Raw genomic sequence first — 72089 nt, forward strand, 5'->3', positions numbered from 1 at the left:
TCACACAGCACAATGCCACAGATGTCGCAAGTTTTGATGGAACGTGCAATTAGCATGCTGCAGGAATGTTTACCAGAGCTGTTGCCCGTGAATTGAATGTTCATTTCTCTAACGTAATCCGTCTCCAAAGGAATTTCATAGAATTTGGCAGTGCATCCAACCGGCCTCACGACCGCAGACCACGAGTAACCACACCAGCCCCGGACCTCCACATACAGCATCTTCACCTCCAAGATTGTCTGAGACCAGCCACCCAGACAGCTGCTGCATCAATCGGTTTCCATAACCAAAGAATTTCTGCTCAAACTGTCAAAAAGCATCTCAGGGAAGCTCATCTGCATGCTCGCCCCCCCAGCCCCCTAAATGTTGATACTGACCCCCTGGACCCCCAATACAGTAAAACTGCACATTTTAGAGTGGCCTTTTATTTTGGCCAGCCTGAGACACACCTGTGCAATAATCACGATGTCTAATCAGCATCTTGATCTGAAACACCTGTGAGGTGGATGATTCTCTCAGCAAAGAAGAAGTGCTTACTAACACAGATTTACAGATTTGTGAACAATATTTAAGAGAAATAGGCCTTTTGTGTACATAGAAAAAGTCTTAGATCTCTGAGTTCAGCTCATGAGAAAATGGGGGCAAAAACAAAAGTGTTGCATTTATAATTTTGTTCAGTATAGTTGACACCTCCTGAGTGATTGCCTATTTTCAAGATGTGCAACTTGCTGCTGTTCGAGCTCGGCTGCGTTTGCCCACTACCTTCCTGCCCAGGTGCTGTCAAACGGGCTGTTCTGGAGCAAAACTGTGGTAGCTCAGTGGAGGCTGTGTGCAATGCAAGAGATATGCTCGAACGGGAGCTGCGTGGCCCTTGCAATCATGTTATGCATTATCAGTGGTCAGTGTGATCATTTTATTTTTAATGTTCCACTGTCTGGCAACTTGCAGAAAGTGCTCAGTGCAAACATCAGCATAGTGCCTCTCGTCTGTCTTCATAACGTTCAAATCATGCAACTGAAGTTTCCAGTGTGCCAAGTTTAAAGTGCTGTGACCCCCAGGTACCTATGGTTATTGAGGGAAGTCCATTAGTCTCCGGTAAGCACAACTGTGTTTGTCTGTCTCAATGTCTCCTCAACTTTAGCTTTCTCCTCTTCATACAAGTTGTAAATCTTGCCTGTAACGGTAGCTTTCAAAGGTAGTTCATAATTGAAACTGGAGTTTGCCAAAAGGCACCCGAAGGACTCTGACCATGAGAAACAACGATTAAACTTTGGATAAAATTTTTGGCCTGAATGCCATCACCTGGCCAATACCATCCCTACAGTGAAGCATGGTGGTGGCAGCATCATGCTGTAGGGATGTTTTTTAGCAGCAGGGACTGGGAGACGAGTTAGGATTGAGGGAAAGAGGAATGCAGCAATATAGAGACATCCTTGATAAAAACCTGCTCCAGAGCACTCTGGACCTCAGACTGGGTCCAAAGTTCATCAACAGGACAACAACCCTCAGCACACAGCCAAGATAACAAAGGAGTGGCTACAGGACTCTATGAATGTCCTTGAGAGGCCCAGCCAGAGCCCAGACTTGAACCCGATTGAACGTCTCTGGAGACATCTGAAAATGGCTGTGCAACGACGCTCCCCATTCAACCTGATGGAGCTTTAAAGGTTCTGCAAAGAAGAATAGGAGAAATAGGTGATGACATGTTTGTAGCATCCTATTTAAAAAGACTAAACACCTAATTAAAACAGACCAAGGCAGGTAAAACACTTGCATAATTTAGGCTATAAATATATTGCAGTAATGTTCTAGGCATAATTGCATTAATAGAAAGCCGTATGTAGCATTGTACCTGATCTCACTCGACTGGTCTTATCACCATTAATTAGAGTCATAATTCGCTGTTGGTAAATTACCTCTCCAACAGAAAGCAATCCATTCATTAGATCATTTCGTGCCACAATTCACAAGGAATAAGTGCAGCAATGTGCCACAGCAGGTTCCTGCCAAGAAATGGGTTTTTGGCATTAAAGGTCTAAGAAGAAATGCTTTTTAAATACATAAATAACTAGTAATAATCAAAATATAGAGACCACAAACAGTAATTCTTCAGTCACAGCACCAAGCCACCAAGTCACTATCTAACTATGTGGATTAGAGGTCACTAAAACTATTGCATCTGGTTTCACCAATCTATAATATTGATTTCTGACCATTTTTAAGTGCGTTGCTCTACTGGAGGAACTAACGTGAATGCAACCTAAAGGTGTTTCAAATTATGATGAAGGTCATTAAAAAGTCATGGAGGTGCTTTCCCAATGATTTTTACATACACACCCATGTAATGACCTGCACATAGTTATAATAGTTTATAAACATCCTACTTTTTCCAGTAATAGCACAAAGGTTAACAGATTCAGAGTGATTCTGCCATCTAGACTGGTAGAAAATGCTGCCCAGTTATCAGGTCACGGGTACCAGAACAATATGTAGACAAAGAGTCATAGACAAAGAGTCTACTCATCGATTATAAGAGGATGGAGAAGAAAAGGAAGGGCTAATGATCCAAAGTACACCACATTAATCTGGATTATTCTGGACAATCTGGACCAATCTGAAACATGGAAGGTATGCAGAGTGAATTATTTAAAAATTGTGTAACTGTGTAAAAGCTAATGGACCTGATTATAAATATATTTCATGTGTTTCTGAGTAGATTTTGTTTCCTGCAAGAGCTTCGAACTATGGTCTAGTAGAGTAAACTGTAATGAGTCAGTACACATCAACAATAATGGAACTGTAATGAATGGACATTCGGTTACACCCAATGAGGATGGGTTCCCTTTTGAGTCTGGTTCCTCTCCAGGTTTCTTCCTCATTCCATCTCAGGGACGTTTACAATTTTTATTTTTACCACAATTGCCATTGGCTTGCTCATGAGGGATAAACTTATAAGGAACAAAATTACAACAGGCCAGCATCAGCTTCAGTGTCAGCTTAAATAAGTTTAACTCGACCGAATTTGCATCTTGCCCACACAATCAAAGTTTGATTTTAGTATTTTAGACAAAGAGAAAAATGACATAGAAAAACCCAGCATGATTTCTAAGGGTGGCAGCCTACAGCCAATGAACAACGATCAGACTGCAGCACTCCTACCAAAGCCCCGCCCCTAACCAAATCCCCACCCCTAACCAAAGCCCCACCCCAGCGGCACAGAATAGTTTTTCACCTCTAACACACATTACATTCCGTTTGACACGCTTACAAACATTAGCTCCATACTGGCTTATTTTTTTAGTTCCACTTTTCTCTCTTTGTGATTGTTGTGCAGCAGCTAACAAATGCCGACAATACATTTTATCACACTTTATTCAACTGCCGTTGCAACTTTACATGTGTAATATGTTTTTTTAAACCTTTAAACAAGCATAGTGCTGCATGTGTCTATAGAGATGCTGCTGATAGCAAATTGGAGGCTATGGCTAATTTCAGTTTACCCTCCACAACCCTCCTCCTCAGTCTCCAAAAAGTGACCCAAAGCAGACTCATCTCCTGGCTGTTTCAGCCCCAGTTCGGAGTGAATGAATTAGATTTTTCCGTTCATTTTACAGTACAGACCAAAAGTTTGGACACAAAATGTCATATTGTAGGTTCTTCAAAGTAGCCACCTTTTGCTTTGATTACTGCTTTGCACACTCTTGGCATTCTCTTGATGAGCTTCAAGAGGTAGTCACCTGAAATGGTCTTCCAACAGTCTTGAAGGAGTTCCCCCCGAGAGATGCTTGGCACTTGTTGGCCCTTTTGCCTTCACTCTGCGGTCCAGCTCACCCCTAAACCATCTCGATTGGGTTCAGGTCCGGTGACTGTGGAGGCCAGGTCATCTGGCGCAGCACCCCATCACTCTCCTTCTTGGTCAAATAGCCCTTGAAGCCTTCAGTGTGACTCTACAATTTACATAGTCATGAAAATAAAGAAAACTCTTTGAATGAGAAGGTGTGTCCAAACATTCGGTCTGTACTGTATGTAATCAGTTGAATTTGTGCCAATTTAATCAATTACTCAATTTAATCAATGCAATATGTTTTACATTCATTTGTGTACTTTTTCCTTTTTGTTTTTACCCTAAACTCTTAGAACCCGCCTGTCGCACATTCTGCACACGTTCCTTGTGATTTGCCGCATTATGGCAGCAAATGAACGGAATGCTTTTAGTCAAGATAGAATTTACAGTGTGTTGTGATTATAGGTTATAATAAATCAAATAATTATTATTATGTAACAAATCAAATAATAAGTTTGAACCAGTAGACGAGAATGTAGATGTTGCACAGCGTTACTACGTTACGCTTTCTATTAATGCAACAATGCCTAGAAAACTACTGCACCCAAACCATACTTTTCTAGTTTACCCATCTGGTATTTTGCGTTGTATTTGTTTTTTTTGCCCTAAACTTACATGAACCCATTGATCAATCCAACACCTGTGTAAGAAAAAATGATGAGGACAAAACGATGATCGTAATGAAGAAGTTTATAACAGCGTAGCAGTGACAAAAAAAAAGCACTTTGGGTTCATCGGAGTCAGAAAGAACCCAGAACAAACTCTGCCCAGATATTTTATATTGTTCTTCCCTTTGAAGTATAGACTGGAGTTATCCTTTAAATGTAAATTAGATGTAGGATATGCATGAAGTAACAACTGGATGGGTAAAGGAACAACTGGCCAGGAGAGGGTATTGTTTAAATGATAATCATGGTCTCAGACACCTTTTGGTTAGAGATGGTCCTTGATGGCTTGCTGTCTCTCCCAGACTGATTCAATTAAGACTATGATTAGGATTGATACAACTGAAATTCTATGTCAGACTACGGTAATTTCCGGACTATAAAGCGCACCCAAATATAAGCCGCACCCACTGAATTTTACAAAGATTTTTATTTTGAACATAAATAAGCCACACCAGTCAATAAGCCTACATTGAAACTAATGAACTTTACACAGGCTTTAATAAAAGACAGTGTCTGTTACACGGCTTGTATCTAAACAGTAGCCTACCAAGAAAGTCATTGTTCACTGTCTTCCTCCTTCCTTTCACAACTATTTCTCTCGGGAGTTTATCTTTTGGCATCGTCGTGCGTTTAAAAATCACCACCGGTGAAGCTTTTCTCCCGATGCCGTGCTGCTCAGAACACAGGTGAAGTGTGTTTTCATCCCCGGTTGTTTTCAGCGTGACGAATGATTCACATTTCCTGTAGACAGTCCGAGCGAGCGGCAGGTCAAACGTCAGAGGAACCCCATCCATATTTATGATGTGGTGCGGCCCGATTCAGTGGGAGCGCATCTGATTTAATATAAAGAGTTTCATTGGTTCACCAGAACCCGTTCAGCAAATTCATTAGTCTAATGATATGGGGCTCAGTTTTTTGGCGGCATGAAGCTTGTGAAACCGGGAAAAACCCAGGAAAAATCTATTAATTAGCCACTTTATTGTTTAAACCGCAGCTTTCAAAGCGTGGAAAAAAGCCTGGAAAATACGGTACATAATTACTTTTGTGGAATTTAAGCCGTTTTGCGGATGAGTATAATTTGCTATAGCGTGGGGTGGAATCTGGACTGAGGCAGTCTGTAATTCTTCTAACACCTTTTTATGGAATGTTGCTGCGCCCATTCCTCGTGCTTTGAAGCAGTTTGGCAGCAAATTACTGGGGTGTTTTCTATTAGCGATAAAATTTTACAATAACAATGAAGCATGACTATAATTCTTGACTGTAACTAAAACAAATGATATGTTCAAACCAGAAGAGTGAGTAAATAAATCATGCACAATGCTAGTTATTTACACAAAACAAACCCTGGGGTTTATTTACACTGTATGAACCAAGGCTTTTGTGACCACATTAGATTCACATGTGCTTTCTAGGACCATTACGCAAGTCCTCGTTTGCTGTTATAATAAACTCCACTCTTCTGAGAAGATGTTCCACTAGATTTTGTGGAGATTTGTGAAAGATTCTTTTGGCTATAAGGGTGATAGTGAAGTCATGTAGGTGAGGCCTGGAGTGCAGTCAGCAGTTCAAATTATTCTAAAGGTGTTCAATAGGGTTGAGGTCAGAGCTCTATAGAAGGAGATCTTCCTCATCTTCCAACCCAATATAAAGCATATCTTCATAGAACTGGCTTTTTGGAACAGGTCTGGCTCTTCTAAAAATTTACACCTGGTACAATTGTGTGCCTCTACCTTTGTGGTAAAAGTTTGTGGAAGAACCATTGCCTACACACAAACATTGATATTTAGTTGTACCTCTATGGCTTTAATTTTGGAATGCATTTGTTATTTTGATACTCTTATACAATGTCACAATTTATTTGTGTCCAGAATTGCATTAAGTTCTTGCCAAAAGCTTGTATTGATGACTTAAGAGTCTAACCACTCCATAAAGTCTTCCTCAGGACATCCCAAAGATTCTCAAAAGGGTTAAGGTCTGGACTTTGTGGTGGCCGGTCCATGTTTGATGTCCCATGCTCCCAGATCCACTCATTCACAATTTAAGGCCAAACCTGGCATTGTGATCTTGGAATATGCCCATGACACCAGGGAAGAAAAACATTAATTGATGGAAAAATCTGGCCATTCAGTAATTTAATATACACATAACATTGCTGAATCTGGACCTGACCAACTGAAGCAACCTCAAATCATAACACTGCCCCCACAAAATTCCATGTTAGGCACTACACATGACTGATGCATCACTTCATCTACCTCTGTTCTTACCATGATCCACCCATCACTCATTCAGCCACAAGGGTGTTAGTACAGTCAGGTATTTATGCAGGTGAGGTGAAAGGGCCTGGTTCCCATTTTCAAGATCTTCCACATACTTCCAACCCATGTAAATCATGAAAGATTTTCATGGAGCTGTCTTTTTGTACAGGGGCATTGTCATGCTGAAATAGGTTTGGCTCTCCAAGTTCATGTGAAGGAAATATTTAATGCTAAATTATGCTTAAAACATCCTATACAATTGTGTGCCACCAACTTTTGACTAATACATTGGGGTAGAACCACAAATGGCTGGAAAAGTCAGGCATCCCGATTCTTTTGTCCATATAGTGTGTATACTAATGTATACACGGTTTCTACATTTTATGAATGCATTATTACATTTAAGATCCTGCCTTGTTATATTTGTGTTAAATTTGTTGTATAGAATGAGTCATTTTAATATGCCAAATTAAAAAAAATTTAATCTCAGGGTATTTCATATGGACCTCAACGATCAATGTTGCACAATTTGTTTTCTTTTTTATCACGACTTATTTGCTGTTTACATGCATGTAATATCAGTCATGAACAGAAAAATAATATATCCCTGTGTCTACCAAGCAAAACAATAAGAAACATTTCATATTGTAAATTTCATTTACAGAAAATCCGCAAAGAGTTTTTCCTCCAGTTTAGTCAGCAAGGCATCTCATGGTTGACTTCCTTTACTAAGAGAATAAAGACGAAGGCATGTGAAATATAATAATAAAAAAAAGGTCAAGATACATTAGTCTGAAAAACATTTACATAACATAAAATTACATAAGGAAGGTGAGAGGCATTTCTTTTAAACTTCTAACTACTTCCTCTAAACCCTCCATCAGAAAAGATAAAGGAATGAGATATTGCTCATCATTATATAACTCAATAGATTTACTTTCTGTTTCTCAGTTAAACAATCTAAGTTTTTAAACTCTTCTTTGATTTATATTTTTCTCTCAATTCGTTTTACTGACTTACAGTCCTGACTTATACTGGACAATGGATTTAATTGCTCAGAGACATGAAGAAATACATAAATACTGAGCTGTCCTCATTTGTATATAGATTTTTTTCATTGTATAGTTTGAAGCACACTACATTTTTACAGGTTTGTGACTTTTTCTATGTCATGTGCATTAAAAAACTCCTAAATAATTTCTAAGCCAACTACCACAAACAACACATTCAATTCATTTCAATTCAATTCAATTCAATTCAATTCAATTCAATTCAATTCAATTCAATTCAGTTCAATTTAGCTTTATTTGTACAACACACTTAACAACTGACATTGTGCCAAAGCAGCTTTACAGAGATAAATAGGTTATAAAGTAGAGTAAAGTTCAGTACCTATAAGTTTGTTTATTATAAGTTTACCCTTAATGGTCAAACCAGTGGTGACTGTGGCAGTAAAAACTCCCTTGAATGGTGTGATTAAGAAACCTTGAAAGGAACCATCAGTGGTGGGCAAAGTACACAAACCATGTCGTTAAGTTAAAGTAGATCCACTCGGTAAAATATGGCTCTAGTAAAAGTAAGTGTCCCTTTTAACTTTCACTTGAGAAAAGGTACAAAAGTAAAGTATTTGCCTTCAAATGTACTTAAGTATCCAAAGTACTGTGATTTATTATCAAGTCAAGTCAAGTCAAGTTTATTTCTATTGCGCTTTTTACAACAGATGTTTCTCAAAGCAGCTTTACAGAAATCAACAGTGAAGGTGAATGGTGTGCATTTATCCCTGATGAGCAGCCGTAGCGACTATTATGGCTGTAATGTCCTATTTGTCACAAGACTCTTGTTAAATAGACTCGGTTGATTGGTGGATTGCTGCGTGTTTGATCAGTTAAGTTTTTATCCTCATAAAAAAAAAAAAAAAAAAAAAAGGAACGACTGATTCGCAAAATGTAGTTGAGTAAAAAGTAAAATATTTCACTTCAAAATGTAGTGAAGTTACAGTGAAAGTCTCAGCTAAAGGAAATACTTCAGTAAAGATACATGAAAAAACTACTTAAGTACAGTTTTACTTCCTAACTATCCACCACTAGTCTGTAAACCAGACTCAAATAGGAACCAATCCTTATCTGGGTGGAACCGAATGTCAATTATTTTACAGTTCCATCATTGTTGAGGTGATGAGGTGTACTGCCTAATCACAGTTTCTCTAATAGACCATAGTTTGAAGCTTTTGCAGGAAAAAAATCTACTCCGAAACACATAAAATATATTTATAATCAGGTCCATTAGCTTTTACACAGTTACACAATTATAATATCATTCACTCTGTATCTCCTCCATGTTGGACAGAATAATATGGTGTGCTTAGGATCATTAGCTCTTCCTTTCCTTTCCTTTTCTTTCCTATTCTCTTTTACTTGTATGGTTCTGGTACCAGTGAATCTTGTTTTCAGATCTGGGCAGTTTTTCGACCAGTCTAGACGGCCAAATCGACCTGAATCTGTTCACCTTTGTGCAATTACTAGGCAATAAATCAGTACTCATACAGTAGGATTTTTATAAACTATTATAACTATGTGCAGGGCATTACATGGGTGTGTATGTAAAATCATTGCAAAAGCACCTCCATGACCTTTCATTACCTTTGTCATAATTTGTAAAATTTTTGTGCCACCACCTACATTAGTTCCACTTAGTACAGCAACGCACTTTAAAACACAATGGTTTAGTGACCTCTAATCCACATAGCTAGATGAACTGCTTGGTGCTGTGAATGAAGAATTTGTTTGTGGTATGTAAAAATGTCATAATTTTATGTTAATATCCACCATTATCATTATCAAAATAATAGAGTTGCACTTTGAAGACTCACACAATGTTTCACTGACCTTAGATCCACATAGGAGGTGGTGCCAAAAAGTTACAAAATTAGCTCTGTTGAAAAAAAAAAAACAACTTTATTTGTTTATGTTTTTACACTATTACCTTCAAAATAGTCCCCATGCTCCCACTTATATGTGTCCTGGAAGTCATTTTCGAAGTGTCTCAAGCACCTTCTGCAATTTGGTGTCAAAATGGCGACCTGCTTGCGAAGTCCGCAGGTATCAGAAGGTCTTCCTGATATCTCGTCGTCTTCCAGCGATGTTTTTCCGCTCTTAAAGCGAGCACCACTCAAAATATCTCAAACGACTCGTCGCAGCATCGACTTAAATTTTTTAAAAGTCTCTGTGGGAGATTTGCCCAGTTTCACGCAGAATTTCCCGTTTGCTCATTGTTCTAGCTTGATCAAATCACACACATGGTAACGCACGTGGTCAGAATAGCACCAGTTAGAACCATTAGTCTCAAACCTTTTTGATACCACCTCGTATCCAGAGGAACTGTTTTGTGTAGATACCCAAATGAAACTCTGGAAATAATTTTTGAAGACTCATGAATTGAGATCTTACCTTAGCAACATTATGCTTTCTCTTAATGCATTTATGCCTAGAAAATGATTGTGCTTTATTTATAGTCTAAATTATACACCTGTTTTACCTGCTTTGGTTTGGTTTTCTATTAGATGTTTATGGTGGAAGTTCGATATCAACTCGAACAACTCCATATCTTCTCTTTTGGACTGCAGATCATGTTCCAACACAATAAAACAGTGCATTCGGCAGTTCTTTTGAGCTAAATGTGGGGAAGTGGTGGCTCCAGTGGTTAAGGTGCTGGATTACTGATCGGAAGGTCGGGGGTTCAAGCCCCGGTATTGCCAAGCTGCCACTCTTGGGCCCTTGAGCAAGGCCCTTAACCCTCTGTGTGCTCCAGGGGCGCCGTATCATGGCCGACCCTGCGCTCTGACCCCAGCTTCCAAGCAAGCTGGGATATACGAAGAACAACATTTCACTGTGCTGTAATGTATATGTGACAAATAAAGGCTATTCTATTCTGGCTATTCCATTATTAAATTGTCATGACATCATGACCAGTAGAAATAAAGTCATTAAATGCAGACAGGCTGTAAAGTTCCTCATATTTTTGAAAAATCAAACTTAATATTTATTTTAATGTAGAGTGTATGTACATTTACTAGACACACATGGCTTTTGATTTTTTATTTCATTTGCATACATAATAGTAATAGTTTCCTAGAATATTCTAAGTCAAATTAAGCAAATGCCAGTTTCCAGAGGTTTCGGAGAAAAACAGTAAGAAGATTAATAGGAAAAGACGGCAAGACTAACCAAAGGTTTGGGAAGTGGGAATTCCTTTAGCTGCAACTGCTATGCAACTAGTACTAGTATTACTACTACTACTACTACTACTACTACTACTACTACTACTACTAATAATAATAATAATAATAATTATAATAATTCATAAACAAGTACAGACAAAAATCTATTTTACTGTGTGTATGTGTGAGAAGATTTTTAAAAACCAGCATCATGTGATTTCCACCTTTGGAGAGATGTCACTATACTAGGGCTAAACTAAGGTTTGTTTGTTTGTTTGTTTGCTGCTGCTGCTGTTGTGCAGTGTTCTCTGTTTATATCCTCTAGGCTACATCTTTTCTCACATTGCATGTATTTGATTATTGGTCAAAAGTTGGAAGACTTTTTGTCAGAAGGTTGTTGAAACCCCTTCACAGCCAAGCTGCCTGTACTGGGCCCCTTGAGCAAGGCCCCTAACTTGCTCATTTGTATAAATAATTGCAAGCCACTCTGGATAAACATTTCTGTGAAATGCCATAAATTTCAGTCAAGTTACTAGTGGGGTTTGAGTTTTGATTGCAAACAAAACAAACGGTTTGGTACTGTAAATCCCAGTACCTTCTGGTGTAAAATGCCGTCCCACATTGCTGTCATAATATAATAAATGTATTTAACTGGATCCAAAAGCAAAGCAATCATAGTAATGTTCTGAGTTCTTAACATAAAAACAATTTACATTTAATGTATTTTTGACTGATGCCCCTACAATGATCTAATTTATACAGCTGAGGAGTTACAGGTTAAGGATTTAGCTCAAAAGCCCCAAATTGACAGCTTGGTGGTGCTGGGATTCAAACTCATGACCTTCTGATTAGACACTCATAGACTGAGCTACCGCTACCATTTTAGCTAATCGAGAGAATCAGCACTTGGTCCAGTGAAGAGAAATGACAAGACTAAATATATATTAAACATCATTAAGTCGTTTTTTTACCCCAACCGCTCTAAAGACAAGTTTGGAAATACAGGTATGTTAATATTGCAGTATTTTGTTAAATATTCCGTAGCTCCTGTTCTTCAGAGGGCGAGGTTCAGAATGCTGACGTTGAAGCCTTGTTAGTCTCCGAATATTTCCTCATGGTACCTGTTCTCAACCTCAAAACAGAACACATGTTACTTAGCATTTTATACAGGAGGATTAGAACAATATAAGAAAAAGGCAACAAAAGACGCTGTTATATTTAATAAATATCATTGTAATAAGAACGAACATCCATTCGTATTCTGTAGGAGACAATGAATAGCATCAAGGCCAAGAGTTAGAAGGAGACAGGACAGTTTAAATATTAGCAGGACACCATATGGACAGAAGTTTGTGTACATCGGACCACAAGATTAGTTTGTGCTTTTTAAACATCCCATTCAACATTTAGTTGCTTTTATGATCTCAACTCTTCTGTGAAGATGTTTCACTAGAATTTGAAGTGTACTTATGGAGATGTGTGTGAGATTTATTCAGCCACAAGGGTATTTAGTAAAGTACTGTATGTAGGTGAGATGAGGAAGCCTGGAGTGCTGTCAGTGCTCTAGTTTATCCCAAAGGTGTACAATGAGGTGGAAGTGAGCACTCTATAGCAGGCCAGCAAGATCTTGGGGTGACTGTAGCAAGGAAAAACTCCCTTAGATGGTTTAAGGAAGAAACCTTAAGAAGAACCAGACTCAAAATGGAACCCATCCTCATTAGGGTGACATCATGATTGTGATTATAAATCATTAAAACATCAATAAATCGTCCACCCCAACCCATGTAAAGCATATCTTCCTGGAGCTGCCTTTGTTTAAAGAACCATGGTCATGCTGGAAAAGGTTTGGTTCTTCAGGTGGACCAAATGTGGAATTTGGATGTTCAAAAATCATATACATATAATATGGTCAGATGTCCAAAAACCTTTGACAATACAGTGTAGCTGATGTGACCAAATCTGAATCGAATCTAAAAATCAAGAAATGGAACACATTTAAAAAGGCTGGTGGATAACCAAGAGAAGATGTGTCCTGCTGCACCTTTAACTGATCCAGATATTCCCCAGCTTGGACAAGGGTTATGCCCAAACGATTACCCAGGATCTCTTGTATAGTGTGTGCAACATCTCGAGCCATGCTCATGCCACCACATACATAAAGATGTCCAGTGCTCTGGTACAAGACCTGCCAAACCTCTTCACTAAGCTGCTTCTTCAAGACATCTTGAACATACACCTGGGGCCCAAGAAATGTATAATTAATTATAATGCTCAATAAAGGAACATGTTTAAAACAGGTGCAGGTGAATAGTTAGATTGAAAGTGTTATTAGTAAAATTGGGTTTAGTTTTTGGTGGTAAGAAGTGAGATATACCTTGGGGAGCCCAGCCTGGCAAGAGTACGCTGGAATAATGCTCTCCAGCGTGCCATTTACTCTCATGTCCAAAGCCTCGTCTTTATAAAGATGATCCATGTCGACTGCATGACATCCAAACACCAGCGTCATTGGAATGCCCTTCAGGCCTTTCAGACAAAATGTACACACCCTATTACACATCTGATACAATGGTTAACTAATAAACTTGAATTCTCTTTCAGCCAATTGCCTTCTCTAAATGTGGATCGCGCAGTACCGGTTGTTTTCATGTCATGGAAGCGCTGTTGCCAGAAACTCCTGAAAGGTGCAATACCACTGCCTGCTCCAATCAGCATAGTAGGAGAACTTGGATCTGATGGAAGGTGGAACCTGCTGGATCTATAGAAGAACAATAAAGAAACACTAGAAAACACATCATAACTGTTTACACAATGAAGGCGTGGAAAATGCCTGAGCACCTGTGAATAAAGCAGGGAACAAGTTGGCCCTCTTTGAGAGCGTTGAGCCATGTGCTGCAGACACCATAATGCAGAGGACCTTTTCCATCTGGAATAAAAAAAAAAAGCTTCACAAGTTCAGAGTTTTATGCTTTTCATGCCACAGAATTATGTAAGAATGCACTACTGATGCCATGAAAGGGGTTTCTTTATTGTGGCATTGTTCTTCCTTTACCCTGTGTACGGTAATTGACCACTGACACGGTGAGGTGCAGCTCGTGAGGGTGGAGGTCTGGGGAGGAGCTGACAGAGTAGAGGCGGGGCTTTAGGAGAGGTAGCTGGCTGAGGAGGAAGGCTGCAGAAAGCTCCAGGGAAGGAAACTCTTCGAGAACCTCCAGGAAATTGGGCGTACTAAATGCTTTCCATTCTGAGTAGCACTTGAAGTCCTGCAGAAAGGTGCAAGTAAAAATAATGCAAAAAAAAGTTACTTTTCTTCAAGGACTCTCATTTGTCTTTAAAAAAAAAAAAAAGTGATATCAAGTTGAGAAAATTAATTGTCAAACCCTGCAATTAATGCATACTTTGACAGGTCAACTGTTTTCCAAATTGTTAGCTTTATCAGTTTCAGAATCTCCACTAGACTTTGTAGTGTGCTTGTGGAGATGTGTGTGAAGACCACTCTAGATCTTCTACTCCAACCGTTTTAAAACATGGGGCATTGTCATGCTGAATCAGGTTTTGCTCTCCAAGTTCCAATGAAGGGAAAATTTCATGCTACCACATCCAAAAACATTCAATATCACTGTGTGCCTCCAACTTTGTAACATTTTGAGGAAAAACTTAGTTTCCTCTGAACAACTTAAACTGCTGTAGATTTAGTTTTAAAGATTATTTCATTGGGAGCGTTTCAGGGTTTAAGTTACCCTTGCAAGAGTCATCAGGCGTTGCCGGTCCTCCTCCTGTTTAGCCATTAGTGAGAGCTTGTGCAAAAAGCTTTGAGAAGGTGGGGTGGTAATGTCCAAGAGGTATGTAAAAGCCTTGGCGAAAGGGCATGCTGGGATTCGTGAATCTGTTTGCCATTTTGCGCTTGCTGCCGAACAAGAAAGGAGAAATCATACAGGAGAATTTCGTAATCAATAATAAGTTGGTAATGTAATTTAGATTAATAGTGACCATTACCAGAGCAGGTCTCAGGTAGGTATTCAAGTTGGATGCTCTGATTGGTGGGAGGGGCATTAGGGAGACGCTTCAGAATCCCCCTCACCAGTTCAGGGGAATTCCCAGGAAAAACACCTACATGGTCACCTGGAGCATAGTTCAAAGCCTCTTTTTTGTTATCTCCAACTTCCAGTTCAACCAGTAAAGTACAGCAGCTGAAAACAATGGCACATTGACAACGCATAAGAAAAAATACGTTCAAATTGATGCACCATTTTGTGGAGTCCTAAGAGGCCATGCATTATAATATTTTTTTCTTTCTTGTTTTTTTGTGATCACAACTGAATTTTCAGTAATTTGACAAGTCGTTATCTCGTGATCATGACTCAGGGTCGCTGTGTATTGTCTTCGATGATAAAGTTGCAGACATGACTGCCTTCTTCTCAAGTTTTGCAATCACGAGAAAACAATGCTTGTTAAGCCAAGAGCACGAAAATATTAATTTGTGATCTCAAGAAAACAACTTTTATGTCGATATCACAAGAACATAAAGCTGCCTATTGAAAAAAACTACTCCTTTTATATCTGGATCACGAACAAAGCAACTTTTGTTATGTCGAGATCACGAGAAAACAAATTGTTATTTCGAGATCACGAGACAACAACTCGTGTTATGTCCAGATCAGAAAAAAAATAAAGTTGTGATACAAGAAAACAAATGTTTTATGTCACTTTTCTACGTCGCTCCGGACAAGGGCGTCTGCTAAATGTGAATGTCGATGTAAATAATGAGTAAACAACTTTTTTTTGTTTAAGATATTGAGAAAGTTACGATAACGAGAAAACCACTTTTGTTATGTCTAGATCACAAGAAAATGAAGTTGTGCTAATGAAAAAAAAAATTTTTATGTCTAGATCACGGAAAAAAAAAAAACATTTTTGTTATATTGAGATCACGAGAAAACGAATCATTATTTCGAGATCACGAGACAACAACTCTTGTTATGTCTAGATCATGAAAAATTTGACAAGGGCATCTGCTAAATGTGAATGTCGATGTAAATAATGAGTAAAGAACTTTTTTTTAAGGTTAAGATTATGAGAAAGTCACGATAACAAGAAAACCTTTTGTTGTGTCTAGATCAGAAGAAAATGAAGTTGTGATAACTAGAAAACAACTCTTGTTATGTCTAGATCAGGAAAAAATTAAGTTGTGATCACGAGAAAACCTTGTTATGTTGAGATCACAAGCAAATTCACTTAAAAACGAGAAAACTACTTTTGTTATTTCAAGATCACCAGAACATTAAGTCGTGATCACGAGAGAGCAAGAAAGAAAAATATATTATAATGCATCTTAGGACCTCCATAGCCTTTTACTGCAGTTGGAGGGGTCTAAGTTTGCTGAGTCAACCTTGATCGTGAACTTTGTAGATTCTTTCTTTTCTTTAGCTTCATGTTGAACACCGTCTTAGAGTGGAGTGCAGAAAGAGCTGGGCAAAAAGGCAACAAACAGACATCTTAAACTTTAGAATAATATTTTTTCCTACTGTAACCACCAGTAAGAACTTTTAGAAATGATACATGATACCTCTTATGCGTTCAAAGGAGCTGCTGTCAGGCTGCACCCGGTGTCTTAGTGGGTCCCAGCTGTCTTTTAGATGCTCTGCCCATAAGACAGGACTCTCAATCCCAAACTCCTCACATGCAGCCTACAAAAGTACCACGATTTTTATGAACCACAATCAATTAGTAGTTAATGTGATTTCCTGTTTATTTAAGGTGACTATTGAACCTTGAACATGGTGCAAGCCCAGATGGAGAAGGCCTCTTCCTGCCCGTTAAGCTCATCTCCTTCTCCTATTGAAGTCACTCGTTTGGCGCCCAATTCCGCAAGCTTTTCATCCACAGCATGGGCAAACGCGCAAAACTGCGGGTACATGCGGGATCCAAGGCCAAAAACACTGTACCTGTGTAATAGAATGAGATTAAATCACCATCCAGATCATGGGGGGAAAATCCTTTTAACAAGTGTCAGAGAATACAAACCGGAATTTGTTTTTGAGTTTTTTTGTGCTGAAAAGGTGATTCTTGAACATCTTCAAAAGAAGGGGGAAAAAATGTAAATATACATTGTATATGTGGTATTGAAAGTCATAATAAAATAAGATGCTCAATGAGAATCATCTGAATACCTTCTCGAGCACATGAGCATGATATTTTTGTGATCTACTTTGAAGCTCAGTAGTTAAAGCTGGATTACCGATCAGAAGGTTAGGGGTTCAAGCCCAATTATTTCCAAACTACTACTCTTAGGGCTCTTGAGCAAGGCCTTTTACCCTCTGTGCTCTAGGGATGCTGTATCATGGCTGACCCTGAGCTCTGACCCCAGCTTCCTAACATCTCTGGGATATGTATGTGGGAAATATAGAGCCATATGCTTTGCAACTTTGGTCAAACTCTGACCAAACTATGGTGAGTGCTTCAGGATTCCTATCAACTGCAAAGTTGTGGAATCGTCTCATCTTTGGTTTAATAATTAGACATTTTATGTACATTTATACAACACCAACAGGGTGTTTTTTTAAGTTGCCAGTGTGTAAGCTGCAGCATTTGGGATGATCATCCAATCTTTACACTAACAGCTGATACATCTGGTCCAATGTCAAGAGTGATGGACATTATCATTATTATCAATGGACAGGCCCCTCATGGGTACTATTAAATGATGTTGTATTCTGAGAGGTCTGTTCTGCCCTGACCTGGGTGCCCCAGTGCAACTTTTTTCAATGCTATGATGGGCCCCAGTTTGGTACCTACAGTGCAGTGACCATCTTTTAAAACATTTCTGGTTAAACAGTTTTCAGGTCGTCCCCTGTAATTTAAAAAATACAGTACATAATTTAGCACAAAAAAAAATGTACAGTACCGTAATGTATAAACTTTACAGTATATAAGCTTGTGGCCGTAGGCTTGTGGACAAGCGGCAGTTTGCGAGTGAAGGGCAAAGCCGAACGCACTGACACAGGAAAAAGGAGAGAGAAAAGAGCTAAATTGGACTTTGGAAAACCAAAAACACACAAAAAAAAGGAGGAAGATGCGTACATACATCCTTGCAGCATTCCAACATGTAGTATGAAGATTAAAACGTGGCGTGAAAATTGTAATTTTTTTTTTATGTTTTCATATCGCCATCGTAAGATCGAAAAATCATGTCAAACCATTGTAACTCGGGGACTACCTGTATTCAAGGACGCAAGCCTCATGGGTCATGTGATTTTCTCATAGGTCATGGCATGTTCATACATACATGGACATGAAGATATTCAGATGTTCTCACCAGCGTTTATCCGGAGTCCATACCTGTCCATTTCCTGGGGAGTCCCCATTACCGAATGTGCTGGCCACCACCATTACGAGACACTCTTTCTCAAGGTCCAGGAAATTATAGTCCTCCATGCAGAGTAGCTATAACCCAAACATACAAGAAAAGAAATGTCCACACCACATCATGTCTACAGGCCATTTTCATATCCGTCCTTTGAAGGTATGAATCTTTTACCCTGGGGTTAAACGCACAACTGAGCATTGATTTGAGCTTTTTGGCAAAGGTCTGTGATCTTCCTGTTTCTGTAGCGTAGAGGATGGTGCAGGGGACTCTCTTTACTAACACAGATTTCATCAGTATTTGAGAGAAAACCGCTGCCCTGGACCGAGAGAATGCACAATAATGACTTGCAAACATTCAATTAAAGCGAATAACTGATGACTTTATATATTGGCATGTGGACATGGATATGGTGGATGAAGAGCATTCACCTTATCAGACCTTTAAAGCTTAATTTTCTTTGCTTGTTCAGTTGTTTCTTTTCATCCTTCCATACATGCGTTAACCAAGGATCAGGCTTTAAAGGAAAAAAAAAGATAATGACCATCACAAGACCTGTGAACTTTATGAAGAGGATTAAAGAAGATTGTTGAAATTTGCAGAAAATCGATGTGTCTGTTGTTTGTTATAATGTTAACCCACATGTTTTCTTAAATAATGACGTTCATCTTTGTACCTGGTAGTAGTAGAAGGGGGACTGGATGTAGCTGATCATCTCCTGGTGGAACACAGGGGTCAGAGAACCAGACATGGGAGGCACCAGCCAGATCCAGTCAGCAGGACAACCACCACGAAGACGTAATTCAGTCTCCATGTGCTTCATGAAGGACTCGGTGGAAGAATGGTGGTCTGTGATTGTCACCTTGTTTTTCTGCAACACAAGACAGGGAGGAACTTAGTACATCTCTTACACATTATAAAAAAAGGCTTTCTTTTGTGTACATAATGGTCAAGAGCTTTGTACCTGAAAACTGTGAATCACAGCAACATTGACGGCAACCAGAGCCTCATCCTTCCACAGTGATGACAGCTTGTGTGTATCTAAACCCATACAGCGTCCAACTTTCTGTAGAAGGAAAAAAGCATTACAAACAGATTTTAGTTTAATCCTTATCTAAACTTCTGTATCGTCCCATTTTAAGTGAACTGGGTTCACCTCCAGCATGTTGTAGCGCTGAGAATCGCAGAAGTCCCTCACACCAATCTCAGTGCCCATGTACCAGCCATTAAAGGGGCATGCTGTGAACTCAAGACCCCCGATCTCCAGCAACATGTTGGACACTGCAGGTACAGCGTACCATCTCAGGTTCAAGTCTTTAAACCATTCATACCTGGATGAAGAGAAGGCATCAATCAGTGTTGAACATCTAAAGTATATAAAATTTCATACACTATAAGAGCAAAAGTATTTGGACACCTGACTTTTTTAACCATATGTGGTTCTTCCCCAAATTGTGACCACAAAATATGAAGGCACAAAATTGTATAGGATGTCTTTGGATGTACTGCCATTACATTTGTCATTTAATTGAACTTGGAAGCCCAAACCTGTTCCAGCATGGTGATGCCCGTGTGCACAAAGTGAGCTTCTTGAAGATCTGCTTTACATGCTTTGAAGAGAAAGATCTTGAGTGGCCTGCTATAGATCTCTGATCTCATCCCTACTGAACACCTTTAAGAAGAATGTGAACGCTGACTGCACCCCAGGTCTCCTCACCTACATCAGTACCTGCCTTTCGTAACACTCTTGTGGCTGATGAACACATATCTTTAAGCACACTCCAATATTTTGTGGAACATCTTCCCAGAAGAGTGGAGGAAATTATAAGAACAAATAGAGACTTTCATTCATTCATTCATTCATTTTCTCCCGCTTATCCGTAATTCGGGTCGCGGGGGCAGCAGTCTAAGCAGACCCCCGCCTTCGACTGCTGCCCAATCCTCACAGCACCGTCCCTTACGGTCCCTCCTGCAGGTGGTGAGCCCACGGGAAGGCGGCCCCACGTCACTCCGACGTCACGGACCTTGATATTTCCCTTGTAAGAGACCCCCGGAGCATAGAGGGTTAAGGGCCTTGCTCAAGGGCCCAAGAGTGGCAGCTTGGCGATACCGGGGCTCGAACCCCAGACCTTCCGATCGGCAACCCAGCGCCTTAACCGCTGGAGCCACCACTCCCCCCAAATAGAGACTTAGAATCTATCAAAAGTGCTCCAAGTAAGGAACAGTGGTAAAATTTGATGCATGTGGGGAGCGAAGGCTGGTCCGTGTGGTCCGAGCTAACAGACGAGCTCCCGTAGCTCAAATTGCTGAAGAAGTTAATTATGTTAATGATCCACGGGTCACGACTGTTTTGGCAGCAAAGAAGACCAATATTCGGCAGGTGGTCACAATGTTATGCTGATCGATGTATTCCCAAGAAAGTCCATTTCAGTTCCTAGAAGCAACACTACAAAATATGTCGTTCAAACAGGGGGAATAATTATGCAAAGCTTTGTAGGTCTTGTCTGACAGCAAAGGAATGTCCAAGAACGTTACTAAGATGGCTATCGACTGGATGGAATTTACTAGAAGCATTTTGGTCACACTCTGTTATTGTTGATAGTTGAGTCTTGTAGGCTCCAGCACTCAGCACTTCACTGGTTCCCAAGAAAGCTAACATGGTATTAGGGTCATTTTGTTATGTTCTCATGAATGAATGGGGCAATTGGGTGGTTTAATTAAGCGCAAAAATGGCATGTTCCACTTATCCCTGATCTTTATGTTTGAAGGATTTGTTGATTTAACGTTTCTGCTACAGCAGGCTCTTCAGAAGCACAAGAATGACTGGGAACGCTTGTGTTTTCAGAGCCTGGATTTACTTGGATTTCCAACATTAAGATTAAAGCAAGCAACGCAAGAAACCTTCAGCACAACAATGTAGAATCGTGGTGCTTTTTTAAATTATATTTATATCTATTATGCACGGTACTGCAGGCTTTGTTAAAAAATCCTGGCTTGGTCTTTCACATTTAAAATACTAACATAATATTAAACCAATCTAATAAACCCCAAATCCTCTTGTTTAGAAGCAAGTTAGAGCTATTATGGAAACCATGAAAGGTTTATAAGGTGTTAATTGCTTACCTTGGATGCTCTATTTGAACCTCCAGTATCAACTCTGCTGGAATTTCGTACAGCTCAGGATCTTCTCCGTTGGCCTGCAGGAGCAGTGGCAGAACATCAAAGGGCCCGTACTTTGGTGTCCATCCAAGTTGGACACAAATCTGTTAAAAGGCAGTTTTTTTTTTATTTAACAAGCAGTAATTGAACTCAGATCGAAAAGAGTTTAGTGTGTGACTTGTGGATACCTCGGTGAATTCAACGTTAGCGGGGTCTCCTATAATTCGTCCGTCCTCTATCGGATAGCCAGCGTATCGAATGAGTTGACTGTTCCAAACTCGGAAATCATGCTGTCTGTCTGTTCTTTGAGGAAACACGGTTATAGCTGACCTGTAAAATAATAACAGTTTCTGTATACACAGCATGGGTTCATTCTCAAATCTGATTGGTCAGAGAGTATAATGAGGCTTTCTTTTTTTTTTCACTCACAGAGACTTGTATAGCCAAAAATAACATACAGTCTCTTCTGAAAGTATTAAAATGCCAAGACCCATTCTTTGGTTATCGGGAAATGGTAGCTCTCTGGTTAAGATGTTGGACTTCTGATTGGAAGCGTTCTAAGATGCCACTGTTGGACCCTTGAGCAAGGCCCTTAAGCCTTAACTGCTTATTAGTATAAATAAGATATATAAGTCCATCTGGATGAGATCATCTGCCAAATGCGTTAAATGTAAAGTTTTGCTACAGCAAAAAGGTTTGGGATTGACATTAAAAGTTTAGTATGAGATGATCTCTCAGGATTTTGGATCATGTGACTGATTTGACTGATATTTTCAACATTTAATATTTGAATGATTTAAGGCCTAAGCTCATTGTGAAACCCAGAGAACAATCTATGGTAGAAAAGTCATTTTAAAGCTGAGTGAAGATGGAAAATTGGCAATGAAACAAATTGGCATTGGCAATCATTTGGAATTTGCTGAAAAAGAAAGAAGAGCAACAACAGCAGTGGGAATCATGGTGGAAGCTAAGCAAATAAACCTGTATGTAACAGGTGTTTAAGTGTTAAGTGCCCTGTTTTTTTCCTGTTAGATTGATTGTTTCAGCAATTGATTTGAGCTCTGGTTTTGACTTGTAAAGACTGCAAATGTTGGATAAACCAATGCTGGATAAACCCACATGAAAACCAGAGGGCTGTACAACATGCAGCTGAAAAAGAAGGAAAGCTAATCAGAGACATAGCGAAAACATTGGGAATATCCTATATAACATGGAATGGAATGTCCTCAACAAGACAAAAACTGCTGGTGTACTAACAGACCATCACTGAACATGTCTGCCTAGAAACACTGTAAGAAATGTAAAAAAAATTACCAAAAGCAACATCAGTGACATCACCGACAATATCCACCAATCAGGGGTGAAGGTATCACAATCCATTGTTAAGTTTGAGAGCAGAAATATAAAGGCCATACCACAAGGCCATACCCATCAGCATTTGTAATCAGAAGGCCAGATAGAAAGTCACAAAGTTTTGGAACAGATATTAAGCTCAAACAATGTGTGGAGAAGGAAAGGATCTGCTTATGATCCAGAACATACACTTAATTAAAAAAAATATTGGGACACCTGACTTTTTTAGCCATACCTTCCCAAACTGTTACTATAAAGATGGGGGCACACAGTTGTATAGATGCTTTTGGATGCAGTAGCATGACATTTTCCCTTCACTTGAGCTAGAAGACCCAAACCTGTTCCAGCATGACAATGGCCTTTTTAAAAAAAAGTCAGCTTTTTGAAGATGTAGTGCCAATGGGGTGGGGTGGAAGTTCTTCAGTGGCCTTCTATAGAGCTCTGACCTCAACCTTAAGATGTTGAGGTTTATTTGTAGCTATTATATATATATATATTTTTATATATATATATATATATATATATATATATATATATATATATATATATATATATATATATATATATATATATATATATAAAAACACTAATAATAATATCACCGTAACCTGCATACCTTAGGCTTCCTCCATTAGAAGCAAATTGAAGATGAGCACACAGAAACTGGAACATGTCCTTTGCTGTTCTGCATTCCCGTGCATCAAACACCTGGAGTGAAGCAAATTTTCTCATAAGAAAATGGCCATCAGCCTGAATGTTCAGTAGGAGCTTCAAAAGTGTCAGACCTGCAAATTGGACCATTGGATCCTGCCAATGCACCTGGGCGCATTCCTCCAAGCCTGCCTGGCTCCAAACGCCAGCTCTTCAGTAGTGAGCTGATAAGATCCGGTGACATCAATCTCTTGAGCAACCTCATTAACCCGGGCCAAATGCTCGTCTATTTTAGAGCTGGGTTAAATGATGAATACAAACAAGCTGCAGTTAGGCTTGTCGCCCAGATCATGCTTTCAATATATAAATGATCCGAGCAGCTATTAAATGTAATCTAATGGCCAATTTTCTCCCAGAGTTGTGTGATTGAAAATAAAACAATCAGGCAGAACATCCTCAGCTTGGCAGCAATGTTAAACAAAGCATAGATGTAAATATACGAACTGATAATGCTTACCTTTTAAAGGATTTGTGGTACTCGTTAATGAAGTCGATTGCCTGTGCAATGAGTTTATTGGTTGAAGGAGGGGAAGCGGGAGGAGGGCGAGTTAGAGACTTCGGATTCAATATGGAGCCCTCGCACACTTTCGGCTTGCAGCACAGACCCTGGAATTTCAAACACAACGCTCACAGATCAGGAGAATGGCAAAAGTTAGAATTGATTGAGGTGTTTAGAATGCATGCTACGATATAAACAGCTTAAAGCATGCCAAAATAGTATAGAATAATCATTTAACTTATGCAAAACTTCAGCTCAAGCAGTGAACCTTTGGGTTGTTAAAAATCAAAAAGCCAGCTCCATGAAGATCTGCTTTACATAGATTGGAGTGGAGGATCTCCTGCTATAGAGATCTGAACTCAACACTATTAAACATGATGAATGTGAATGCTGACTGCACCCCCAGGCCTCATCACCTTCCCACCTCCATCAGCACCTGACTTTACTAACACCCTTGTGGCCGAACGAATCTCACACAAATCTGTACAAGCACACTTTAAAATCTAAAACATCTTCCCAGAAGAGTAGGGGTTATTATAACAGCAAATGAAGAGTAAATGTGGAATGGGAGGTGCAGAAAACACATACCGATCTTACGGTGTCTCAAACAGACATTTATTTATATTTTAAAGCTCTAGATAGATTCGGACTCACCTTGACGGCTCTGTGATAAAGCGTGTCTTTGTATCGGGAGCCGGTTTGCAGATTGTGTACATGGAGCTCTACAGGGCTCCTGTTTGCCTGCTAATAACATTTATATCCTGTTCATAAGTTGCATTATTTTTGACATATTTTCAATTAAATTTGTGTCAATTTAATTGTTCAATTGTCACATGTGCAAAAATCTACCGCAGCTTTCTGACCTTATTAGGTTGAGGTTGTTGGAGCTCCTTTCTTTTAAGTTTCTTTCCCATAATTTTGCCCTGCAGTGTCTATCATACAGCAGTGAGAAAAAGTGTAATAACTAAATTCAAAATGTCTAACTTTTAATATTATTATAATTTTTTTATAATTGATAATAATACCTTCTTCGTCTTCTTTATCGTCGTCTTCTGTTCCTCTTCTTCTGGTGACTATAATCAGCCGGAGGAGTTGAACAAATTTATAATGCAACCTTTGTTTCACCTTATATTTTAGACGCCAGCTGACCATCGGTGTGCAGCGCTGTGAGCATATTGTGTTTTTTTCAGCTCCTTTTATATGCTGCACCTGCTTGAGATTGGGGCAGAAGGGACCGAAAAGAAATGCCAAGCTCTTGAGATGTCAAGCGCATGGGGAGAGGTGGGAAAGGGGCTGAGAGCTACATTGAATGGTATGTTATTTAAAATATTCGCATTATTCCCTAACACAATTATTCAAATTATAATAATAATTTAAAGGAAATGGAACAATGTGGCAGGTTTTGTATTATTATTTATATTTACATTTTAACTCTACTGAACACCTTGAATGTCTTAAGGTCCTGCCACATTGTATTCAGGGTGACTGGACAATAGCAACACCTTGATTCTGAATGTCTCCTGCTCTACCAGAGGGGACAATACACTGTATCAGGTATACACAAACATACCTGATGCATACACAGCCATTCCCCTGCCCCATTTGGGTCAGTCTGATCACCGCTCTTTGTTCTTTGTGCTACCCAAATACCACTGATCAAATGGGTGAAACCAGCTGTGAGGACTGTAAATGTGTGGCCAGAGTAGGACATTTCTTCTCTAGAGCAACAGCTTCGGGATACTGACTGGAACATGTTCGCCTCACAGGCCACACTGGACTCTCACACAGACCTGGACATCTACACATCATCCGTTTTGGACCATATCAACACGTGCTCTGAGAATGCCACTATCTAAGGTCTGTCTCCTGCTTAAAGATTTTTTAAATCTGGCAATGCAGAGGACTACAACAGAGCATCAAACCAGTGCCTAAGCTCCTCTACTGCTCACAGTCCACTGTCACTCTCGAAAACGGACGTCTATTTAGCATTTAGCAGAGTGGATGCAAGTAAGGAAGCTGGTCTGGACACCATACTGAGACGTGTTCTCAGAGCATGCGCTGGACAACTGGTGCAGTGCTTTGAGAAACTGGTTCTGAATCACCTCACTGTGGGACTACCACTTACACTGGACCCACACCAGTTTTCCTATCGCCCAAACAGGTTGACAGAGGATGAAGTTTCCACAGTGCGTCATTCAGCCCTCACCTACCTGGATAAAAACCAACACATGTATCAGAATGCTGTTCATTGACTTTAGTTCTGCATTCAGTACAGTCCTCCCTACTGTACTGATCACTAAGCTCAGTGACCTGGGTATCTGCACCTCCACTTGCAAATGGATTCTTGACTTTCTCACCAACAGACCTCAGTCTGTTAGGTTGGGCAAACAGGCATCCTCAACCCTCATTTGGACACTGGCATACCACAGGGTTGTGTTCTGAGCCCACTACTCTACTCACTGTTTACCCATGAGTGTGCTTTGCATAACTTCAGCATATTCACCAGGTATGCAATGACACCACCATGGTCGGCCAGATCAGCAATGATGACGAATTGGCCTACAGGGAAGAGATCCAAAACCTGACAGCATGGTGTGCCACCAAGAACCTGACCCTCAATGCCATGAAGACTAAAGAGCTCATTGTGGACTGTTGGAAATCTAACAGCAGTCTTCATCAATGCAATTGAGGTAAAGGGGCCTCCATCTTTAAGTTCTTTGGAGTTCACATCTCTGAGGATCTGTCCTGGCACCAAAACAGCTCTGTATGGTATGGATGTTCCAATAAAACCCTGCAATGGGCTTTATGTTCACAAAACCGCCCAACGTATCACTGCAAAACCGCCCAACGCATCACTGGCACCCAACCTGCAATTGAACACCTTCACCACAGCAGATATCTGTGCAGAGCTCACAACGTCATCAAGGACTCTTCACATCCCAGTCACAAACTGTTTAACCGCCTTCCATCAAAAAGGAGATACAGGAGCACCAGAACCAGCAGGTTCAGGGCCGGCTTTTTTCCATCCACCATCACACTACTGAACTCCATCCATCCATTTGTAGATTTCCTGGTTGTGCTTGCATATTTGACTCTAGGAGACTTTGCAGCCATACCCAGGAGACATAATGAGCACAACAATCCAACCATTTATCACCATGCTTTAAAGGTGGTATAAGGTGTTTGTGGCCGATATGGTGGGGTTTTTTTTGTTTCCGCCAAACGTGGCGCTGTGAATTAAAGCCAAACATCTTCATTTCTTGTTTCAACAGTCTGAATGACATCATTCCAAATGTCTTACTCACATGCAACTTTGTAAACCTAATCCAAGCTGCCATGTTTTTTTTAAAGTAACAAAAGCTTCCTCCTGCTAACCATTTCAAACAAATAATACTCAATCAGTCTTTTTTTAATTGTACCGTCATAAACTTTCACATTTAACATGCTAACTGAGGCCTGTAGAACCTGAGATGTATCTCCTGCTTTTTTTTTTTTCTTTTCAATTTCCTTGAGCATTCTGACCTTGTGGTAAATATTTGCTGGGACGCTCACTCACCAGTTGCCAACTGTCTTGAATGTTTTCCATAATATTACATTTCTGATAACAATTCCCACATCGATGGGCAGCAACAGTTGCTTCTCTAAGTTACTTGCTGATGTCTTTCCTCCTAGGCTTTGAGTTAACACACCCGAATGCTCTCGACCAAAAACTGCTAACACACACACATCAATCAAGTTACAAAAACAGCCTTCTTTCACCTTAGAAATATTTCTAAGCTAAGAAATATGTTATCTATATCTGATGCAGAGAAGCTCGTCCATGCGTTTATGACCTCTAGAATAGACTACTGTAATGCATTACTAGGTGGATGTCCTGCATCATTAATAAACAAGCTTCAGTTAGTTCAGAATGCCGCAGCAAGAGTTCTTACTAGGTCAAGAAAATACGATCATATAACCCCAATCTTATCGTCCCTACATTGGCTTCCTATTAAGTTTCGAATAGACTACAAACTACTGCTACTCACTTATAAAGCACTAAATGGTTTGGCTCCCATGTATCTATCCAGTCTCTTAACACGCTACAATCCGTCACGCTCCCTGAGATCTCAAAACTCTGGGCTTCTAGTAGTTCCTAGAATAGCAAAGTCCACTAAAGGCGGTAGAGCATTTTCACATTTAGCTCCTAAACTCTGGAATAGTCTTCCTGACAGTGTTCGGGGTTCAGATACACTCTCCCAGTTTAAGTGCAGATTAAAAACATATCTTTTTAGCAAAGCCTACACATAACACACATCACACACATCACATCACAACCTTGTGCTCCAGAACATCTGATCACATGCACATTATCAACTTGTGCTGTTAATATCATGAACAGCAGCCACGCTAATTCCTCTCCACTGCTTCTCTTTCTCTCCCCATCCCGAGGCTTCCTGAGGTTTGGCCAGCTCCAGTCACGTCCCACCTCGTGAAGATTATGGACCTATGGATGATCATGGAGAAGTAGATGCCGAGTGTTTAAAGGCCCTGGCATGGAGAAGCTGATGCTGGATCTATGATGATCACAAATTGTTCTGTATTGTTGAAAGATTTATGACCAAACTTTTGATGTCACCCATATGAGGATGGGTTCCCCTTTGAGTCTGGTTCCTCTCAAGGTTTCTTCCTCATATCATCTAAGGGAGTTTTTCCTTGCCACTGTCGCCACGGCTGCTCATCAGGGACAAACGCACACCATTCACCTTCACTGTTGTTTTCTGTAAAGCTGCTTTGAGACAATGTCTGTTGTGAAAAGCGCTATACAAATAAACTTGACTTGACTTGACTTGACACACTAACTAACTAAGACCAAGATAGTCATTAGTCTGAGAAGAAAATGAATTATATTACTATTTATAATTATAAACTATTACTACTTTATATATTATTTACAGGATGAAAACTTTTGTGTTCAAATGTGGAAAAAAAAAGCACCATATATTTATTTAGTAAGATGTTTTATTATATATTCATCATATACAGTGCAATTTAATATACACAGTATTAACAAGATGCGATGGAGGTCCTCCAGCGAGCTAATGGTTCCACTGACCCGTCTGTACAAAATATCCACATACACACATACAGTAGTTCAGAAAGTATTAACTGCTTTTTATGTACAAAATGGTGCCTTAGAAGCACAATTACATGTGCTTTCTATGAGCTTTAAAGCAGAGTAGCATCAGCTTCGATCAGAGTTGTTTTGCGCTGTTGCGTCCTGACCTGGAGATCCTGTCTTTTTGATATACTGTGGGGAAAAAAACGGAGAACAGTTAATACACTTCTGCAGAGAAATCAGATGCTGTTATAGGAGAATAATCAACACCAGGATGATGCGATGAAGAGAAGTTTGGAATGCACTGCTACTGTTTGGATGTCATAGAAAATTAACCAATGACCAATCAGAATCAACAAAACCTTCCAAGTTTTTTTTCATTCCTATAAAATATTGCACTATAAGTCACATTCCAGAGGCTTTACAATGTTTTCCTTTGCCTTACGTCTCTTCTGATTTCGATTTATTTGATTCACCTTGTTTAAGATCCAGTCAGCGTCAGAAATCGCTCTCTGGATGATCGCACGGATTCGGTCCGGGTCGTCCTCATCTGCGTGGCTGTTGTAACTCTGTACACAACATTACAATCTGTTAGAAAATTAACTATGTTCCTGCAAACTAGTCTGTGATGTCATGATGTCCTCCAGCCACAATGTGCACTTATATTAACTACATATTATTATTATTATTATTATTTTAAACCCTAGGTCAAAGAACCATTACTTTGATCAAATACATCGGAAGTTTGTTGCATGTGGATGCAAAATTTTATTTTCAAATTTTATTTTCTAGATGCATAACTACTTGGTTAGTGAAACTGTGCTTCTGGGATCGAATCCAGTTTTGCATGTTCTCCCTGCGGTTCTCTGGTTTCCTCCTACCTCCCAAAAACGTCCTCAAAAAATCTGCCATGTAAATATAATAATGTATTAATTGAAAAAGCATGCAACGTCGTTTCTGACGTCATCTTCCTGCGACTATTTCAGATTGGCTGAACGTCATTCAATTGCACCTGTCTGTGTTTTATTTACAGCCATTGTTTTGTAGCTGTCCTGCTTCAGCTTGGGATCATTGTCCTGTTGCAAAACAAATTTCGGCCCAAGCTTTTAGACACATGTCCTCACATTTCACTCTAGAAAACTTTGCAGCCATACCCGGGAACCATAACAAGCCCAAAAAATGTGCAGACTATGCACGTGGTTTGTTGTAAGTGTTGTGCACGTGTTTCTGGATGGCCCACGTGGTTGCGGTAGGGGTGGTGTCAGTATGAGGAGTTCGGTACCTGTCGGACGGTGTGACGGTAGTGGGTCTGCACAGCCGCACTGGGCAGCAGTTTGCAACAGCGCAGCAAGTAGCGGTACAATTGCAGCGGGGTCCGCACCAGCTCAGCTCCCGGAAGTGGGGTCATTCTCACCGTTACTCCCTGACTGCAGCGTCTGCTCCCTGTATACCAACCCCCGACTGCAGCGTCTGCTCCCTGTACCGACCCCCCTGACTGCAGCGTCTGCTCCCTGTACCGACCCCCCTGACTGCAGCGTCTGCTTCCTGTATACCGACCCCGGACTGCAGCGTCTGCTCCCTGTATACCGACCCCGGACTGCAGCGTCTGCTCCCTGTATACCGACCCCCGACTGCAGCGTCTGCTCCCTGTACCGACCCCCGACTGCAACGTCTGCTCCCTATATACCGACCCCCGACTGCAGCGTCTGCTCCCTGATAGCACTTTATACAAACAGAAACGGTGTGTTTGGGTTCCTGAAGTACTTCCCGTGTTCGTTTTGGCTTTGAAATAATATCAAACTAAAAGTCTTATTTTTACATTAACACTAACATAAACTACTACAACAACTTTTACTCATATTTACACTACCAATATCACTACTAATACAAATATTACTACTTCTACTACTCTTAATATTTCAACTACTTTTATTAGTACTATGCAATGACAACAAAGATCTATCCGTCTATCCGTCTGTCTGTCTGATGAGACCACCAATACTACAACTACTATTATTAATTCTAATAATATAACTGCTACTATTAATGTTAGTACTAATACTACAGCTACTTCTATTACAATCAATACTACCACAAATACTACAACTACTACTACTCTTACTAATCCTAATTTTAATACTACTAACAATATTATTAATTATACTACTGCTTCTATTAATACCACTAACCCTGAAAAATACCAAATCCTGAAAAATTATTTAACTAAATATATTTTTGGTTTGAAATACCTCTGTTTAATACTTTATACTGTCAAAATTAAAGACTCATGTTTTCATTCACACACACACACACACACACACACACACACACACACACATATATATATAACTATTTCACCTACATCAACTATTTTACTCATGACAGAATCTAATAATATAAGATGTAGATTTAAGAAGAATATCACCTGGTCTAGTTCTATAACTCTCGTTAGTGGACCCAAAGTGCATTACAGGGCTATTATATCGTTCTTTGTTATTATGTATATAGGAACCCGTTTGGTGTTGAGCCGTGCAAACCCACACGTAGGCATGCTTTTGATGTGTTGGAATAGGTCAGTGGTCATTCCCAGGATTCCGATGCCAAGCGTCTGGCTGGATCGGTGGTTCTTAAGTGTCCAGCTGGCAGAGTGAAGAACGCAGTGTTAATGTCATGACTGAATGCTCACATTGTTCAGGAGGAGGAAAACCCCAGGGCATCAAAGACGCTAGTCAGCATGGTGTTGACAGTGTGTCGGGAGGTGTGTGTGACAGAAGAAATCAACACACCTAGCTGGCCTTTTATGAAATATTAAATCTTACAGTCTTTAAATGTAACAGCAGACTGAATAATTCAGCAATTAATTGATTTAGTAGTTGTAATAATTGCATTATGTGAAGTTTAGCTAAACAATAGCTTTGTCCTCAGAATCAGTGCATTTACACATATGCCATTTGGTGCCATTTACAATGACGCCCTTATGTGTAGATGTTCAGAGTGGCTTACATCTATCTCATTTATTAAGGGCCCAGTAATTTGAAGTTGTAGTGTTGGGATTTGAACTCAAAATTTTCCAAACAGGAGTCCAACATTTTAAGTACTGACCATCCCCACTGCATCACTAAACAAAAGTATCCAGAAACAAGATATTGAAGATATTGAATGGCCTGATATTGATCTCTTATACTGTATAGCTTTGGGGGAATGAATGCTGATTGCACTCCAGGTCTCTTCACATCACCTAGAGGAACATCTTCACAGAAGAGTGAAGGCTAAATATGGGATTGTTAAAAAGCACATCAAGATCTTATGGTCAGGTGTTCACACTTTTGTCCACATATTGTGTATTGATGAATTGCCGTCTATGATATTTGAAGATTAATAATAGAAAACGTAAAAGAAAAAAAATTGCATGATGAACTGTTTTTTTATTAACAGTTTTTATTAAAAGGAGGTTTGGTGTGGCCAGGAAAAAAATTGCTGAAGATGACATTTGTGGTTAGGAGCAATGGATGAATACGGAATGATATACATGTCCTACTTGGCACTCGGGGCCGTTTGGTTGAACACACACGTTTTACGAATGATAAGAAATTTCAGCACGTGTGACAAGCGTTGGCTAGATGTGCCTTGTCAGATGGAGTTTTTCCAACAACGAATAGCTCTGAACAGGACAACTTGAAAACCAAAATTCTAAGTTTGCCTTATTACAGAATTTTTAGCAATTCCGACTTTATTTCTCGCAAATTCCGACTTTATTTTTTTCGTAAATTCTGACTTTATTTCTCGCAATTCCGACTTTATTTTTTGCCAATTCTGAGTTCTCTTCTAACAACCAAGACATATCTTGAGCTATTACTTCTCCCGCTTTAATGTTACAATGCAGTGCATTGTACATAACAGACAGGAGCTACAGCTACAATATGTACGGCACAGGGCGGCTTGTGGAGCCACGCCTAAAATAGTCCTCTACAATTTAATTCATTGTTTCACAGGTCAATCTAATAATTGTAGCCTAATTTATTTTTTTTGATGTGTAAAGCTTTCTAGCACCACAGAGGGGTGACGCTGGCAAAAAAAAAAATTCCGAATTGCAAGAAAAACGTCTGAATAACAAGAAACGAAGTCAAAATTGTGGAGAAAAAAAAAAGTCAGAATCGCGAGAAACAAAGTCGTATTTGGCAAAAATCTCCTTGTTATGGCGCTGAGTTGCCTGAACGCTGGGGTTCAGCTTTTATCTCCTGATCATTGATCCAACTGTTCTCAGAAACATAGGGATATTATTTGTACTCTGTCCATGAACCTTCTAAAAGGCTCTTAGTAACTCGGTAAGATGAGATACATTGGTCAGGGGTCTGAATCAGTTTGCAAGGCATTTTTTTCCCAACAACCAGTAAGCTTTAGAAGGCCAGTTCTTTTTCAAAGTGTAAAGAAAGTAAAAATCTGCTCATGTTTTTAAACATTTAGCATATTTTTATATTAGAGATGGTAAGATTCACAGATTTGCATTGGTGCATTTGCATTAAAGTTAACAATGTGATGCATCGTTTGAAAACATTGTTCCATTTGTATTGCGATGCACCGTTTTTAACATATTTGCATCGGTAAAAACAAAGGCCCGTTTGTAAAAGGGCCATACGTCAGTGATTTACAGTTTTCTATCTGTCTAAAACAAAATAAAAGTGAACTATATGTACCATACTGAATTGCATAGCGTCGTATTTTTTTCCATGACATCGTATCGCATCAAATGGAATTGTGTTGAATCGAATTGAAATCGGATCGTACTGCATCGTATTAGGGGTGAATCGTATCGCATCGCTTCGGTAGCTGCTTCATTGTGTATATTTAATATATCGTATCACTGACAATGCATCATGATGCGGAGATACACATCCCTGATTGCAATCCTGTACCTGGACTGATCCGGTCTGTTTTGCATTATAGCATTAAAGCGGGAGTAGAGGTGATAGTTCAAGGTTTAGTCTTGGTTGTTAGAAAAAAAATGTCAGAATCAGCAGAGAAGTAAGAATTACAAGAAATAAAGTCGGAATTGCGAAAAATAAAGTAAGAAATTGGCTAAAATAAAGTCTAAATTGGCAGAATAAATTGGTATTTGTGAGAAAAAAAGTCGGAGCTGAGAGAAATAAAGTCGCAATTAGCCAATGTGCTTCCATACATGACCCACAATATTTGATTTATTTATTTATTATCTGAGAAAAGAAAAAAAATTGTTTAGAGCTAAAAAAAAAAAAAAAAAAAACTCATTGGGAAACCACTGGTGTCTTTTTTGGCACATAGGTTTCCCTGGCAGACAACAAATAGGGCAACGAAGAACAAAAAGGGCAGATGATGGCAAAAACGTGAGTGCTGAGACTTAAAACTCTAAAACAACAGTCAACAACATCACCAATAACCACCAGGGGTGAAGGTTTTCCGATTCACTGATTGGTTTACAATTAATAATAGTCAGATATTAGATATTTCAATGATATTTCTGATATTTAAGGACTAATAAAAACCCATAAAAGTGTTCAGTTGTTGCTTTTGCGATGACGTGGTTCGTCACGTTTTTTTTTGCGAGCATGTGGTTTCCGCGATTGCATGACAACCTGTTTGTTTTTGTTCGCTGTGGTTAAAGGGACATTTGAGTTTGACATTAAAAGATAAATAGGAGATAACAGATCAGTATATTACTTTTAATCACCTGAAATTTATGTTATCTAGATATGGAACATGACACCATTTGGTTGAACACACCCATTTTTGTGACATGATTTGAGATTTGTATCAGTTGTCGGCCAGGTGGTGTGTCCTTTTAGATCACATGTTTTTCGACAGATAAAAGCTCTAAAAAATGTAACTTTGGTTTGACCCTCGGGTTCAATTTGAAGGACCACAGGTTATTCTGAAGCTAAGACAAGAGGAAAACTTAAAATTACCCAAACAATTGACATCAAACATCTTAGTTCAATTAACTAAACAGCAGATGATGAAAGAAAGATTGCGGGAAACAGACACACAAAACCTGTATGTAAAACGTGACTGAAAGCTTTTTCGTGTTCTCCAGGTGTGTCCTGAAAAATTTATTGTTTCAACAGTTAATATCTCTGAATGCCTATTCTTGGTCTGAACTCAGTTTTTACCTCTGAAGACCTCATTTCTTGTGGAATAGTTTCTGGATCATGTTCAAGGCATACCTTCTTCTTTGCATGAAAGAGATTGAACATGCATTTGTGGACGACATCTCACACTGTGTTCACAGATGATTTCTGAAGGTGTTAATGACCCCATGCAGTAATTTATATTACAGAATCATGACTGTTTTAAATACAGTGCCACCAGAATGCCCGAAGATCAGGGCATCTGATATTGATTTTAGCACAGAGATTTCTCCAGATTTTGTGAAACTTTTGATGAGCTGATCTTTTTGATACCACCTCGTATATGAACAATGCCTTTGCCCTTACAACCATGATACAGAACCCCTGCAGTAGAGAAGGTAAAGGGCCATGTTTAAAGGTCCAACAATGCCAGCTTGGTGATTCTGGGGCTTCTGATCAGTTACCCAGAGAAGCCTTAACCACTATCTACCACTTCTAAAGGGAAAGTCTGTAACAGAGGATCATTTCTATCCATCGACCTCTGGGTTATGTGCCCAGAACGCTTATTTTGCACCATTTTGTTAATTATACTCACCTCATTTTTTCAGCCATTTGGTGGATCAAATTTCTAAATAAAAAAACTTTGTTTTTACGCTCTGTTTCCACAAGGCACTCTTATTTTATTACATTCGATGTACACTCACTAAAGGACTATTTCCTCATACTTCAACATGAAATGCAAAAGAATATCTTCAACTCAGGGAAAGTTTTGCCAAAACCGAAATGAGAAAATTGGAAAATTATTAAGATTTTAATGTCGTTTATGTCTGGCGTCAGCTCGAGGACACTGACAGGAAAACCCTGAAAATGTCCTGTATATAATGGATATTGACATATTTGTTTATTCTTGTCGATTTTTTTATTCTGTTTTTACAGTTTTCCAAAAATGATAAAATGTTTATATTTTATATAATAAACATAATGGTGAATAGACATTACAGTTACAATAATGTCCATTTTTTTACACCACACCGCAGATGTTAATACAGAGTAGGTGTAATATTTCTGACCAAATTGTCCACAACATCCCTCGTCTGAGATGTCCAAATTTGTTTACTCATTTTAATTTCCTTCTTCCTGTATAGTAAACTTCACTTCCATGCACTATATAGGGATTAGTTAAGGAGTAAATGAATTAGCGATTTTTTGACGTAGCACCTTTGTCCTGTAGAAACGTTGTTTTGTTCCACAGAGTGCTGTACCAACTCTCCAAAGCTTGGCCTAATATTAACGGTTGACGATCTACAATATTTAAAGACTAACAACGTGTTTAATTCGCACGTGTCTCTTGGACTCCTATTATATTTTGCAAAGCTTGTTGTGGGCTGGGAAAAATGTATGAGCAAAACATTTAGGTTTGAATGTTAAATGATAGACCAGAGTTTTTATTTAAATTTCCTGATATTTTGCTTATGTAAGTGTCCTAGTTGGCACATAGCACCTATTTTTTGTTCACACCCATTTCTCAGGTGATCAAAAATATTTGTTGACTAATAGATGTTGTCCTGGTGTGACCTTTCCGATTTTCTTGTTTTAACCATTGATGCTAAATGTCTAAACATGGTTTGAGACCTGAGTTCATTTTGAAACTACCAGCATGGAGACCAGTGACCAGTCAATGGGAGAAAAGCAAGTCGTTTAAAGCAGAGAAAAAATAACGTTTTGAATTTCCTGGAAAGCAAGAAACCGCTGGCATGTTAATAACCAACCATTAAGCATGTTAGCCAAGAATAAGGGTTGATGATGGAATCATGTTGGCAGCTTAAAAAAACCCTGCACTTTTAGATGGTTCCTGGTGTCCTGATGTGTCTTGGTGTGCACTGTGATTGATTGTTTTAACAATTTGATTGTCACTCTTGGATTGAGACCTGGGTTCAATATGAAGCAACCGACATGTAGACCAACATGAGAAAAAGCTTAGAAGAAAGAAATGTAGATGTTTTTAACTTACTAGAAAGTAAGAACCCACTGTCATTGAGCATAGCAACCAAGAAAAACATTTGATGATGGTAATATGGAGACCAGAAAGGGAAATCAACAAGTCATTTTGAAGCTAAGAAAAAAATAAGATTGACATTTTGAATTCCCTGAAAAGAAAGAAAGCACTGGCATGCTAATAACCAACCATCAAGCATGCCAGCCAAGTAAAACAGTTGATGATGGAATTGTGTTGGCAGCTTAAAAAAAACCTGTACCTGAAAACCTGAGAAAAATATATAGAGGCCATACCACAAGATGCAAATCATTCATCAGCAGAAAACCAGATTGAAATTCAGCCACAAAAAAGTTCTGGAGTTAAAAATAACCTCAACTATAGTGTGTGGAGAAAGAAAGGATCTGCTCATGAACCAGACATGACATTACACAACTTCAAATTTTCCAATGTGAGGCAAGGCTGTGTCTTGTCCTGTTACCAAATATCTCCATCTGGCTTCTGTTGTTCACCTAAAATGTGAATTCTTGAACCCGTTCCAGCCCCACGTGAGCAGCTTCAAGTCTCTCATTGTTTGTCTTTTATTAGCTTTTCTTTACCCCTTTGTTTAGACTTCTAGCAATGAGAGTTGATCTAAAACTATAAGCTAATATTGCTGTGCAGTGCTGGAGCTGAAGACACCTACAGGTTCTCATTCCCAAAGCATTCATTCATGCTGTCATTGTGTGTGTGAATGAGTTCTTGTTTTTTTGTTTGTGTATATATAGCAGCAAATATTGAGGTCTTCTAGTCCTTTAACAGCAATAAGGCAACAATGCATTCATTAACAATGTTGCCTCGTAGAATCTCGTTTTTTCTCCATTAATAAAAATCAATAAAACGCAGCTTGTCGTGTTCCAGAGAAATCGGAAAAGTCCTCAGTCTTAAAACTCTTGTTTAGCTTGACTGACATTGAAAACGCCTTTCAGAACATTCCGATAAACTTCTCGTTATATTTAATATTACATTTACGGCATTTGGATGGTGCCCTTACCCACAGTGACTTCTTATTCATACTGAGAAGCTACTGTATGGGGGGGTTAAGGGCCTCGATCAGGGGCCCAGGAGCGATAGGGATTTGAACTCATGACCTTCAGATCCAATTCAGGATTGAATTGAATTGACAGAATTCCATTCAGCAGACAAGTTACTGTAGAAATGACAACATATTAAAACCAGTGTATTAATATATACAAGATTGGCAGCAAGACACAGTTGTTTGGGTTGCTGTAAAAAAATAAAATAAATAATAATAATAATAAATTCTGTCCAATCAGAATCTAGAATTTGGTTATTAGATCTACAAAAAAAAAAAAAAAACAGTAAGTAATAAATAATTAATTAAACTTTATTTAATGTATAAATGTAAACAGAGAGTAATATCAGGTTTTGGCTTGTTTTGGGGAAAGGTTATGCTATGCAATAGTTAAGATACACTATATGGATTATATGTAATATTTGTAAATGCTTTTTGAACATCCTACATTGAATTTAGCAGTTCATATAACCTTCACACTTCTGGGAAGATGTTCTACTAGATTTCATGGAGATTTGTGTGAGATTCATTCAGCTACAGGGGGGTTAGTAAAGTGAGAAGGTGAACAATCCATCCCAAAGGTGTTCAATAGGGTTTAAAACTTTATAGCATTGAATCTCTAAGTTCCCGTAAAGGAAAAATAGTGGTAACAATTTTTCCTTCACATGAACCTAGAGATTCAAAAGAAAGCGTGAAATGATAACGTTTTAAAAGAAATGAAGCAACATCCACATTCTCTAGGCACCATTGCATGGCCTGAGGACGTATGTTTGTGTGAGTACATGTGCAATTCTTTCATCTTTTCTTTTCTTTCTTTGTATCTCATCGCAAATCTGTCGTCTTAATGTGAATGACAGTCTGAACAATGACGAAACCGTAGTGTTTCTGCATACTTTCCATGGGTCTGCCTTTTGATTTAAATGAAAGATATGTTCTTCTCATTAGTGGCAACACCTTCTTCCAAGAAAACAAACACCCACGCACACACATTCTATTATTCAGCACATTGTGTGTGTGTGTGTGTGTGTGTGTGTGTGTGTATTCTCAACACAGCATATGTTTTTATTAGTCTCTATGTAGGTTTTTTTTTTACATGTTCAGTTTTTCTTCATAAACAGTTTTTTTTTTTTAGACAAAATTTGCATCACTTTAAATGATTTATATACTAAATATATACACTATAATGATACCAGGACACCCAACATTTCTTGCCATAGGGGGTTCTTCCTAAGACTTTTACCTTTACTTGAACTAGGAGACCCACACTGTTCCAGCATGACAGCGCCCCTGTGCACAAAGCATCAGTACATGAGTTTAGAGTGGAAGATCTCCTGCTATAGAGCTTTGACCTTAAACCTTTTGAACACTTTTGGGATGAGTGTGAACACGGACTGCGCCTCCTCACCTCACCTCCTGTACCTAAATAAAAGAAACTAAATTAAAGTGTCATCTGTGTTCAGTTCTCTTCACTGCTCTTGTTGTTCTGCAACTGAATTATCCGCAAAGTGACCAGATGCTCAGACTAGTAAGAAATTAGTACAGAAATCGAGTAAACAGCATTTTGTTTTATACGCTTTTCAGGCATGTTGCAATGATGCATGCTTCTGAAATGAAGCCAATTTATCTAACTCTGTATTGATAAGGGTGAGAAAATATGATTATTAATAATTAGGAATTCCCTCCCGTGGGCTCACCACCTGCAGGAGGGACCGTAAGGGACCGGTGCTGAGAGGATTGGGCAGCAGTCGAAGGCGGGGGCCTTGACAGCCCGATTCCTGGACACGGAGAAGTGTCTGGGGAATCTGCTTAGACTGCTGCCCCCGTAACCCGAATTACGGATAAGCGGGAGAAGATGAAATGAAATAAGTGGGAATTCTGATGGAATGTTGTGAGAAAGCTGACTATAGAAAAGGTCAGTTAGATAAGTAGACACAGACAGACAGATGTTTAAATCATCCTATATGCTGGATCAGGTGCTCGTTTTCTAGCAGCTGGATAATGGGTACAGTGTGTTATGGCTGAATTAATTAAACAGACTCCTTTTAATTTCTAATTAATTTGATCATTTTTTCCTGCTCAAATATTAACTGGTTTGGACTCTGAATATGGTCAACACTGAACAACCTTTTAACACTTCAAAGTGTTTGTAATCTGTAATCTTCTTCACCTATTTACTTCAATGATTAATAAACTATCTGACTACATAGTTTTACCCAGAATAGGGCAGATTTCCTTTTAATTATCCTTCAATGAAAGCGTTTAAAAATGTTAATTCATCTCGAAAATATACACATTTCTAATTTCTTAACGAGCAAACATTTGTGGACATCTGACCATAAGATTCATAGGCTCTTTCATATATATATATATATATATATATATATATATATATATATATATATATATATATATATATATATATATATATATATATATATATATATATAGTGGTACCCCGCTTATCGACCTTAATCTGTTCCTTAAAACCAGTCAAAATGCGAAAAGGTCAAAGAGCGAATGTACAATAAACACGCACTAAATTGTTATACTGACCGCTAAATTACACTATATGTTCACAAACCGAACTTTAATTTACGATAGATGCTCTCCCCATGAAGGCTGAGGTGAGACTGGAAAGATCCTTTCCCTCGCTCCACGTGGGTCGGGGTAAAAAAAGGTCGCTAAGCGGGCATTTGGTTGTTCAGTCGGCGCAAATTTCTGTCGAAAAACTGTTCGCTAAGCGAAAAGGTCGCTAAGTGGGGTACCACTGTTTATATATATTTATTATTCTGCATTTAGTCCCCATTTGCTGTACTAATAACCAAATGAGGACTAACTGCTTAATAGGATGTTTATAAAGTCCATTCCAATCTTATGGTCAAGTGTCCAAAATAGTTCAGGTGTCCATATAGTGTAATTGTATTCGAAACGATTCAGATAAACAGCAGAGCTTTCTTTCACAAACGCTTCATGAAGAGGAAGTGTTTTTATAATTAATACCTGATAGTCGATCTATTGTGTTTCACACACCAAAGCCACTTTCTAAGAAAAGATCAGTTCTCCTCGTTTTACCGATTTAAATGAAAGATATCACACCATTTCGGCTCGTCGGTGGGATTTCCTGCTTCTTATCGGGTATCGTTAAACATCTGATAACTGATCAGCCGTGGCGACTGTGGCAAGGAAAAACTCCCTTAGATGTTATGAGGAAGAAACCTTGAGAGGAACCAGACTCAAAAGATGAACCCATCCTCATTTGGGTGACATCAAGAGTTTGATCATAAATCTTTCAACAGTACAGAACACTGGAGAGTGAGAACTAACATGAGTACTGGAGTATACGATTATAAGTAAATGTTCTTTATACAGTCTTTGGTATAAAAGTAGGAGCTACTGAGCTCAACATTTGTGATCATCACAGATCCAGCATCAGCTTCTCCATGCCAGAGCCTTTAAACACTCCAGGAGGTCCAATTTATTTTTATTATTAGTGAAACCGAACTCAACCTAGAGCAAGACAAAAAATTTGTGGAAATGTTTTAAAGTAGCGATGGTGTTTTAAATGATGTAAATCATCAGGACACTAAACGGTAACTTTCCTATGTTTCCACACGGACGGTTTTAATTGCCGGATTTTGGTGCTTGATTTGAGACTTGGCACATCAGTGAAACAAATGTTTAGTGATTAAACAATACTTTTTAATGGGGTTTCTTATTTTATATCTGAGAAAAGAAGGACCATCGTATGTGTGTTACATTGTTAAATGTGTTTATTAATATTGTTAATAAAAGTGGTAGAGGGCGGAGTGGAAGCTCAGCGGTTAAGGCGCAGGGTTACTGATCGGAAGGTCGGGGATTTAAGCCCTGGTATCGCCTTGCTGCCACTCTTGGGCCCTTGAGCAAGGCCCTTAACCCTCTGTGCTCCGTATCATAGCTGATCCTGCGCTCTGATATGTGAAGACAGAATTTCACTGTGCTATAATATTTTTGTGACAAATAAAGGCTATTCTTTTTCTTCTATTCTTAAAAAGGTCAAACAGAAATGTGCGCTGAATTAATCACACGTTAATAAAAGGATTGTTTTTTTTTTAAATAAATGTGTTATAAATTAGTTAATTTTGACAGCCGTAATATAAATATATATATATATATAATTTTATTATTTATTTATTTATTTATTTGGTGTCCAATTACAGATACCACAGTTTATAATTAAAAATAAACAAGAAAAAGAAATTTTTTATTGATTGGTAAATTTTTTTAAACTTAGATCTCATTTTTGGACAAAATACTACCTTTGCTAGATGATTGAATGAATAAATTATTTACTTTTTTTTTTTTTTTTTTTTTTTTTTTTTTTTGGGGGGAGGCCTATTTTATAGATATAATCAGTTTTTCTCAGAAAAACTATAGATTTTATTATTGCACATACGATCTCTGATATGCATGCTTATAATAATAATAATAATAATTAAAAAAAAATAATAATAATAATAATAAAAACTCATTACACTATAAAAGCAACTATGCCTATAATAAAAGCAACGTATCTGTCGAATGTACCTAGTTATGATTGTGAGTCATGATCATAGCTCAATAATGTCCTTTGTTCACTATAGTCTGTGAAAATGAATGTTTACTAGGCCTAGTTTCTGTATTTCTGTGCCATTTCTGTCTCCCAGGACTGAAAACGATATGACAGAATGACAGTAAAAAATATGAAAGGAGGAAACAAAAATGAGAGCATTCTTTATTATTATCAATGCAGACATCTTGAAGCTGGGAACAAACATGAAGCAATCTCCTGTTGCATTGAGACGCAGGCTGTGACGAACAGGGTCTGTGCATATTTCTCCGTCAGTTCTTAATATTTGTTTTAAAGAGCAGAGCTGTTTTGAACACAGTATGGGGAATCCCTCATGGAAGAGAAACAGATTTAAATGACATTTTATACCAGTAGTTTTCTTGTTGTTGAACAATAAGACCATTCATAATCTCCATCAACGGAGGCTGAAATGAGCTGAGATGCCAGCTGGTGATTTTTTATTTTTTTTTCGGGTGGGGGGTTTGAGTATGTAGATAAAAAAAAAAATTCTCCCACAAACCAAACGTGAGCTGGTAAATGCCATAAGAAATATTAGATAACCCTATTAGTTAGCTTGAGTTGGGTATATTATTAGCGATGCATTAAGGATTTCATCATCGTCGTCCGCATTATAACGATTATACTGGTTTTTTCATTTCCTAAAAAAAATTGCCAACTTTTCTCATAAACTCTTGTATGAAAACGCATGCTTTCTTTAAAGGAAACACTCTGGAAACAAAACAATACCTTTCTTTTTCACTGAGGTGGAACCACCTAAGCCACGCTTTCAGTATCTTTGGTGCGTATCTCCTAAATGATTATGTGAATGTAGTTTGCCTTGTAAAAACATAGGTAAGGTTCATTATAAAAAAAATTATATATATTATATATATATATATATATTATAAAGCCCAGATCGGTGGAACGCTGCAGAGATGGTTGTCCTTCTGGAACTTTGTTCTATCTCCAAACAGGATCTTGGGAACTCAGTCAGACTGACCATCAGGTTCTTGGTCATTTCTCTTACTAAGGCCCTCCTCATTAGATTACTCAGTTTGGCTGGATGACCAGCTCTTAGAAGAGTCCTGGTTGTGTCACACTTCTTCCACTTGAGAATTATCGAGGCCACTGTGCTCTTCAGTACAGCAGAAACGTTTTAAAGCCTTCCCCAGATCTGTGCCTTGCAGCAATCCTGTCTCTGAGTCCTGCAGCCTGTTCTTTTGACCACATGGATTAGTTTTTGCTCTTAGTTTTTCATCTGCATGGTCAGTGGATGTGTGCCTTTCCAAATCATGTCCAATCAATCATTTCCACAGGTGGACTCTAATCCAGGTGTAGAAACATCTCAGAAATGATTAAAAAATAAATAAATAGAAGACACCCAAGCTAATTTTCAAGTGTTGTCGCAAAAAATCGATATGTTTAATAAAAAATATTTAAAATAAAATAAAATCTATATAAAAAAAATTATATATATATATTTTTTTTAATTAGAAAAAGAAATTAATAAGAATATATATATATATATATATTTTTTTTTTATTATTATTATTTTTTTAACTAATCCTCTTACACATGCACAACACATTAAGTCAATTATTAATTACATAACATTGTTATCCTGCACCAAACCTGGATCACGGTAATGTATATCTAACAGCACACCTTTCTGGTTAAACTCTTTTCCTTTCCATTCATTAGCTGTCAAGAATGCAGAAAGCCTTGACAAAAACAAAACATGAACACAAGGGAGGGGAAAAAAAAAACTAACGAGAATAGAAGATCATTTACAAAGAGAAGGAAGTTCATTCAAGCAGGTCTGACTGAGTAATGCTTCCTTTTGCCTGAGTTTTTCTGCTTTAATCTGTTGTATGTAAACAAGATCAGAATTTATATCGGGAAAGTGTAGCTCAGTGGTGAGGATGGTGGATGATCAAAATGGTTGTGAGTTTAAATCCCACCTCTACCAAGCCGTTTTTTTTCTCATTGTCTTTATCATAATAATGTAACAATGGATTCTTATCGCCATGTCAATTTCGTTTTTCCAGTAACTCCAAAACAAAAAAATTCACATACTTCCTAAAAGTGACACCTTATCATTTTAAATATAATTTAACTAAATATCATATAAATTAATATAAATTTATATTATATAATTTTATATAATTTTATATATATATATATATATATATATATATATATATATATATATATATATATATATATATATATATATATATATATATATATATATATATAATTAAATTTATTAGCATTATTAGCAGTTATTGTTGCCTATGAAATATTGTACTGTATTTCCTATTTATTCTTTTTGTTTTTGTTTTGTATTTGAATTTGTTTCGTTTTTGTTTTCCGACCTCTTTTTTTTTTTTTTTTGCGCCTCACGTAAATAAAGCAAAAAAAAAAAAAAAAGAAGCTTAACCAAGGAACCACAAAGCAAACTTTTATTGTTTTAGGACTATATTTTTGGAAAAACTAAGAAAACTTTTTCTGTTGGGTGAAAAAATAAATAAATTGGAATGACCCCAATTAATTCATATACATCTGATGTTTTCTAGAGCGGTGATATATAGAAATTAAAGCCGATATTTATCACATTTATACTTCACAGCCTCGTAAAAATTCTATTCAGGAAGCACATTGGCGCAAAGCATCTTTACATAATTTAATAGGTTGTGAATATAAATCCCCAAACAGTCCCTAATGAGTAAACCATAACTCTCATCATTTAAAATAAACTCCCTGAGATGGTATGAGGAAGAAACCTTCAGAGAAACCAGATGCAAAAGAGGAACCTATCCTTATCTTGGTAAACTTTTATTATAGCTCCATCAATGTTGAGGTAATCAGCTGTTGGATAATAGTTTACTAATTACAATTAAATGCAAAATAAAATTTTTTTATGTCCAAGCTGGTTAGGGTTCAACTTGGGTCATCTTGATACTCTATCCTGGAGCAGGGAAGGTTAGGAAATGGTGAGTGAGTGCTACTGTTTCTTCTGTAGAAATATAATGATTAGAAAACATAGAATCTGAAGGACGAACATACGATGATTTCTCAGGTATATCAACCATTTCATCTATAATTCTTTATCAAATTTCTGCGACAGAAAATCTGTTTATCGTCTGATCGCATCAACCTTCTGCTCTGATTAATATCTTACAGTACGTGCGAATGTGAAGTTGAGGGCAGGTGAAGTTTAGAACTTTTTGCTTCAACAGACATTGAGATCTTTAAAATTATCCACAAAACCTCAAGTTTATTCTTTATACATCTCGGCAAAAAAGGAACAAATGTTTCCAAATGATAATAACTCCTGTTTAAGAGACGTGTATTCAGGAGTGTAAAGATTTTAGATGTTCTAGAACAGGTCAGTCTAACTCCACTGAACTTGAAGCCATATCAGACATGCTTCAGCTGGACAAAGTCCTCAGCTCAGAACAGACCCTGGATATACTGGTGTCAGAATTTTGTCTGTCAAGAGATCACCTTGAAGGACCTTTAATCTGAGCATCTGAGCTGATCTACACTCAACCTGGTGTCACCATGAGGGCCACCAGGAAAAAAAACAAAAAAAATTTTAGATTTTTTTTTTCTTTTCTGTTTTAAAAAGCTATAATTCTACAAGCAAATCTATAAATAGAACCCATTTATTTCCCACAAGGAAAAAAAAGCAAATATCTCAGTGTTGAAAAAGTTTGTTGACATGCTGGTTGATTACAACACGGCCCTGCCCACTGGCTCCAGACACAATGTGGCCTGCCCCGAAACGTGAAGCAGCTGAAGACTATAAAAGAGAAGCTCGTTCAAAGGTTCTGAATCAGGTGTGCACTTGCCACAGCTTGTACCACATCTACCACGTTCTACCAGTAGAACGAGAAGAAGAGAAAAACCGTAAGGTAAGAAGTTAATTGTATTAACAGATATAAACCATAGAAGTAAATTATTTATATATATATACTTCATTAACACAGACGTTTTTATGTATTATCACAGAGTTTACATTTCAAGTCAAGAAAAGAAGCTTTTATTTAAGAAAAAATGGGAAAGATTATTCACGAAAGCAAGAAGGAGCTCCCGCTGATCCAGACAAATAAGGCAAGTAAAGTCCAATAAGCTCAAATATGATGTACAATCAGGCAAAATGTAAATATAAAAGATTGAAAAAAATGTAAAAGATAAAAAAATTTAATTAAAAGATCAAATTGTTTATTTGTATGTATTAAATATTATATAGATTTATATGTATTTATATTTGTATTATTTATTAATATATATATCTATAAAATTGCATATACAATTTACATAATTATGATAATAAAATGTCTACTACTACCATTAATAATAATAATAATAATAATAATAATAATAATAATAATATATATATATATATTGTCAAGCATAACAGAATGTTCATTTTTCTTCTACAGGTTCGGGAAAGCCGGATCAGCCGATGTCCGATGTCAGTTCATATGAAAAACTTTCAGAGTGGTTCAAGCCACCAAGACACACTTTTCCACCGAGCTGTCAAGGTGAGTGCTTCCATGAGGTAAAAATCAATGCATTCGCTTTTGGTTCAAGCAATAAAAAAATATAAAGTGAATATAATGTTTGTAATGTCTAATAAATAATAATATTCTTAAAAACAATTATGAATTTCTATCTATAATTTACATCTAATCTACATAAACATAATCTACATAATGTATAAAATGAATGACAGGTAAATATATATATATATATGTTTGTAGATGTATATGTCTACACACTTAGTCTAATTTACATAAATCTAATCTGCATAATGTATAAATAAAAGACAGGTGATTTTTTTTATAGATTTACATGTCTACACTGTTTGTCTAATCTACCTAAATCTAAACCAAATAATGTGTAAATGTATATTATGTAAAATCTACATTAGACATATAAAAAGTTTGTATATAGACATATAGACAGTCTAATCTACATAAATCTAATCTGCATAATGTATAAATAAAAGACAGGTGATTTTTTTTATAGATTTACATGTCTACACTGTTTGTCTAATCCACCTAAATCTAATCTACATACTGTATAAATGTATATGATGTATAATCTACATTAGACATATAGAAAGTTTGTATATAGACATATAGTCAGTCTAATCTACATAAATCTAATCTACATAATGTATAAATGAGTGACAGGTGATTTTACATGTCGTAGATGGAATACATAAATATTTATTCCATCAAATATCGCAAGAAATAAACTACTGCATTTTTACTCTCTCACTCGTTCACAGAATCAGATCTGCAAGCCGAAAATGTGTGAAGGCTCCTTAGTGAACCCAAAAACCTTAATGCGCTCGGTTCCGTCTTCCCCACCTAACACTAACGAGCTCCTCATCCAGGCTATCGACTTCATCAACCAGTACTACAAGTCCTTCAAAACGTGCGTGTCCTCCACTAGCATTTGTTAGTAAATAAATAAAACGAATTAAGATGAGTCCTGTTTTTGATCCGGTGCTATTTCTTTATAGGTCCAAAATCGAAGAGCATCTGGCGCGTGTTAATGAGGTGGCCTGTGAGATTGATGCCACCGGGACTTATCAGCTCACAGGAGAGGAACTTGCATTTGGAGCCAAACAAGCTTGGAGGAATGCGCCCAGGTGCATCGGCAGGATCCAGTGGTCCAATTTGCAGGTCAGATATTTTTATTCTTAAGATCTCAAACCGTCATTTGTGTTGATAAACTTCAAGATAAAGAACTGAAAAGGACAAAACTGAATGTGAGATATGGCTCTTTCCAGATGTTCGATGCACGCAAATGCAGGACCGCGAAAGAAATGTTCCAGTTCTTGTGTTCTCACATCAAGTTTGCAACAAATGGAGGCAATTTAAGGTACATTTATAATGCAATTAAAAAAAAACCCTGTCATGCTAGCATGGGACGGTCATATACAGTAGATTCACCACGAGGTTAATTATAATCACTATATAATTATTTTCCTAAAACAGCATGTCCCAGAAGGTTCTTTTTTTATAATATAAAAAAAATATATATATATATATATATATATATATATATATATATATATATATATATATATATATATATATATATATATATATATATATATATATATATACAATATTTGTTATTAAATTAAAATGATTTTTTTTTTTTTCTTCTTTTTTAAAGATCAGCAATCACTGTGTTCCCTCAAAGAACCGATGGCCAGCACGATTTCCGTGTTTGGAACAGTCAGCTCATCAGATACGCTGGCTATCAGATGGAGGACGGGAGTGTTATAGGCGACCCTGCTAATGTGGAGTTCACTGAGGTATCCAAGTCACACACCGGTTTATTTGTGTTCTGAGAGTATATCAATAATGCATAATTCGTGCACCATAATTGTGTCGTTTTTGCTTTCTAAAGTGTGTGACCTCTGCCTTTTGAACAGATTTGTGTCCAACTTGGATGGACACCAAAATACAACTCCTTTGATGTTCTGCCACTGATCGTGCAAGCCAATGGAGAAGATCCTGAAATGTTTGAACTCCCCCCAGAGTTGATACTGGAGGTTGAAATGGAGCACCCGCAGTAAGTGGCATGTGTATATATAATAGATTGTTTATATATACGGTATATATACAGTATATATATATATAATAGATAGACTGGCCATGCGTTAAAACAGTTTTTTTTTTTCCTTACAGGTATGAATGGTTCAAAGACTTGAACCTGAAATGGTACACACTGCCTGCAGTGTCCAACATGTTGTTGGAGATCGGTGGTCTTGAGTTCACAGCATGCCCCTTTAATGGCTGGTACATGGGCACTGAGATTGGTGTGAGGGACTTCTGCGATTCTCAGCGCTACAACATGCTGGAGGTGAACCCAGTTCTCTTAAAATGGTACGATCCAGAAGTTTAGAAGAAAATCTGTTTGTAATGCTTTTTCCTTCTACAGAAAGTTGGACGCTGTATGGGTTTGGATACACACAAGCTGTCATCACTGTGGAAGGACCAGGCTCTGGTTGCCATCAATGTTGCTGTGATTCACAGTTTTCAGGTACAAAGCTCTTGACCATTATGTGCACAGAGGAAAGATTTTTTTATAATATGTAGGAGGTCTAAGTTCCTCCCTGTCTTGTGTTGCAGAAAAACAAGGTGACCATTATGGACCACCACTCCGCCGCCGAGTCCTTCATGAAGCACATGGAGACTGAATTACGCCTTCGTGGTGGTTGTCCTGCTGACTGGATCTGGCTGGTGCCTCCCATGTCCGGTTCTCTGACCCCTGTGTTCCACCAGGAGATGATCAGCTACATCTTGTCCCCCTTCTACTACTACCAGGTAGAACTCTCTCTCTCTGCACCTTCTACCAGAACATTAATCATTATTTTGATAGCACAAGATCCATATTCAGAGTTAGTGAAGTCCAAAAGAAATGTATCCGAGGTTGCCAGATATTTTTTTTATGCATATATTCATATTAAGGAACTAAGACACAGCTTTATTTGAGGCAAACTACCCCATGTTTCCTCGTGTTTATTTGCTGTTGCTATTGTTGTCGTTTGTAGCCCGATCCCTGGTTAACATACGTCTGGAAAGACAAGACAAAAGGACTAAAGAAACGCAAAAGAATCAGCTTCAAAGCACTTATAAAGTAAGTTAAGCTCAAGCTGTTGATTGTCGATGCTCACTCTACAAATGGTTTAATGATGTAAATTATAATTCTGATTCTTCAGGGCAGTCGTCTTCTCTCAAATACTCATGCAGTCTGCCTTGAAAAAGCGAGTCTCTTGCACCATCCTCTACGCTACTGAAACCGGTAAATCACAGACCTTCGCCAAAAAGCTCAAGGCAATGCTCAGCTGTGCCTTCAATACCAGGGTAAGAAAACCAACCCAGCTTATCAGTTCCTTTCTTGCAATGAAGCTGATTTAATATCATTTATCTGTACAAGAAACACTCAACTCATATAGGTACACTTATGTTTTACTGATCTAGATACTTTGCATGGAGGACTACAGTTTCCAGGATCTTAAGAACGAACGTCTTATGATGGTGGTCACCAGCACTTTTGGCAATGGAGACCCTCCAGGAAATGGAGAGGTATGCACCAGTATACTGTATGCATGTATTTGGGTGGTTTATTGATTAGAAACAGTTTTAAATGTCCTTCCTGTTTTATGAAGAAATAATGTGTTAGCTGTTACCTTTATAATGCATTAGGGAGTAAAAGAAATGGCAGATGAACGCAAGATCTTAAATGCATATCTTATTTTCCAGAGTTTCAAGAAGCAACTCATGAATTTGAATAATCTGCAAAACAACATGAGGTAGGTCCTGAGGCTATCTGCTTAACCCAATTTACCATTTATGAGCTAATTAAGAACAGAAGGTAACAATTTATTTATTTATTGCACAGGTACTGTGTGTTTGGCCTTGGCTCTCGCATGTACTCTCAGTTTTGTGCTTTTGCCCACACCGTGGACGATAAGTTCGCAGACTTGGGAGCCAAACGTGTGACTTCCATGGGAGAAGGAGATGAGCTTAATGGACAGGAAGAGGCCTTCTCCGCCTGGGCTTGCAACGTATTTAAGGTTTGATAGGACACAGGCTACCTTTAACGGTAAAACATTTACGTAGTACACCAACATTCATCTTTTTTTAACGATTTTATTCTTATTCTGTAGGCTGCATGTGAGGAATTCGGTGTTAAGGGGCAGCTTTCAGGGACTGAACACCTAACAGAGACCTGGGATGCTCTGAAACACCGGGTGCAACCTGACAGCAGCACCCTAGACCACATCTCAGGTACTTCTCTATCAGTTAAACCATATATACATGTATAAAAATAAATATTTGTGTAATGAACACCAATTATGGTCCTGAACAGTCTGTGGTTCTTTCAGCTCTTTCAGGGCTTCACTCCAAAACTGTGTTTCCCATGAAGCTGAAGAAAAGAAAGAATCTCCAAAACGCTGAGTCAAGGTCTGCTCTTAATCAACTTACTCGACATCCTCCAAACCTTGCTATGCCATTTTGTGCAGATTTCTTTGACGTTTCTTGATGTTTCTGTTTTCAGCCGCTCGACTTTGCTGGTCGAGCTGGAAGTGGACGGTGGGAAGGAAGAGGTCTTAAAGTATGCTGCAGGTGACCATGTGGGCATTTTCCCAGGGAATTCACAGGAGCTGGTGATGGGCATTCTGAAGCACCTCCCCAATACTCCTACGACCAACAAGAGTGTTCGACTGGAATACCTGTCTGAGTCTGGTCCAGGTAAATGTTCTACCAAACTTATAATACTTTTAATAAATGTCATCATATATCCTAGAATAATAATTATCACCAATTGACTTGTGACCATACAAGGTAACTTACAAACGAGGCTAGTAAACGTATCTATGCTAACTTGATCCAGAATTAGCATCCGAAATGCCTCAAATGGCCAAAGATTTGAGAATCAAGTGTTCTATTAAACCATATTGTAATCAAAGCCTTTTTTGTTTTTGATTGTGGTGTCTTGTAGGTGGTGAAGAATGGCAGACAGATTCCCGTATCCCAGCCTGCTCTCTAAATCAGGCTCTGACATTCCTCCTGGACATCACCACACCACCTTCTCAAAGCTTCCTACGTAAGCTTTCACAATTGACCAAGAAGGAAAATGACCACCAGCGCTTGCTTGCATTGGCATCGGTATGTTTCGAAAGCATTCCTGATTCACAAATTCTTCGCTTTTGGAAACTCATTTAAACCTTAACACACTTTTTTGTAGGATTCCAAATCTTACTCCGAATGGAAAGCATTCCGCACGCCTAACTTCATGGAGGTTCTGGAGGAGTTTCCTTCCTTGGAGGTCTCCCCAGCCTTCCTTCTTAGCCAGCTACCCCTTCTGAAGCCACGCCTATACTCTGTCAGTTCCTCCCCTGATCTCTACCCTCATGAGCTTCACCTCACCATGTCTGTTGTCAATTATCGCACCCAAGGTATTAATCTTCATGCACAACATGAGTAGATCGGTGCTACTGTATATGAAGCTTACATGAATAATGTATGTTGTGGAACATTTTTAACATCCTTTATTGGTTCTTCTTAGATGGAAAGGGTCCCCTACATCAAGGTGTCTGCACCACATGGCTCAACACTCTCAAAGAAGGACAAACAGTTCCCTGCTTTATTCATGGGTATGCAACCAAATGTGTTGTTTTTGTTTTTATGCAAATAGAGACCACATTATTTAATAAATGAAATGAGGACTGTAGATCTGTGAAAAGAGGGAGTACCCTGAGGTATTTTATCTTAATCTCCATTTTTATTGTCCTCTGAGCAACTGCAAGCATTCTGATTTTGATTATAATCAGTTGGAATCATTGGGAACCAATTCTGGCATGAAAGTGGTTTATAGCGTAATGCTTATCATTCCAGATCTGCCGGATTCCACCTTCCACCAGACCCCAGCACTCCGACCATCCTAATCGGAGCAGGAAGTGGCATCGCTCCATTCCGCAGCTTCTGGCAGCAACAATTCCATGACATGAAAAATACAGGTACACCCAAATCCTCTCCTGGACATCTGGAAATCTGCGATATGATCAATCCTGATTGTTGTAGCAACCTTGAAGATCAATACGATTAATGTTCACCTGTTTTTGCAGGGTTGCAAAAGAGTGGGATGATGCTGGTGTTTGGATGCCGTGGTGCAGAGACGGATCATCTTTATAAAGAGGAAACGTGCAAAATGAAAGAAAACGGCACTCTGAAAAGCGTCACGCCAGCGTACTCTCGCCAGCCTGGTTGCCCCAAGGTACTGCTCAATTCCATTGGGTGGAAAATATCTTTTAACACAAACATCTTCTCATAGGACAAGATGATTGCTTTTCAGTTTAGTATAATGCTTCTAATTGATAAGCAGCTCCTCAACTTTTCTATCTAATGAAGTTAAAGTAAGTTCTGAGAGACAAGGGTCCAGATACTACAATGTCTGGACTATTTGGCAGCTTCATTGTAGTAATTGAGGTTGTTTCATGGTGCATAGTTGCCATAACCTTCTCTTTTTTTTGCCTAGGTATATGTTCAAGACATTCTGAAGAAGCAGCTTAGCGAAGAGGTTCATTCAGTCTTGAACCAGAGCGCTGGACACGTGTATGTGTGTGGGAGCATGAAAATGGCCCGGGATGTTGCGCATGCTATAAAGGAGATCCTGGTTAACCATCTGGGTATAACATTAACACAGGCTGGAGAATTTCTGGACCAACTTAAGGTGAGAGAACATCTCCAATCCATGATTTGATTTCCTGGCTAGTCTTTATGATATGAAGATCATTTGCTTGTATAAGTACAGTAATGATCATCCTTTGGTTTTAGGCTGAAAAGAGGTATCATGAGGATATCTTCGGGGCCTAGTTCTGCAACCGAGGGAGATGTCCAGGTCACCATGAGTTCGCTTCAGCATCAGAGATCCAAAAGTCACGAATTGTGATCCAACAAGCAGTAATACATATTGTACATGTGTAACATATTGTCGTTTGATTCCAGCATCGGGAATCACATGTATTGGTGTTTGAATATTCATTATAATTATTCATTCGCCAATTCTTCATTTCAATCATTAAAAAAGTCAGTCATTTCTTTTTTTTTTCTTTAATTATATAATATTAATATAATTACTTTCGTAAAATGTAATCCTTGTTTTGGATCCTTTGGTGTCGCTAAACTCATGACTATTTCTATGTATACATTTTGTAAATGTGTCTTAAATATAAAAAAAAAAAAAGTTCGGAAATTAAAATGTCTATTATTTTGGTTTTCAACTGATTATTCTGCATTTATGTACTGTATAAACAAACAAAGAAATAAACCGATGGAAAGAACCTGATGCGCTCTACATTTTTTTTAAGCAGGATATGAATTAATTGATTCATAAATATTCGAGTGATGGGCTTCAAACTGGTTATACAATTTTATGCATCGAATCCACTGTCAATTCAGTATCGATTACACACACCAATTTCATACAATTGTTCTCAGACTGGGCAATAAATTATGACAAATGACGCATGTAGGACGTTTTGGTGACAAGGTGAGGGAGGCGAGATTGAGATGGTTTGGACATGTGCAGAGGAGGGACATGGGGTATATCAGTAGGAGAATGCTGAGGATGAAGCCACCAGGAAGGAGGAAAAGAGGAAGACCAAGGAGGAGGTTCATGGATGTGGTGAGGGAAAAAATGCGGGTAGTTGGTGTGAAAGAAGCAGATGAAGAGGACAGGGTGGTATGGAGACGGATGATCCACTAATGGGAGCAGCCGAAAGAAGAAGAAGAAGAAGAAGAAGTGGCCAATTCTTCGGTTTCTGTGAGAGCATTGCCTTTTAATGAGTTTGGTGAGCGGGGTTAAATGCAAATATACATTTTAAATAAATTAATTAATCTCTTTAATGTGGCCCGAGTCAAAGGTGACATTGGTGAGGGGGAAAAACTACAAAGGAACCTTAAAAGGAACCAGACTGAAAAGGGAATCCATCCTTATCTTCAACACCGAATGTCTATTCATTATGGTTCCATCATAGTTGAGGTTATCAGCTGTTCACTGATGGAGACTTGAGCCCAAACTGTTCAAGGCAAATTAGGAAACTTAATAATTAAATAAATTAAATTAATTTATATTATACTTTATAAAGTAACATCCATCTTAATGCTTCTTGAGTTTCGCCATCCTCAGCAGCAGTGAGTGGTTTCTAAATGATGAGATCTTCATCCAGAAGATGGGTATCAAGATGGATCAGGCAGGTCTGAAGAGAAAAAATACACACACACACACACACACACACACACACACACACACACACACACACACACACACACACACACACACACACACACACACATTTCAACTTGAGTATATAGAAATAAACATAATTTATAATATATCATGTATATTTATACAAATGCATTGCTAGGAATACACATTTTTCTGTTTTTTCTGTTTTTGTTTGTTTTTAGTTTTTTTAGACCATACCTTTTGTCCATAATAAGCCGCCGTAGGTACAGGAAGTAACGCTCTGTTATGCCGCTTGCAATTCACGTTCTTTTTGCACCACTAGCATTTCGGAAAGCCCCGCCTTCTTTTTGGTGATTGGCTAATTTCTCACAAGACTCAGCACAGTCTTTTTGGACTATGATAAGCATCAACGAGTGACCAATCAGAACTCAGAACTGGGGTACTACGAGCCAATCCGTGTGTAGGAGGCGGGATTTCCAGAATGCGGGTGGGAAATATTAACCTCCAATAAATCGAGGAGACACGCGTTTCTCATGACCGCTGATAGTTTATTCTGATTTCTCTGAATATATAAATATTTATATTTTATAAACACGATGGCTGGTAGCCGAGTTGAAAAGGTCGGGACTGTTTTTACTCGGTGCGTATTTGGGTTGAAATATTTAGTTATTTGTACTTGCTGTGGATTGTTTATCATTTTGTTGTTGATTGTTGATGATAAAACTGATTATTTTGACTAAAATATTACATAAACATTTGTATCAGAGCAAAACCAGTGCTTGTGCATGGAGAGGTGTTGCGGTTTGATATGGTTACGGTTTGATCACCGAGTCACGATTTTTTTTTTGTATCGCGGTATCTGTATTAAAAAGTATCACCGGTCAATGTGCACACATTAAGTACCTGTTCTAATATCCTTTACTTTTCTGGGAAGATGTTCCACTAGATTTCCTTCAAACGTTCCTCACCATTTTCTGTTACTTTGTCCAGGGTTCGAGATCTGATGCGCTCTGGAGTGGTCAAAGAGTCCAACAAGCCTGTTTGGTTTGACGTCTACACGGCGTTTCCTCCGAAGAGAGACCCTGTGTACGTGAAACCGGTGAGACGCGTGCGACGGAAAACCGAGGAGAACGTCCCGGAAATCTTCTACAAGGAGGATGAAATACGAGCGTAAATACTCAGAGCTTTTTTTTTTTGTTTGGCGATAAAAAACGGATTTGAGGAGGAATTTCTTGAATGAAGGTTGTGCTCTTTTCTTCTCTATAGGAAGTTCTACCAGATGTATGGAAACGGACCTAAAGCTTTCGATCTCACAAAAACCGGCTTTGTGTCGACCTGCCAGAGGTACGATGACACCTGTTTGTGGACACCTGAGCTTTAGATTTACTCGATTTACATTTCTAATAACCTTCACGCCTCTGGGTAGATGTTCCACCAGATTTTGAAATTGTCCTTCTGGACAAAGGGTTGGAAAAGTCATCCTTTTGCCCACATATTGTGTTTTACATCTTCAATTTACCAGGATATGACTGATGTGTGTTTGCTCAGGTTTGTGGAGAAGTACAGTGAACTGGAGAGCCGAGGAGATCTGAAGCCAGAGATGCTTCTCGAGGAAACAGCAAAGGCTCTTCTCGCAGATGGTGTTGTGCTCAGGAGGAGAGCTGGTGGACCAGCTGTGAGTCTCTGTTATGAATCAGAATTACACGTATATTATGCATTATATCATACTGAAGTAGTGCTGGGCGATATCTCACAAAAAAGTATCGTCTAATCATTTTTCACGATGGGGATAATATATCGATATATCGCCCAGCCCTAGACTGCAGTTATACATATCAGTTTTATACAGTCTGGTCTCGGGGGTCCGAATGATTTGGGACCTTTATGGTACCACTTAGGGGAGTGGTAGCTCAGTGGTTAAGTCTTTAGGTTACTGATCAGAAGGTCAGCAGGGGTTCAAGCCCTGGTTTTGACAAGCTGCCATTTTTTGGGCCCTTTGAGCAAGGCCCTTAACCCCACTGTAATCCAGGGGGTGCTGTATCATATGAGAGAGAGAGAGAGAGAGAGAGAGAGAGAGAGAGAGAGAGAGAGAGAGAGAGACTCATGAAGAAGAAGGAAGAAGAGACCAGGCTTGTGGAAAATCATGACTAATTCTGTCTTTTGATCACCAGGTGGCAGCAGAGACCCACAATCCTGTACTGGCCATGAAGTTAACTGAGATGTTGGCTGAACACCAAAAAGACACACCGACCCCTGAGGAGTACACACACACCCCTCCTCCTGACTCTTCACACACCTCATAGCATGAAAGACTCTGTTCCTCTGTTCTTCACGAACATGTGTTATGAATATAAAATAACAAGTTTGATGACCACTTCACCGCTGAGGATTCATCTTCATTCATTTTAGTCTCGAGAAACTGGAACTGAGCTTCTCAATTTTTTTTAAACATTCTGTATTCCGTTACAGACTATTTGGGGAAAAGTATGTGCACCCCAGACCATTACACCCTACAGTATGTGGTTCTTCCTCAACTGTTGCCACCAAGTTGTAGAATGAAAAACCTTGGTACGCTCTAGAGTTATAACTTTCCCTTCATTGGAATCGATACTAATTATATGAAATATTACAAATATAATAAAAGTACTAGGTTATTTTTTTGAGTAATTTTTATAGATAACATTTCTATAAAAAAATTTATTTTTTAAAATGCTAAATAATATTTAGCTTTATAATATTCACAATTAGTCAATCATTTTTATTAATATAGACATTTACATTTTATATATTTAGACTCTCAGTGTGCTTTAAAAGCAACATAAATAAATAGCAAGTAATATAAAAGATTTTAATCAATTAATAAAATAAGGGCATAAACAAATCTGAGTAATAATAAAGAATATTGCAAATATAAATAAAAGTACTTTTGGGGTTATTCTTATAGCTAAAAATTCGGTGATAATATAATAAACAAGTAAAAAAATTTCAACTAAATTATAGCTTTATAATAATTTATTGATAAACATTCACACTATAACCCAGCCATTAGGGGGGCACAAGCCAGTGTACTCTTAGTGCCGGTCCCAAGCCCGGGTAAATGGGGAGGGTTGCGTTAGGAAGGGCATCCAGCGTAAAACATGTGCCAAATCAAATATGCGGATCACAAATGAGAATTTCATACCGGATCGGTCGAGGCCCGGGTTAACAACGACCGCCACAGGTATCGTTAGCCGACAGGGTACCGGTGGAAATTGGGCTACTGTTGGCCGAAGGAGGAGAAGGAGAGGAGGAAGGCGTCTACAGAGACGGCAGGAAAAGGAGCAGTGTAGGAGAGTAGAGGTTCGGGTTGGTACTTTAAATGTTGGTACTATGACGGGTAAAGGGAGAGAGATAGCTGATATGATGGAGAGGAGAAAGGTAGATGTGTTGTGTGTTCAGGAGACCAAGTGGAAAGGGAGTAAGGCCAGGAACATTGGAGGTGGGTTTAAACTGTTTTACCATGGTGTGGATGGGAAGAGAAATGGTGTAGGGGTGATTCTGAAAGAAGCATACAGTAAGAGTGTAGTTGAGGTGAAGAGAGTTTCTGATAGGGTGATGATCGTGAAGGTGGAAGTTGAAGGGATGATGATAAATGTCATCAGTGCCTATGCTCCACAAGTTGGCTGTGAGATGGAGGAGAAAGAAAGATTCTGGAGTGAATTAGATGAAGTGGTAGATGGTGTACCTAGGAAAGAACGATTGGTGATTGGGGCAGACTTTAATGGGCATGTAGGTGAAGGGAACAGAGGTGATGAGGAGGTGATGGGTAGGTATGGTTTTAAGGAGAGGAATGTGGAAGGGCAGATGGTGGTAGATTTTGCTAAAAGGATGGAAATGGCAGTGGTGAACACGTATTTTAAGAAGAAGGAGGATCATAGGGTGACGTATAAGAGTGGAGGAAGGTGCACACAGGTGGATTATCTTCTGTGTAGGAGATGCAACCTGAAGGAGATTGGAGACTGTAAGGTGTTGGCGGGGGACAGTGTAGCTAGACAGCATCGGATGGTGGTCTGTAGGATGGTTTTGGAGGCGAAGAAGAAGAGGAGGAAAGTAAGGTTTGAAAGAAGAATAAGATGGTGGAAACTGAAGGAGGAAGAGTGTAGTGTGAGGTTCAGGGAAGAGGTCAGACAGGGGCTTGGTGGTGGTGAAGAGGTGCCGGATGATTGGGCAACTACTGCAGGAGTGATGAGGGAGGCAGCTAGAAAAGTACTTGGTGTGACATCTGGAAATAGAAAGCAAGACAAGGAGACGTGGTGGTGGAATGAGGAAGTGCAGGAGAGCATTAGGGGAAAGAGGTTGGCAAAACAGAAGTGGGATCGACAGAGTGATGAGAAGAGTAGGCAGGAGTACAAGGAGATGCGGCAGCAGGTTAAAAGGGATGTGGCGAAAGCCAAGGAAAAGGCATATGAGGAGCTGTATAAGAGGTTGGACACTAAGGAAGGAGAAAAGGATTTATACCGATTGGTCAGGCAGAGGGACCGAGCTGGGAAGGATGTACTGCAAGTTAGAGCAATAAAGGATGGCGAGGGAAATGTGTTGACTAGTGAGGAGAGTGTGTTGAGAAGATGGAGGGAGTATTTTGAGCAGCTGATGAATGAGGAAAATCAGAGAGAGAGAAGGTTGGAGGATGTGGAGTTGGTGAAGCAGGATGTAGATAGGATTAGTAAGGAGGAAGTGAGAGCAGCGATTAAGAGGATGAAGAATGGAAAGTCGGTTGGACCAGATGACATACCGGTAGAAGCGTTTAGATGTTTAGGAGAGATGGCAGTGGAGTTTTTAACCAGATTGTTTAACAGGATTCTGGAAGGGGAGAGGATGCCTGAGGAATGGAGAAGGAGTGTGCTGGTACCGATCTTTAAGCATAAGGGAGATGTGCAGACCTGCAGTAACTACAGGGGAATTAAGTTGATCAGTCACACCATGAAGTTATGGGAAAGAGTAGTGGAAGCCAGGCTGAGAGAAGAGGTGACCATCTGTGAGCAACAGTATGGTTTCATGCCGAGGAAGAGCACCACAGATGCCTTATTTGCTTTGAGGATGTTGATGGAGAAGTATAGAGAAGGACAGAAGGAGCTGCATTGTGTATTTGTGGATTTAGAGAAAGCGTACGACAGGGTGCCGAGAGAGGAGTTGTGGTATTGTATGAGGAAGTCAGGTGTGTCAGAGAAGTATGTGAGGGTGGTGCAGGACATGTATGAGGACAGTGTGACGGCAGTAAAGTGTGCAGTAGGTACGACAGACTGGTTCAGGGTGAAGGTTGGACTGCATCAAGGATCGGCCCTGAGCCCTTTCCTGTTTGCAGTGGTGATGGACAGGTTGACGGACGAGGTCAGACAGGAGTCTCCCTGGACTATGATGTTTGCAGATGATATTGTGATTTGTGGTGAGAGTAGAGAGCAGGTTGAGAAGAGCCTGGAGAGGTGGAGATATGCGCTGGAGAGAAGGGGAATGAAAGTCAGTAGGAGTAAGACAGAGTACATGTGTGTGAATGAGAGGGAGGGCAGTGGAGTGATGCGGTTGCAGGGAGAAGAGGTGGAGAAGGTGGAGGAGTTCAGGTACCTGGGGTCAACAGTGCAAAGTAATGGAGAGTGTGTTAGGGAAGTAAAGAAAAGAGTGCAGGCAGGGTGGAGTGGGTGGAGAAGAGTGACAGGAGTGATTTGTGATAGAAGAGTATCTGCAAGAATGAAAGGGAAAGTTTATAGGACTGTGGTGAGACCTGCGATGTTGTATGGATTAGAGACAGTGGCATTGAGTAAAAAACAGGAGGTGGAGCTGGAGGTAGCAGAGCTGAAGATGTTGAGGTTTTCGTTGGGAGTGACGAGGATGGACAAGATTAGAAATGAGTTTATTAGAGGGACAGCACATGTAGGATGTTTTGGTGACAAGGTGAGGGAGGCGAGATTGAGATGGTTTGGACATGTGCAGAGGAGGGACATGAATTATATTGGTAGAAAAATGCTGAAGATGGAGCCACCAGGTAGGAGGAAAAGAGGAAGGCCAAGGAGGAGGTTCATGGATGTGGTGAGGGAAGACATGCAGGTAGTTGGTGTAAAAGAGGCAGATATAGAGGACAGGGTGGTATGGAGACGGATGATCCGCTGTGGCGACCCCTAATGGGAGCAGCCGAAAGAAGAAGAAGAAGAAGAAACATTCACACTATATATATATATATATATATATATATATATATATATATATATATATATATATATATATATATATATATAGTACAGACCAAAAGTTTGGACACACCTTCTCATTCAAAGAGTTTTCTTTATTTTCATGACTATGAAAATTGTAGATTCACACTGAAGGCATCAAAACTATGAATTAACACATGTGGAATTATATATGGAATTATATACATAACAAAAAAGTGAACTGAAAATGTCATATTGTAGGTTCTTCAAAGTAGCCACCTTTTGCTTTGATTACTGCTTTGCACACTCTTGGCATTCTCTTGATGGCTACTTTGAAGAACCTACAATATGACATTTTCAGTTCACTTTTTTGTTATGTATATAATTCCATATATAATTCCACATGTGTTAATTCATAGTTTTGATGCCTTCAGTGTGAATCTACAATTTTCATAGTCATGAAAATAAAGAAAACTCTTTGAATGAGAAGGTGTGTCCAAACTTTTGGTCTGTACTGTATGTATATATATTATACAGTGAGGAAAATAAGTATTTGAACACCCTGCTATTTTGCAAGTTCTCCCACTTAGAAATCATGGAGGGGTCTGAAATTGTCATCGTAGGTGCATGTCCACTGTGAGAGACATAATCTAAAAAAAAAAAAAATCCAGAATTTTTTTTTTTAACTATTTATTTGTATGATACAGCTGCAAATTTTTTTGGGTTGTTTTCATAGCTAAATATTCAATAGGAATATATTTAATAAAAATATATTAAATAAAAGCTTTCTAATCTTTATATAGTACTATAAATATATAGACATTCTCATTATAACGTAAAAAAAAAATATCTAGGGTTAGTAACTAAAAACTAAAAATCAATGTCATTAACAAAAATAGAAATCATAAGACAAGAAAAAAAAAAATACAGGTTCAGACGCTGTTTCAGCATGATGACGTTCCTGTGCACAAAACAAGCTTCATGAAGACGTGGTGTGTGAAGGTTGGCGTGGAAGAACGTGAGGGTCGTGCACACATCCCTGACCTCCTCAACCCCAAGCTTATCTGCTCCAAACACACCTGATTCAGGTAATCAGCTCACAGAAATTGGTCTGTTAGAGTAGAAAAAAACAACTATGCAGGACAGGGGGTTCTCTGTGACCAGTGTGAACATGTGTTCTGGAAACAGCCTAGTAGTTGATCTCTTGTGAATGGAACAAGAAAGAGGGTCAGTCCAAATCCTACTGGAGTTTTAACTAGGCCTTAGTCCTACAAGTGTGAACTTCCCTCAGCACCACTTCTCAATTCTGCATACCTTCCAGTCCACGAGGTATTAATTTGGTAGCAGCTCTGATACCAAAAATTAAGTTGAGTCCAGACAATGGGATGTTCTTCTCTTGTCTGAATCTATTCTGGTGGAAGTTTCCAGCTCGAACTCTACAACTGTGAAACAGTTTGCCAATGTAGAATTTTAGGAGGAACTTTTAAACCTGTGTCTATAAAGACAGCCCTAAAAGAATCTTCTTCTTCTTTCAGCTTCTCCCATTAGGGGGCGCCACAGCGGATCATCCGTCTCCATACCCCTCTGTCCTCTACATCTGCCTCTGTCACACCAACTACCTGCATGTCTTCTGTCGGAACTCAGAACCCGTCTCTGAGCAGACACATCACGGGTGGATTCTTTGTTTCAGTTAATTCCCAATGTAGCACTCTTCACTTAATGAAATAAAATGAAATAGTCAAGTCAAGTCAAGTCAAGTTTATTTGTATAGCGCTTTTCACAACAGACATTGTCTCAAAGCAGCATTACAGAAAACAACAGTGAAGGTGAATGGTGTGCGTTTGTCCCTGATGAGCAGCCGTGGCGACAGTGGCAAGGAAAAACTCCCTTAGATGATATGAGGAAGAAACCTTGAGAGGAACCAGACTCAAAGGGGAACCCATCCTCATATGGGTGACATCAAGAGTTTGGTCATAAATCTTTCAACAATACAGAACAATTTGTGATCATCATAGATCCAGCATCAGCTTCTCCATGCCAGGGCCTTTAAACACTCGGCATCTACTTCTCCATGATCATCTATAGGTCCATAATCTTCACGAGGTGGGACGTGACTGGAGCTGGCCAAACCTCAGGATGCCTCGGGATGGGGAGAGAAAGAGAAGCAGTGGAGAGGAATTAGCGTAGCTGCTGTTCATGATATTAACAGCACAAGTTGATAATGTGCATGTAATCATATATTCTGGAGCACAAGGTTGTGATGTGATGTGTGTGATGTGTGTTATGTGTAGGCTTTGCTAAAAAGATATGTTTTTAATCTACACTTAAACTGGGAGAGTGTATCTGAACCCCGAACACTGTCAGGAAGACTATTCCAGAGTTTAGGAGCTAAATGTGAAAATGCTCTACCACCTTTAGTGGACTTTGCTATTCTAGGAACTACTAGAAGCCCAGAGTTTTGAGATCTCAGGGAGCGTGACGGATTGTAGCGTGTTAAAAGACTGGATAGATACATGGGAGCCAAACCATTTAGTGCTTTATAAGTGAGTAGCAGTAGTTTGTAGTCTATTCGAAACTTAATAGGAAGCCAATGTAGGGACGATAAGATTGGGGTTATATGATCGTATTTTCTTGACCTAGTAAGAACTCTTGCTGCGGCATTCTGAACTAACTGAGGCTTGTTTATTAATGATGCAGGACATCCACCTAGTAATGCATTACAGTAGTCTATTCTAGAGGTCATAAACGCATGGACGAGCTTCTCTGCATCAGATATAGATAACATATTTCTTAGCTTAGAAATATTTCTAAGGTGAAAGAAGGCTGTTTTTGTAACTTGATTGATGTGATTTTTAAAAGATAAGTTGCTGTCTAAAATAACTCCCAGGTCTTTTACCGTTGAACTAGTAGTTACAGAACAACCGTCTAAATGCAGGCTGAGATGCTGGAGCTTCTGTGTACTATTTCTTGGGCCGATGAGCAAAATCTCCGTTTTATCAGAATTTAATAGCAGAAAGTTATGGGTCATCCAATCTCTTATTTCTTCAACACACTCAGTTATGCGAGCTAATTGAGCTGTATCGCCTGGTTTGGATGAAATATATAGCTGGGTATCATCAGCATAGCAATGGAAGCTAATTCCATGCCTTCTAATAATATTTCCTAATGGAAGCATGTATATTGTAAAAAGCAGGGGTCCTAGAACTGACCCTTGTGGCACGCCATAATTTACTAGCATTATCCTGGATAGCTCTCCATTTAAATCTACGAAATGGTAACGATTAGACAGGTAGGATTTAAACCAGCTTAATGCCTGTCCCTGAATACCGATGTAATTCTGTAAGCGATCGAGGAGAAGATCATGATCTATAGTGTCGAACGCAGCACTAAGATCTAGTAAAACTAATAGGGAGATGTAGCCTTGGTCTGAAGCTAAAAACAGGTCATTAGTGATTTTAACTAGAGCAGTTTCTGTGCTATGATGGGGCCTAAAACCTGACTGAAACTCTTCAAAGATATTGTTCTCCTGCAAGTGGTTACATAACTGGGCAGCGACAATCTTTTCTAAAATCTTAGACATAAATGGGAGATTTAAAATTGGTCTGTAATTCGATAGCGTGTTTGGATCCAGATTAGGTTTTTTAATGAGGGGCTTAATAACTGCTAACTTGAGGGATTTAGGGACATGACCTAACGATAGTGAGGAGTTAATAATATTTAAAAGAGGCTCACCAGCTGTATATAACACTTCCTTCAGTAGTTTAGTGGGAATTGGATCTAACTGACATGTTGTTGATTTAGCTTTCATAATAGCATCATACAGCTCTTCCTGTCCTATACATGTAAAACAGTGTAGTTGTGGGGTTGTAAGTACGATTGTGTCGGGAGATGCTGTCAGAGGTTGAACTGCCACAATTGTTTTTCGAATGTTATCTATTTTTTCAGTGAAGAAATTCATAAAGTCTTCACTACTAAACTGTGATGGAACACATTTTTCAGATCCCTGATTTGTTGTTAATTTAGCGACTGTACTGAAAAGGAACCTGGGATTGTTTTTGTTATTTTCTATGAGTTTGCTCAGGTGTTTAGCTCTAGCAGCTTTTAGCGCCTGTCTGTAGCTAAGCATACTGTCTTTATACGCAATTCTAAATACCTCCAATTTAGTTTTCCTCCATTTTCTCTCCAGATTACGTGTTGTTCTCTTTAGGGCATGCGTATGACTATTATACCAAGGTGCAGGTGCTTGTTCTCGAAACTTTTTTAACCGGATGGGGGCAACAGTGTCTAATGTGCTAGTGAGGATAAGGTCTATGTTGTTCGCCATCTCATCAAGATGATCAGCAGTTATGGGTTTAATGTGAAACTGAGATAAATCAGGCAGGTTATTTATGAATCTGTCCTTAGTGGTTGGAATAATAGTCCTACCAAGTCGATACCGTGGTGAAACACGGTTAATCTGCTCTACCGGTAGTGTGTACAGTAGGAGATAATGGTCTGTGATGTCATTACTCTGGGGTAAAATATCTATATCAGTGACGTCTGCTCCGTAGGATATTATTAAGTCTAGTGTGTGGTTAAAACGGTGGGTTGGTCTGGTGACGTTTTGTTTAACTCCAAAAGAGTTTAGTAAATCGACAAATAATAATCCTAGGGCATCGTTTGCATCATCTACATGAATATTAAAATCTCCTACAAGCAGCACTTTATCAAAACTGATCAAGAGGTCTGAGAGAAAACAAGCAAACTCATGAAGAAAATCAGCGTAGGGCCCTGGGGGTCTGTACACGGTGACCAGAGCGAGTTTTCTATGCATGTCTGAAAGTGCAATTTTAAGAACGAGCACTTATAGACCTCAAAAGCCAATGAAAGATCTTCAGTCTTGGATGAGAAAGAGCAAAAACTTCTTTATTCCAGACACGTTCTGATGAGCCCATGGAAGGTGGTCACTTCATCATGTCAAAAATGATCAAGCGCACACACACTTTGCACACACTCATTCTTATACCCTGGTGTTACATGACACCTTTACTTTTTTTTTTCCTATTTTCTTCATCCTAGCAAAGTCCCCTTCCTGGGATTCCATATTTGGGTTTTCCGGTTTCCCCATTACCCTTATTTACGGCTTTTTCTCTTTGTCACTTAAGAAAAGAATGTGTATACAACTTTCACCCCCTCTGGTACAGCCAGGCACCGCTTCCTCCTGCTCTCAGGTTTTTATGTGTGGACAACCATTTTGCGGCCTACTTTATCTTCCCTACATCTACTCTGTGTAAGTGTTCTGCTTTTATAATGCTATTTGCTATTCCATTTTGATTAAATCAAGCTATATTATTTTACTTAAATTGTCTATTTGTATATGTTTAACTACATTATTCTACGTGGTTATGTTAGTGTCCAGGTCATACTTCATTTATATTATCTGAACTGACTGTTGCATAATGTGTTAAGCTTCACAACTATAACGATTGTAAGCTTATTACTTTTGTTGTTAGATGCACGTATTAATTGTATGTTTTTAGTTATTGTGATCTCTGTTTGTTTCTTTTATTCAGCTCCAACTTACAGACATCCTGGGACATCTCTTAGGAGCTTTCTTCGCTAACAGCATCGTAAATCTCACATCTTCTCGGCAAAATAAACATGCTTACGTCTGCCTTGTATGTGGTTCTTTCTTGTCTATCCAACACACTCATAACACCAGTCAGACTCTACTCTATTAATATCTGATCGCTATTGTTAATTATACTTGGAGTACATAGACTACATGAGACTGATTAAAACACATGAGCTAAAATAGGTTTTAATCACGCTGCTTCTATTGTATCTAATAGGTTCTATACTAATTATTAGGTCAATTTGTTGGATGGATATTAGTTGGATTAAAACACACTCTAGATAAGGTTAATTCGAAGATTTTTCTCGACACTTCCCTCACCACATCCATAAACCTCCTCCTTGGTCTTCCTCTTTTCCTCCTTCCTGGCAGCCCAATTTTTAGCATTCTCCTACTGATATACCCCATGTCTCTCCTCTGCACATGTCCAAACCATCTCAATCTCGCCTCCCTCGCTTGTCTCCAAAACGTCCTACATGCGAGTTTTTAATCCTTGGACAACCCTTAAAGAATCCTTTGCCTATATAATCCTTTATAAATGGAAAGTCACATGGAAACAGACAGTGGTGGATGAAGTAGAGATACCCTCAGTAAATCTCCTGTAAACCGTAAACGTGTCCCTTTAAACTTTCACTTGAGTAAAAGTACAAACTTTTTTGCCTTCAAATGTACTTAAGTATCAAAAGTACTGTGCTTTATTATAACTTTAATGTTCCTATGATCATTTTTATCACAAGACTCTTTACTTCATCACCTCAGTTGATGTGAAAAGACTCGAATGTGACTCTCGGCACACTGATCTATTAATAGAATGAGGTGAATCAGGTCACATGTGTTGTGGTGAGTTCGAGTCTCGCGTTTCTTCATCATTTATTCCTCACTAAATGTTCTGCTTGATGTTGAACTGATGGTGAACTGTATGTCGGTGATCAGTAGATACACCAAGAGCCGAAAACAGGGACTCGCTGTGTGTTTTACCAGTTACGTTTTTATCCCCGTTAATAAAAAGGAACGAGTGATTTTGCAAAATGCAGTTGTGTAAAAAGTCAAATATTTGACTTTGAAATGTCATGAAGTGAAAGTAAAAGTCTCCCCAAATGGAAACACTTCAGTAAAGTACTTATACGTGAAAAAGCGACATACATTACATTTATTTCGTGACTGTCCACCACTGCTCAAGACCATGTATTTAGAAAATACCTCTGTATTCCACTTTAATGAATTCGAAATAAAATAATATGAGTAATATAATTGAGTTTGCGATGTCTTGCCAGACCTTCAGCCATCATCAGTTGTGGGTTTTTCTGCCTTCAGTTTAGACTTTATTAAATGTAAAGCAGGTCAATCGAGTTGAGGTCAAGTGAAAAACTCTCACATCTCATTGTCATAAGAAGCTTACAGGATGACTGCACAGTATCTCACAAAAGTTAGTGCACCCCTAAAGTTTCAGCAATCATTTTAGTATCTTCTCAAGGGACAATACTATTGAAACATAGATATATTTTAGAGTATCAATGTGCAGTTTGTATACAGTACATATTTACTGTCCTCTGAAAATAAATCAATATACAGACAATAATGTCTAAATACGTAACTTTCAACAAAAGTAAGTACACCCTATGTGAACATGTCAAAACTTGTCTAACACTGCCTTAGATGTTATGAGGAAGAAACCTTGAGAGGAACCAGACTCAAAAGGGGAACCCATCCTCATTTGGGTGACATCAAGAGTGTAATCATAAATCTTTCAACAATACAGAACACTGGAGAGAGAGAGAACTAACATGAGTACTGGAGTGTAAGATTATAAGTAATGTTCTTTCTACAATCTTATACAGTCTATATGGTTATAAAACTGGGAGCTACTGAGCTCAACATTAGTGATCATCACAGATCCAGCATCAGCTTCTCCATGCCAGAGCCTTTAAACACTCCAGGAGGTCCAGTGTCAAAACTCCACACATGCAGTGGGTTCCAATTGGCACTGAACATCTCTAGATGGTTCGGGATGTTTGCGAGTTTGGCATCTACTTCTTCAAAGGTCTATATCTTCATGAGGTGGGACATGACTGGAGCTGGCCAAACCTCAGGATGCCTTGGGATGGGGAGAGAAAGAGAAGCAGTGGAGAGGAATTAGCGTAGCTGCTGTTCATGATATTAACAGCACAAGTTGATAATGTGCATGTGATCAGATGATACAGGACATATAGCTGTTATTACTGAGGGTGTACTCACTTTTGTTGCCAGTTATTTTGACAATAATGGCTGTATGTTGATATTTTCAAAGGACAGTAAATCTGTAATACTACACAAAATTCACATTGACAAAATATATGATAAGACATTTGAGCAGAGCTCTGTATTCCTGACCATGACTGATCTCAGAGCTGAAAACAACCCCGGTTTATACAAGAAAAAAAAACCAGAGTTGCACTTTACTAAATGTCAACAGACTGAAGAAAAATGTGGCATTTTCCCAGATGTCCAGTTGATCTGCTGTACGTGACCAAAACCCTGTGTGTTAAATAAACTGGTCACTGATATCCAACTGTTTGGGCGTCAATGTTTAATCAGTGGTGGAAAGTAACATCGTAATTTTTTTTCTGTAATTAAGTAGGTTTTTTGTGTATCTGGAAAGTCAGATGGAGTTGGAGATGGAGTTTCAGTCGGACCAGTAAGAACAAACTGATATTTTTTAACTCTTTCATTTGTTCTTTAATAGTATATCTTACTGGTTTCTTAAGACCAGAGGTGTCCAGTCTATTCCACAAAGAGCCGATGTAGGTGCAGGTTTTCATTCTAATCAATCAACCGATCACCTAATAGTTATTGAAAATGAAAATCATTTGATTTAAACAGGTTGAATTTGGTGTGAACTTGCTTGGTTGGAACGAAAAACTTAAATTCACACTGTCCCTTTGTGGAAAAGATAAAACACCCCTGGTTCAGAAGGTTGAAAGCCATGATTGCGGTTAAGTGTTAGTTTTCTAGGGCAAATTTTTGTTTGCTTTACCACTGAGGTAGAAGGATTTGTCATGTTAGATAGAGAGTGCTTTAGATTATACATCTCTGCAGCTTGATTTTGGATAAGAATGTCTATGACAGGCTAAAAATGAACTTATAATCAGATGCTGTGGGTTTTGTGTACTGCTGATTAAAATCCGCTTTTTCTGCTAAGTTACTGGTCTTATTCCTATTGTACCCTGTGGCTGACCAAATCAATAACTTTTATTTCTATAGCACTTTTATTAATAGGCATTACAGTAAAGCAGCTTAATAAACATTTAGATATAAGTAGAACAAGCTCTTTCTGGAGAGAATGTATATCACAGATGTTCTGCGAATATCCTGGGATCATCCATGAGGAGCTGGTGCTACAGGAGTCTGAATTGTGAGTGAAGCAAAAAGGAAGGGATCAATAAATGAAAAAGAACAAAGAATGAAAGAAAACTGATTTAAGCAATAGATTTTGCATTTGTTTTAAATGGCATTAAAAGATGTTGTATTGCAAGGGCAAAATCTTTATTCCTACATTGATATAGAGAAATATTTGTGGACACATGACCATCTAATTGGTATTTGCTTTACGATCCCCATTTATTCTCCATTTGCTGGTATAATAAGCTCTAATCAGCTCTTCTGGAGAGATGTTTCACTCGATTTTAGAATGTGCTTTTGGAGATTTGTGTGAGATTCATTCAGCCTATTAGTAAAGACAGGTTAGAGCTTTATAGCAGGAGATCCGTCACTCTCAATAATGGAAAGCATATCTTCAATGGGCTGGCTTTGTGCACAGGGGCATCTTCATGCTGGAACAGTTTTGGGTCTCCTAGTTCAAGTGAATGAAAAATGATATCCTTTACAATGGTGTGGAGAAACAAAAAGTGTGGAGAAGAACCACATATGGTTGGAAAAGTCAGATACTGATGTAGGTTAAGTGAGGAGGCCTGGAGTGCATCAGCATTCCAATTCATATCAAAGGTCTTCAATAGCTGGCAACTCAAGAGCTTTCACTCCAACCTATGCAAAGCATATCTTCATGGATATTACCTTGTGCACAGAGACAGTGTCATGCTGGAACAGGTTCAGTTCTTTAAGCTCAGGTGAAGCCATTATATACGACTGTGTGCCTCCAAATTTGTGACAGTTTGAGGAAGAACCAGTTGTGTGTAGGTCACAACTAGAATCATTTCCAGGAGCTTTGTACAAAACATGAATAAAGGTAGAGGATTATTGAGTTTATTGTTGTTCTCTCATTCTCACATTAAAACATTGCCACACCTCTGGACACAGCATTAGGCCACAGTGTCTCTGAACACCAATCCTTTCATTAATTAAATGTAAAGGGGATACAGCTAATTATATCCTGCCACTTGTACACAGTAATTAATCCTGTGAGACCTTTTCCCATGATTATGTGGCTGGTTGCACTAATAAACACTGTTGCTAATAACGCCTTTGGGATATGTTACTGTTTATGTCTGAGATGGAAGTCATTACAAACAAAAAAGTAAAAATACAGTATCTACGATGTCAGCATGTCTGAAGAAAAACAGGTTTGTCACGCAATTCATCCAAGACTGT

General features: G+C 38.6%; 4 protein-coding genes across 7 annotated transcripts; 2 read left to right on the forward strand and 2 right to left on the reverse strand.

Annotated features, from left to right (window-relative positions):
• Positions 1–11311: 11311 nt before the first annotated feature.
• LOC310730033 (nitric oxide synthase, inducible-like) lies at positions 11312–23711 on the reverse strand. The gene is made up of 22 exons (XM_083548774.1): positions 23644–23711; positions 23475–23566; positions 21694–21835; positions 21470–21609; positions 19503–19677; positions 19311–19412; positions 19023–19217; positions 18778–18863; positions 18521–18665; positions 18322–18426; positions 17008–17057; positions 16754–16928; positions 16550–16670; positions 16373–16451; positions 14980–15173; positions 14724–14890; positions 14036–14246; positions 13822–13909; positions 13620–13741; positions 13361–13509; positions 13028–13222; positions 11312–12118 (listed from the first exon to the last, which is right to left on the reverse strand). The coding sequence occupies exons 2-22, from the start codon at positions 23528–23530 to the stop codon at positions 12080–12082; spliced, it is 2736 nt and encodes a 911-aa protein (XP_083404900.1). The 5' UTR covers positions 23531–23566; positions 23644–23711; the 3' UTR covers positions 11312–12079.
• A 5340-nt stretch (positions 23712–29051) lies between these two features.
• On the reverse strand, positions 29052–30898 carry lyrm9 (LYR motif containing 9). Of its 4 annotated transcripts, XM_083549638.1 has the most exons (5): positions 30762–30792; positions 30654–30693; positions 30449–30585; positions 29643–29735; positions 29052–29358 (listed from the first exon to the last, which is right to left on the reverse strand). In XM_083549638.1, the coding sequence occupies exons 3-5, from the start codon at positions 30572–30574 to the stop codon at positions 29293–29295; spliced, it is 285 nt and encodes a 94-aa protein (XP_083405764.1). In that variant the 5' UTR covers positions 30575–30585; positions 30654–30693; positions 30762–30792; the 3' UTR covers positions 29052–29292. The 4 variants fall into 4 exon arrangements, with proteins under 4 accessions (XP_083405764.1, XP_083405763.1, XP_083405765.1 ...); XM_083549637.1 differs by having other exon boundaries at positions 30654–30786; XM_083549639.1 differs by lacking the exon at positions 30762–30792 and having other exon boundaries at positions 30688–30737.
• A 15860-nt stretch (positions 30899–46758) lies between these two features.
• On the forward strand, positions 46759–54804 carry LOC310730310 (nitric oxide synthase, inducible-like). The gene is made up of 26 exons (XM_083549188.1): positions 46759–46840; positions 46938–47039; positions 47372–47473; positions 48226–48374; positions 48463–48625; positions 48733–48824; positions 49125–49266; positions 49387–49526; positions 49643–49817; positions 49896–49997; positions 50087–50281; positions 50509–50594; positions 50677–50821; positions 50939–51043; positions 51221–51270; positions 51360–51534; positions 51628–51748; positions 51847–51925; positions 52020–52213; positions 52464–52630; positions 52710–52920; positions 53031–53118; positions 53360–53481; positions 53590–53738; positions 54000–54194; positions 54299–54804. The coding sequence occupies exons 2-26, from the start codon at positions 46983–46985 to the stop codon at positions 54335–54337; spliced, it is 3243 nt and encodes a 1080-aa protein (XP_083405314.1). The 5' UTR covers positions 46759–46840; positions 46938–46982; the 3' UTR covers positions 54338–54804.
• A 1389-nt stretch (positions 54805–56193) lies between these two features.
• On the forward strand, positions 56194–58089 carry mrps23 (mitochondrial ribosomal protein S23). The gene is made up of 5 exons (XM_083547625.1): positions 56194–56352; positions 56703–56882; positions 56979–57056; positions 57261–57387; positions 57884–58089. Exons 1-5 carry the CDS (start codon positions 56309–56311, stop codon positions 58013–58015), a joined length of 561 nt encoding a protein of 186 aa, XP_083403751.1. The 5' UTR covers positions 56194–56308; the 3' UTR covers positions 58016–58089.
• Positions 58090–72089: the final 14000 nt, after the last annotated feature.

This window comes from Silurus aristotelis (genome assembly GCF_946808225.1).
Source record: "Silurus aristotelis genome assembly, chromosome: 8".
In the NCBI taxonomy this organism is placed as follows: Eukaryota; Metazoa; Chordata; class Actinopteri; order Siluriformes; family Siluridae; genus Silurus; species Silurus aristotelis.

Bases quoted from the DNA above. Each gene is read 5' to 3' on its own strand.
- lyrm9 (XM_083549640.1), bottom strand. From the start codon at position 30,574: ATGACCCCACTTCCGGGAGCTGAGCTGGTGCGGACCCCGCTGCAATTG. The intron at 29,736-30,448 runs GTACCGAACTCC...TGTTGTGTACAG, and splicing joins ACCGTCACACCGTCCGACAG to AGTTACAACAGCCACGCAGA. The intron at 29,359-29,642 runs GTGAATCAAATA...TTTTCCCCACAG, and splicing joins CTGACTGGATCTTAAACAAG to TATATCAAAAAGACAGGATC.
- LOC310730310 (XM_083549188.1), top strand. From the start codon at position 46,983: ATGGGAAAGATTATTCACGAAAGCAAGAAGGAGCTCCCGCTGATCCAG. The intron at 51,271-51,359 runs GTAGGTCCTGAG...TTTATTGCACAG, and splicing joins AATCTGCAAAACAACATGAG to GTACTGTGTGTTTGGCCTTG. The intron at 51,749-51,846 runs GTACTTCTCTAT...TGGTTCTTTCAG, and splicing joins CACCCTAGACCACATCTCAG to CTCTTTCAGGGCTTCACTCC.
- mrps23 (XM_083547625.1), top strand. From the start codon at position 56,309: ATGGCTGGTAGCCGAGTTGAAAAGGTCGGGACTGTTTTTACTCG. The intron at 57,057-57,260 runs GTACGATGACAC...GTGTTTGCTCAG, and splicing joins TTTGTGTCGACCTGCCAGAG to GTTTGTGGAGAAGTACAGTG. The intron at 57,388-57,883 runs GTGAGTCTCTGT...TTTGATCACCAG, and splicing joins GGAGAGCTGGTGGACCAGCT to GTGGCAGCAGAGACCCACAA.
- LOC310730033 (XM_083548774.1), bottom strand. From the start codon at position 23,530: ATGTTCCAGTTTCTGTGTGCTCATCTTCAATTTGCTTCTAATGGAGGA. The intron at 13,910-14,035 runs GTAAAGGAAGAA...TTTTTATTCCAG, and splicing joins GGTCAATTACCGTACACAGG to ATGGAAAAGGTCCTCTGCAT. The intron at 13,742-13,821 runs GTGCTCAGGCAT...GTTCTTCTATAG, and splicing joins GTTCCCTGCTTTATTCACAG to ATCCAGCAGGTTCCACCTTC.